This window comes from Petaurus breviceps, unplaced genomic scaffold (assembly GCF_028583685.1).
Source record: "Petaurus breviceps papuanus isolate PSGF00001 unplaced genomic scaffold, PetGlider_PUasm1.0 90849, whole genome shotgun sequence".
Taxonomy (NCBI): domain Eukaryota; kingdom Metazoa; phylum Chordata; class Mammalia; order Diprotodontia; family Petauridae; genus Petaurus; species Petaurus breviceps.
The window spans coordinates 13,689,807-13,761,895 of record NW_027187361.1 but is presented as its reverse complement, the minus strand read 5'-3'; the positions used below and the strand labels follow the sequence as shown (position 1 = coordinate 13,761,895).

The following is a 72,089-nucleotide window of genomic DNA, read 5'->3' as shown; positions in this document are numbered from 1 at the left end:
GTTCCTAAAGCATCTGAAATTCAAGATATCCAAAAAATAACTCACACCCCCCCAACCTACATCTATTCCGAACTTCTCTATTTCTATTGAGGACATCATCATCCCCATTACCACCGTTTCCTCTATCATTCAAATTAACAATAGACGTTTTCCCTGATTCTTCATTGTAACCTCACATGATCTAATTAATTGCCAAATCTAAATTTTTTGTATTGCCACAATCTCTCCCCGATGCCCCTTCTCTTTATTCACACATCAACCACACTAGTTTAAATACTTATCAGCACTAGTCAAAAGCATTACAACAGTCTCCTGGTTGGTCTCCCTACCTTAAACCTCTTTCCACTCTAATTTATCCTTTACAAAGCCACAAAAGAAATTTTCTTGAAGTGTAGGTCTTATCATATCACACACACACACACACACACACACCTTGCCCTATTCAATAATCTCTAGGAATTCCATATTACTTCTAAGTTCAAACATGAACTCTTCTGTTGGGGTTGGAAAAACCTGTAATGAGCCTGGATGCATCCTATCGTCCCAGCCTCATTTCACATTTCTCCCTTCCCGTATACTATACAGTCAAGTCAAACTGACCTTCTTTCCATGACACACTATTTCCTATGTCTAAGCTTCTGCCGTTGTCTTTTCCCCACTCATAGAATGTTTCCCTTTCTCTTTAGTTTTACCTTTTGAAACTCCCTATTTCTTTCAAGATTTTGCTTTCTACTTTTCTTGGACCTTCCATATGCTAGTGCATTCCTTGCTAAAATTATCTTTTATCTGTTTTGTATTTATCTTTGTACATATAAGTTGTCTCCAGGAGTGTGCTGGAAATTGTTTAACAACAGAGTCTTGATAAGAAAAAAATGTATGCACAACACACTTTTAGGTTAATCAGAATTGCTAACATTTTCCTCATCACTTTCCATAGTCTAGACAATCAACCAAGACTTGATTTATGGCATTTTTTCCAAGGTACAAAGGCTGACTTTGAAAATTTAGTAATTGATTCTCATGGTCTGGTTTAAGCTGGCTCCAACATGCCCCTAAATCTAGGGTCCTTTCTATTATACTTTATTCTCTTCTTTCTCATTCCCCTTTTCTGTCTAGTAATACTAAAAGAGTTTACAATCAATAAGGAAGCACCTACTATGTTCCAGGCTTTGCACCAGGGATGTAAGGACCAAAACACATCCCTACCCCCCAACACACACACACACACACACTTCCTAAACATCTTCTGCTCTCAAGGAGCTTATATCCCAGCTAAGGAGAAATTGGGTACACACATAAAGATATACAAAATAAATACAAGATAATTGCATACAAGCTATTTAGTGAGAGAGGGTAATACCAAAGGAAGACTTTTGCCGAAGATGATACTTGAGCTAAATCTTGAAGGGAGTGAGGAATTCTATGAGACAGAGAATGCATTCCTGGAATAGAGGAGAACCATAGATAGAGTATCCTTTATATATTGTTGTCTCCAGAAGAATCACAAGTCTCCTAGCACGTGAATCCCCAGAACCAGCTTGTATCAGTCAAGTCATTATTCCTTTAATAGAGGCCAAGCATTAAGTGGTCTGGAGACAGAAAGCATCAGTAACATAATGAAGGGAGACAGAATAGAGGAAATCATGCCTCATTCCCCATCTTGAGGGTCTAGTTAACTTTTGTTATTGGTGGTGTTCAGTTGTTTTTCAGTCATGTCTGACTTCATGGCCCCATTTAAGATTTTCTTGGCAAGGATACTGGAGTGATTTGCCATTTCCTTCTCCAGCTCATTTTACAGATGAGGAAATTTAGGCAAATAGGATTAAGTGACTTGCCCAGGGTCACATAGCTAGTAAATGTTTGAGACCAGATTTGAACTCAGGAAGATGAGTCTTTCTGATCCTAGTCCTGGTACTCTTATCTACTGTGCCATCTAGCTGGCCCTCTGTAACAGTAGTGGGAATTTGAAGATCTTCCCTGCCCCCAACAGGCAGAATGTAATCACATAGAGCCTGTGGTGGGAGGAGCTTGCTGAAGGGTGGAGCAGAGCCCACCAGAAGCTGGGAGTCAGAGCAGTTAGAGCTGGAGGGAGGAGAGGACACAGCAAAGGAAACAGCTAGGCTTGTGAGTGTTTATTTGTGGGAAGGCTAAAGGATGGTGTAGCTCCCTGCTATGTTGTGATTTATTAACTTCTTTTTTTCTATGATGGACTTAACTTTCTGGTGTGGGGATTTGGCTTTCTAGTGTCTGAATAAATGTTTTGCTTCTGTCTTCTATATGGAGCATCTAATATTTTGTGATTCAGAATTGTGCTGGCATATTCATAGTCACTATCAGTGCTGTGAATATTGCATTATTGCTGTACCCTCCTAGTTAACTTTAGATATTGTAATATAATGCCCAAGGAAAGGCAACTTCCCAAGGTTCAGAATACCAGCATAGCTGCTCTCCATTTTATTCAGTGACAAACCAAGAACAGAGAAGATCAAAACATGACATCATTCCAAATACAGCATTTACTAAGCATGATTAAATAATCTCCAAGGACTACCCCACCCCAGGACCTTCCAATCATTCAATCAATTACAAAGTCTCAGTTCTAAATACTTCTCCACCCCTAGGCTATACCTTAATTAAGTCCACCACAAAGCCCCTCTTCTCAAATGGAGATTAGTTTCCAAACATAAGGTCAAAAGTTCCCCACCCCTGGATCACAATTGAATCTACCCCAGAGTTACATCAAGTTTAAACACAGCACTTAATACCCAAATGGAGGTCTTTTCTTCATCTTGACACAAGGCAAGTTCTCAGCAATCTTAGTTCCTGGGGAGACAAGGCTTAGCAAGGCCATAAGATACATTGCCAGTCCCTTCATGAATTCATCCTCTGTCTGTAGAACAGTCCTAGAACCCCTGAACACATTAGCAAAACCCTCTCCCAGGATTTCTGTAAATATACAACCAGAAAATCCTTCTTCAAGGCTTCTGAACCAACAGAAAGGTTCCCAGACCCCTGCAACAACAGCACTGTCCTTCACCAGTGGACAGTATTCATTCTGTCTGCAGGACAGTCTCCAGACCCCTGCAACAACAGCACTGTCCTTCACCAGTGGACAGTATTCACTCTCTGTCTGCAGGACAGTCTCAGGGCTTCTTAGCGAACAGCCAGGTTCCAGGACTTCTTCAACAAAAGGACTGTCTTTCACCAGTGGACAAATCTGGCAAAACAACATCAAAACAGACAGACAAAGTACCAGCAAAACAGCCATGTCTCCTCAGTCCTTGGCAGCTCAGGGGGCAGGTCTCAAAAGTCCAGGGCAATTCAAAGCGGCCACCAGCAATTCTCTTAGTCTCTCTCTCTCCACGAGGTGCTGCTTCCAAAAAGACCTTCCGCCTCTCACTTGTCTCTCCAAATCTACATCACCAGCTCCTCCCAGTTCAGGACTTTCTTTTCACATCAACAAGCCCATCCCACAGGTGGGATTAACAAGCTCTGGGTTTTAACACAATCAATTTGAAAACCAAGCCAATACAGGGGAATCTTTAATTGCCATTACTATCACAGATATACAATTAATGGAAAGGCTGCAAGGGATACAGATATCAAGATGGACTGCATTTCTTGAAATATTGGCAGTGAAGTGACACGAGTAGTGGATTTGGACTCAGATTCAAATATTATTTCTGCTAGTTGCTACCAGTGTGACCTTGGACACATGATTTAACTCCTTTAGGCTTCATTTTACTGTCCTTGAAAATGAGAGCTTTGGAAGAGATAACCTTAAAGATTCATTCTAACCCTAAATTGGGGCAGCACAGTGGATAGAGCACTGGACTTGGCATCAGGAAGACTTCTCTTCGTGAGTTCAAATCTGGCCTTAGACACTTAGCTGTGTGACCCTGAGCAAATCATTAACCTTGTTCCCCTCAGTTTTCTTATCTGTAAAATGAGTTGGAGACAGCAATGGCAAACCACTTCAGCATCTTTGCCAAGAAGCAAATGGGGTCATGAAGAACTGAAGTGGCCCTTCTTGGGTCATATGCAGAATCTACAAGCCACAACACAAAACTAACAAAATTTTAATGCTTATGCAGCAAATGCTCCTCTATCTAAAAGACTTCGACCTCTTGAAATGAAATAAACTAATGAATGAAAAAGTATCTCCATGTAAAGAGCTAAGCTAAACACTGGCGATACAAACATAAAAAGCTATACAGTTCCTGCTTTCAAGGCACTCACTCTAATGAATGAGGCAGCTCGGTATGGCAGTGTATAAAGTTCTGGACCAGGAGTCAAGGAGAGCTAAGCTCAAATTCAGTCTCAGACACTTGCTAGTTATGTGACCTTGGGCAAGTAACTTAACCTCTGCCACAATTTCCTCAACTGTAAAATGGAAATAATAATAGCACCTATCCCTCAGGGTGGTTGTGAGTATAAAATGAGATAATATTTGTAAAGCATTTAGCATAGTGCCTGGCATATAGTAGGGGTTATTTAAATGCTAGTTATAATGATTGCTGTAGAGACAATGGATAAAGAAGGTATAGCTACAGGAGAAAGGGAAAAGCCCAAAAGTCATAAGGGTGCAATGGTTGGACATGTGGCAAAGCCCAGAAGTTTTTAGGTTATTTAAGTAACGTAAGACAGTGGTAAGGAATTGTAGGTCATAGAGACAAAGCACATTATAAGGTTAAGAATCCTTTAGCCAGTGTTAGGGCAGTTGATAAGGCATAGTAGTCCTCCATATCAATGAATGACATTGTTTACTTTCATCTTATTCAGACACTGTAAATAGTCAAGCAGTCCAGTGAAAGAGAAAACCAAGGGTTAAGATACCCCAAGTAATGGCTTTTCCCATCATCTAACTGTCCCAGAAACCCTAGATTCACTTGAAGACTCAGCTCAAGTGACATTTTCTGATTTCCCTAGGTGTTAGTGCCCCATTCATAATGACTGTATATCTAACCATATCTTCCTATTTCTGTCATCTCTATCTTCTATCCATCCATCTATCTATCTATCTATCTATCTATCTATCTATCTATCTATCTATCTATCTATCTATCTATCTATCTATCTATCTATCCATCTATCCATCCATCCATCCATCCATCCATCCATCCATCCATCCATCCATCCATCCATCCATCCATCCATCTATCTATCTATCTATCTATCTATCTATCTATCTATCTATCTATCTATCTATCTATCTATCATCTATCTGTCTGTCTATCTATATCTATCATCTATCATCTATCGATCTATCTCTATCATGTATCTACCTTTCTCTGCAATCTATCAGTCTATCATCTCCCTCTGTCTCTTATTTGTCTCTTCAATCTCTCTCTCTCTCTTTGTCTCTCTCTCTCTCTCTCTCCTCCTCCTTCTCCTCCCTCCCTATCCCCTCTCTATCTTTCTATCTGTCTGTCTAACTCTCTATCTGTACTTCTGGGCATAGAGGACCAGATTTAGAGTCAGAAAATTTGAAATTTAATTCTGGCTCTAAAGTCAGAGTATCTGGGTTTCAACCTGAGCGTTATTATTTGATATCTGCACGACCATCGGATATGTCCTTTAACACAGATACACTGGAAAGGGCACTGGATTTGGAGTCCCAGAACCCGTGAATCCCAGCACTCCTGATAGTGCAATTCTCAGCAGGCTCAATTTTCTCATTTTAAATAAGCAGATTGGACTGGATGACTTTTAAGGTCCCTTTGAAAATTAAATTATATGATCCTAGGATTCTTTAGCTTCACTGGCTCTCAGTTTAATCTCATATAAAATAAAGGAAGAGGGCTCTAAGGTTCTAGAGAGCTCTAAAGCCCGCCATCCTATGTTTGGTTTGGGCATCTTGCTAATTCATTCCAAGCATTTGAATTTTAAAAGGAATCTCTAAGCAAAAGGATACGTTTACCCCAAAGAAATGGGGTTTTGGAGACCACAGTGCCTGGCTGGAGAAATGCCCGGCTATTTTTGAGGTTGGGGGTGGAGCAGAGAGAGGCATTTCCAGAGGCTCTGCAAGTCACAGACATCCTACTTTGCATACACGATCTGCACAGAACTGTCTCCCCTTCCTTCTTCCTTTACCCACCCTTCTCTGGAATATGGTCTGAATGCTTGTTTGTTTGTTTTCCGGAGAAGGCTGTCTAAGTGAGACACAGTTTAAGGATCTCCTGATACTGCAGCTCACTTCTCACCTTTTCCTTTCTTAGCCAAATCTGCCTGATTTTTTTAAAGGATTTCATCACCTTTTGCATGCAGAAAACGACCCTTTCTAGCCAAATGTTTGCTGAAAAAGACACTTAGGCAATCTTAACAACCAGTAGTTCAGTTCCTGTTATTCTGTGTAGAGCCAAAAAATTAATGTAAATGATGACTTTTCATTGTATTAAAGTGAGAGGAAGGGAGAAGATCTCAGTCCCTTGGAGCCAGTGAACCAGTGTCGCTATACAAATATTGAGCCATTTTTTTTTTTTTACTTTCTCACCTGAGGATGAATAAGCATCATTGCAATACAGATAACACTCTGATACTATAAACTTATTTGGTTAATGTCATGCTTATGTGGAGAGGAGGATGATCATAAGCACTGCAAATTTTGGCGAAACATCATCTCCCCAGTTAAGGACACCTCATAGGCCCCCCCAAAATAGAGTTATGGGTTTGTTTCAGTAGAAACCCTTAGATTGTTCTTTATTCTCCACAACAGAATAAACAAGGGTGATTTTATTTTTAAAAGGAACTACATTGGGGTGGTTAGGTTGGTAGAGTGGACAGAGCCCTGGGCCTGGAGTCAGAAAGACCTGAGTTCAAATCTGACCTCAGACACTTAGTAGCTGTGTGACCCTGGGCAAGTCACTTGACCCTGTTTGCCTCAGTTTCCTCATCTATAAAATGAGAGTGAAATGGCAAACCACTCCAGTATTTTTGCAAAAAAAAAACCTCAAAAGTGGTCACAAAGAGTCAGACACAACTGAAAAACAGCTGAACAACAAAAACTCATCTACATGGAAGAATAAGAGGTGTTTAGGGTTTGAAAAGAGGAGCCCTGAATGTTTAGTAAGGAAATAAACATTAGTTCATTTATAACCCGACCTTTGGTCACTGCAAATTGCTAAGAATAAGCTAGAGAGCATCACTGACCATGAAACCCAAGCCCCAGACCAGGAAGAGGCTGCCAAAGAAATACTAGGTCTAAGGGAACTCCTTACTTAACCGAGAGCTTTCTGCTTAGCTCTTCTCTACTTAGCTGCTGAAAAGCTGAGCATCTGCAGCAGGGCTGACAACGCCTAAGACTCTGAGGCAACAGAAAAGGAAGGTACTCTTTGCTGATCCCAATACCAGGGTTGTTTTTCTCTATCTAAAAATGCTGCAGGAAAGCAGAGAAAGCATGGCATTATTCACTGAGAAAGAGCCAGTAAAGTGCTTCATCTGAGCCAGAAGCTGGAGGCAACGGGCAGGTCCTCTGAGTAAAGGAAAGCAGGACCTGGTGGCAGAGGAGATAAAATGCCTAACTGAGCAGCAGCCTATATGGAGACGATGCAAGCCCAGTGGTGAGCTGGCCTCACTAGCCCTGCAATGGCGGAGGAATTGTCAGTCTGTGCTTGTGACCAAGCCATATAAATTCCTTTCAATACCTGCTCCTTAATTGCCACCATTCTTCTCTCTGATGCTTTATCTACATACATGAGGGTGCACTTCAGGTCTGAAATTGCTTTGTCTCCAAGAGTCAGACCCAACTGAAAAACAACCGAATAATCAAAACTCATCGATGTGGAAGAACAGAAGGCATATAGAGTTTGAAAATAGGAGCCCTGAATCCTGGAGTTGTTTAGTAAGGAAATAGTTACAGCTTCATTTACAGTCTTGCCTTTGGTGACTGAAAATTGGGAAGAAAGCTAGAGTGCATCATTGACTGTGGAACCCAAGCCCTGGAACAGGAAAAGGATTCTAAAGAAAAGACTAGGCTTAAGGGCATTCATTATTTAACTATTCTTTTTTTTTTTTTTAAAGCAATCGCGGTTAAGTAACTTGCTCAAGGTTACACGGCCAGGTGTTTCTGGGTGGGTGCTAAGTGTCTGAGACCGGGATTTGATCTCCAAGTCATCCCAACACTGGAGCCGGTGCTCTTACTTGCTGTGCCACCTGGCCGCCCCAATTTAACTTTTTATGATGTCATTTCATCAAATGGCCACGAGGTGGTGTAGTAAACAAATCAGTGGCCAGAGTCAGGAGAACCAAATTCAAATAAAGAGCCTAGATTTTTCCCTTGTTATGTGACCCTGGGCAAGTCACTATAACTCCATCTCAGCCTCATCTATAAAAGGGGCGTAATGATAGCATCGGTGTCCCAGAGTTCTTGTGAGGATAAAATCAGATACATTTGTAAAGTGCTTTATATGATGACGATGCTTTTGCTTTCAACAGTTATCTTCTGACTGATTATGAAAGGTAAACATGTTACAGTGTACTCTGACCTGGGGTAGCCATCCGCTTAGGGACTCGTCTTGTGATGGGGAGTTGAGGGTGCCCCAAGGCACTACATGGGATTTCATTGGTTGTTACGTTTGACGATTCCCTTCTGTTTTTAGTCTAAGTTTAAATATAGGCAGTATGCATTTCTGAACAGCCCTTGCTGAAGAACCAATTCTGCAGTCACACTATCCCCAGGCAGATGTTCTAAATTAAACTACTTACACCTCCTTCCGACTAAACAGCAACCAATGAGAAGAGCAGCCTCTCTTCCCAAGCCTGACTCCAGCCCAGTGCTTACCCTGTCCCCTAGGACAGCTGCACAAACAAAATTAGCCAGCTTGAGTCGCAGGGACAATTATAAAAGATGCTGTACATTAGATTACAGAGTTATTTTTATATTCATTCAATAGGTGGTGCTATTTCCCACAGAATCACACGATCTCAGCGTTTTAAGAGAGTGCAGAGATCTTTTTACCCAATCCCTATTGGATCGAAATTCTCCTCTACAATGTATATGAAAAAAAAATTGTCATCTAGCCTTTGCTTAAAGGCTTCAAATGAGGGAACCTAGAACACTTCTGGACAATTATAATCTAATTAGTGAGGTTCCTCCCCGCCCCCTTTATCAAGTGTATGTTTTTTTTTTTTCAAAATGCCACTCATTTCTTCTAGCTGTACCCTCTGGTTTCAATAAAATTGTCTAATCTCTCTTGCACATGACAGCCTTCTAAAAATTGAGGGTTTTCCTAGTTATAACACCTCCAGTTCCTTCAACCACTTCTCATATGGCATGAACTAGGCACCCTTCAATATCCTGGCTGTTCTGCTATGAACATTCTCTGGCTTATGAATTTCTTTCCTAAAATGTGGTACCCAAAGATAAAGATAGGACTGTAATTCAAGCAGTGTGGCATAGTAAAAAAAAAAAATACATAGCAGGTGCTTAATAAATGCTTCTTTCGGGGCAGCCAGGTAGCATAGCGAGTAAGAGCACCGGCTCCAGTGTTGAGAAGACCTGGAGATCGAATCCCGGGCTCAGACACTTAGCACCCACCCAGAAACACCTGGCCGTGTAACCTTGAGCAAGTTACTTAACCCCGATTGCTTAAAAAAATAAAAATAAATGCTTCTTTCTAGATGACCTTCAAGATCTCTTCTATTTCTAAAACAATAATGCTATGATCCTGTTGGTTCTGATCAAAGCAGACCTCCCTAGGGGAGCTGCCCCTGAAACTCAGACCTCCTTAATTTTAGATGTTATGCTTCTCTCATTGCAGGTCAATGTCACACTGTTGACTTGTAGAGAGCTAGCCTGCAGTTCACTTAAACACTAAGATTTTGTCAGATGAGTTGCTATTTAACTATGGTCATGCCATCCAATACTAAATGAGGTAAATTTGTTCATACTATATTTTCTAGCAGATGAAGAATAGTTTTGAATTATTTTAATTTTCTTTCATTTGCATATGAAGGTTTTTCACATAATCACTTGCAGAACTTGTTTTTAAATTGAAATGTTAAATTTAACCATTGTGCTTAATGGAGTTTTGAGCCATATATATTTTTTAGGCAACCTGTGATTTCTTTCAATTGGAATTTCATTTTCTGTGTTTAGAAGGTCTGGGCAGTTGTCTGCTATTATTTCCTGCACTATGGTGTTAAGGTTTACTGTCTTCTTGTGTTCGTCTGGAAGGCCTATAATCCTTAAGTTGTCTCTAAGCATCCTGTCTTTGACATCAGTATGTTTTGCTTGCATATAATCATATTTATTTTTGTGTTATTGTTTGTTTTTGCTTCTCTTCTTCTAGACTACCCTTCACTTCTTCAGTCTATTGTTCTCTCTTTCTTTATTTGGTGAGATTTGATATTGCAGATTCCAATTCTTTTCTGTCAATTTATTTTTGCTCTGTAGGCCATAAATTCTATTCTCATAATTCTCATTTCTCTTTGGAAATGAACCACTCAGAAACAGTGTGTTATGGTTCTATGTTCTCCTCACATTCCTCAGTGTACTCTGTCTCATCAAGTGTTAGATCTTTTTCCTTTGTTTTGCTGTATTGATTCATAGATGCCTTAACTCATTTACTTGATCCGGAAGTCATACTTTCTTCTGTCATTAATGTTTTCCCTCTTGAATTATCTGCTTATGTTCAATGTCTCTGAGTTTTCTTTTTCCCGAAATCCTTGATAATTTCAACCTTTATTTTTCCTTCCAATTTTTCCCTATTCACTTTCTGACTGTCCCCTCTGATGGGGAGTGGGGGGGCGGGAGGGAGAGACTGGATCTCAAAGAGTTTCAGCCTCCTCCCCTATTGGACAACATGGCTCACCAGACTAGGTTTCTGCCCCAAGTGACTTCTGGAGGAACTTTTACTCCAAGTGACTTTTGGCCCCAGCTGGATATGGGCTCTTTCCCTCAGGCTTAGTAGAATGCTGCCTAATTTCCCCTCCTCCCACCCTACACATATGGTGTTCTGTCCCAGTGTTCTGTCCGAGTTCCCTCTGTTCCTGAATTCTTTAATTTAGTACCAATACCTCTGTACTGGGGCGATGGAGCTGTCCATTTTGGCACTATCATCTCAAAGATTGTCCTGCACTGGTGCTACAGGGTCGTGACACCCCCCCCATAGGCTTTTTCTCTTGGAGAGCTATTGCCTGCTACTCCAGCTGTCTGTGGTTACTTAAGCAAAGTTCTACAGCCTGTAGTTGGGCTGTCCGTGACCCTGGAAAGAGTGAGGGACTGTGGGGGTGGGGAGTTGGGTTTTGTTGCAAGCCCTCTGCCGTGTGTTGGGTCCTTGAGTCTCCTATTTCAGTCTTGCTGCCAGCAGTGTGGGAAGTTGGGGTACAGTGCAGTATCAGTTCATGATTTTTTTAATCTTCCTTTGAATTCTGGATGTCCTTGTACCATTGAACAGATGAAGTTGTTTTATCTTTGGTTCATAATTTATATTTTAGTAAGGTTTGAGGGGTTCTGGGGATCAGAAAAATGATCATCTTATTATTCACATCACTAACTTTTTTAAATGAGGGGGCCAATGCCTTCACATACCAGGTTCTCAGGCTACAGGAAAAAAAAAAAACACCCCACAACAAACAAACAAACACAAAACCTCAGCTGTGTTCTTCTGCATGAGAATATGGAACCGTGAAATCCCAAAGTCATAGATAGATGTAATTTTTATTTCCAGAAGGACAGATTTCCTTCTAGGAGCCAGACGCTCTTGGGACACAGAACAGCCAGGTAGCTAAGCAAGAACTGCAGGTGTCATCTTTCTTTGTGTTCGTTTCTTCCTGTTTGCCACAATCCACACTTCTGTCTATAGATCTTAAGCTAATAAAGTTCCCATAATTCCTCTTCAGTTCCCTTCTGGGGACCTGTACTCCTAAACTCCTTCTAGGGGTCTCTGCTAAAGAAACTCAATAGAATGGAGTGAGTCTGAGGCACTGTGTGTGTGTGTGTGTGTGTGTGTGTGTGTGTGTATGTTTCCTTAGCTCATCCAACCCCACTCCAAGATGCTTTGGTTTCTCACTGGAATGAAAGGGAAGGGAGAAAGCAGCAATCCACTGCCACCATGAAACCAGGCTGAAGCATCACCATCTATCTCAACCTTCTGTCTTCCATTCCTACCTTTCTTATGAGCATGTGCCTGGCAACAAGCCTTCCAGCCTTTCACCCATGCTTCCTCTCTCTTTCTCCCCACAGGAATTTGTAGTCATAAAGATTATGTAGACTATACCAAGATATCTGTGAACAGTGTACAGAAATTAGCACGTGCTATCGCGACTGCTAACCAGAGTAAAATGCATTTGCAGGAAGTCAATATATGACATTCACAATAGAATCACATATAGATGGTCATAATAATGGAACAAACCAAAAACATGGCACATGATCAGATCACTGCATTTATGACAAAGTTGCATAACACAGGACACAGAGACATTGTAATACTGCATATGAAATGTGTGTATCAAATAAGCACATAGGATATGTATAGCAATGTACTAGATTAAATATCAACTATATATTAATGAAGTGAAAACATACTGGCAATAACACACTTCAAAGAAAACATGAATACTATACAAGAAATGATAACATCATATGAAACACTGTGAAACGCACACCGCGCTCCGAGCTGCAGCAGTGAACACATCATCCTGTTCTTCCCCAGTGATTTGCTTATTGAATAAAGGTACATTTTTTTGTTCACATTTACCTGTTTATTAAAATTGCTGTCAATGTTCATTAAAATAAGCCCTCCCTGAAAATAAGCCCTCTGGTGTTTTTCTGTCCAAAAAAATTAATAAGACAGTGTCTTATTATCGGGGAAACACGGTAAATATGAAAACTTACTCCCCCAACACTCGGAAAGTCACTTACACCTGGAAGGGGGATTAGGTTCAGAGCTATAGAGCACAGTCCCAGTTTCAAGTCCCAAACCCCCTTGGGCTCCAGTTCCAGGCTTCTTCACTTCTCTTGGTTTCCTTGCTGGTCTGGTTGGCTGCACTATCCCTCTTAGAATCCTGGTTCCAGGGTCACCATGGCTCAAACTCCAGAGAAAGGGTTAAAAGTCCAGGGTCTGGTGGAGATCACTGCTGGCATCTAAAATTTAGGATGACAAACAACACAGAACAGATACAATCACCTAAGACTCATTTCTTGGAGCCAGGGTAAGAAAGCATGAAGTAAGGAAATTCATCCCTTCTTACTGGTTCAATTTAGGGACCCCACCCCAACTGTGGATGCATGTAAAGAATGTGCCAGAAAGAGAGATTCCTAATCCCACCAGTTTTAAAGTCAGTTACAAAGTCAGTCTAATGAGGCTATACTCATCTATAAGGTAAGGGATGAACAGTGCCTCCATTTTAGGAGATGTGAGCATCCACAGACAATCATCGTTGGATATTCCATGTTAGGCAAACTGGACATGCTCCAAAAATCTCCTAACATATCTCTCCTGACCCCTTAGGATCCTGTTTAGGAAACTTCCATGTACCGGGAGGGCTTGATTTCAATATGCCTCCGTTGTGTTTGAGATTCTGTTTGCTTGTCCTCCTGTCATTCTCAACTTTATTACAGAGAACCAAATTTCTACTCACTGCCATCATTAATCACACCAGAAAAGGATTTCGTGGCAGATGAATTTCTTTTCTATCAAAGAGGAAATAGTTTCACAAATAAAAAATGATAAACAATTGAATACTAAATCCTAACAAACTCCATGCCTTACCCATCTGCCTTGTATCTATACCAGGGGTGGGGAGCCTGTGGCCTTGAGGTCACATGTGGCCCTCTTGGTCCTCGAGTGCAGCCAGTTTGTTCTGTGAAGTTTGGTTTCAGTCAAAGGGCCACACTTGAGGACCTAGAAGGTCCATGTGGTCTCAAAGCCACAGGTTTCCCACCCCTGATCTACACTGTGCAGACACCTAGACACTGTCTTCTAGCTTCCTAAAGCACCTTAAAGACTACTGGGTCTTGCCATTTGCCCTGTTGTTTCACTTTATGACTTCTGGAATTTTCCATCTGTCTTGCAGCTAGACTCTTGTATATGCTGTCTCCTCCAATTAGAGTATAAACTTCTCGAGAGCAGGAATTATCTTGCTTTTTCTATTTCTATTCTCAGGACTTAGGATAGTGATTAGCACTAGGTAAGCACTTAATAAATATTTTTTAGTTGTTTAGAGCACCAGAGGTTAAATAACTTTTTCAGGGGCACAGGGCCTGGAATGTGTCTGAGCTAGGATTTTGAACCGAGGTCTGCCTGTCTTGAAGAACATCTCTTTCTCCACAAAGGAATAGGATTTACTTCTTTTGAGCTCAACTTTCTCCTAAGGGAAAAGAAATCTTCCACCAGTTTGACAGAGATCTAAACTTTGAGTTAATCCCTTTGTAACAAATAAGTGAGTCTCAAAAAGGTAGCTTCCAATTTTCTTTATAAGTGATTAAAGTTTTGGGGACTTTCCCAAAGGTCAGAGGAACAAGCATACAGAGACTGGAGATGCTGCCTGACCCTGCATGGGCTTCCTCTGCTCTCGTGGGAATTAGAATAGCTACTCATCCTCATCCATTCTTTCTTCCAGAAGCCTCCAAGAACAGAGTTCCAGAAATCCAAGTTGCAAAGATATCATCAACTGGTTATTTCTGGGATATCATCTGCATGAATGTCTCCCCTCCATCACAGGCCTATGCTAGCAGGGAGCCTTGAGACCAGGGCTATGTTCCTCAACAGTCTCCTTGGACTCAGGACATTCAGTAGTTACCGTCAAATCCTTCATGTCTCTCCATTCTTCTCAGATCTTTGCAGAGGACTTCAGTCCTCTTCTGCGGTTTTGCAAGATGTTGTTATCTTTTTATTCCTCTGTGTGGGATTCCCCATTACCCCTTTCTGTAGCACAAAGTGGTCAGTTAGTCAGCTGGAGATAACCCAATCAGGTAACTCCTGGGGGAAGCTCTCTCATTGAGATCATTGGGTAATGATCCCAGAGCTCTTTTAGCTGGAGATATAGGGATCCCCTGCTTTGAGCTCAGGATCTTTCAAAGGAAACATCTACTAAGTCACACTACAAGGTTGCATCTTGGACTGCTTACCCTGTGCATGTACATGTGTCTGAGACTATACTGGTCTCTAGGGAAGAGTTCTTCTCTTATAGTTATGTTTCTATGGTCTCTAATATAAATTCTATTTGTTTTCGTTGGTCTGTAAATAAATCTTTTTCTTTAGCTTTGGAAACTAAACTTGCAAGTGCAATTGTTGATGACACCCCAGGAGTATGGTACCAATCATTTAGTTCTCAGGGGATTTGAATGGGGATGAGCCAGAGAAACATGGAAATTCCCATAAAGTACTGCCAAGTTTTTCATGTACCCTAAGAGCTGCTGACCAAAAGCTTATTACATAAAGTTATAAAAAATACTACCACATGTAAAATACATGCATTCTCAGAATTTTGTTTTCCCTCTCATTAAGCTGAGGAAGGAAAATTCCTTTCTCTTTTAGAAATAAATGAAAAAGAACTTTTGATTTTTAAATCTTGGGACTACTTTCATAGGAAAATACCCCCATCTTGTGGACTTTAAGGGCATTGCTGGAAAGAATCACTTCCCCCATTTTATGGTTATGTTCTCTCCTGAGTCTTCATGGACCTATCTTGGTTTTGAGATTAGAGTAGGTACTTTAAGAGTATACTAAAGGATTTTCAAATGTGGGTTCCTTGATAGACTATGTGTCACACAAAGACCAATCTACCCAAGTTCAGTAAAATTAATTACCAGTAGGTTGCCCAGCAGATGCCCAGATCTATCTGTCTGTCTATTCATCCATCTATTTTTTCATTCATTCATTTGTCTATTGATCCATCCATCCAATCATCTCTCTATGCACTCATTTTCTTATTTTATATGATTGCAGTGACCTAAAAATTGATATACTAAGGCAACAGGATTATAATTCATAATGGGGGAGAGAGCACACATGAAAAAGAAACTAGACAGTCCTCAAGTTAAAGAAACTGGGACATTGGATAGAATTCTACCTTTGAAGTTTACTACCAGAGTAATCTTTGTTAAGTCACTTGCCCTCCATTTGGTCTCCTCATCTTTAAAATGAGAGTATTAGACCAGATAGATTCTTAGGTACCTTCTAGCTCCAGCTTATATTTTGAAGCATTGAAGCATGGTTAAATAATTTATAGGCATAAATTAACAGGGTGTCTGTAGCAGCAAGCACCCCAAGCGTCCTCAGGGTGGCTGCCCATACAGGTTCTTGGATCTGCTTTGTTAAAGGAAAGCAACTCAAAATGGGTTAACAAGTTTACCTTAATCAGTCAAAAATATATCATTTACCTCGTTCAGGGGAAAAAGGTCAGCACCCCGAACTTCAAAGTATACAGGCAAAATTATCAAGACAGAAACAGATCAAGTAGGCAGCTTTCCAAACTGTCCAACCATTACATCCATACCAAATCAACATCTGGGTTTCAACATCTGGGTTTTTCAAAGCCGGGGGGCTCTGGACAATGGCTTCCTAGAATCCATATCAAATCACAGAACACTTCTCAAAGTGAGCCCCAAAACAAAGCTACACATCAGGGCTTATATAAGCCTTCTCCTGGCTCAGAGAATGTAACAACCTTATTGACTCACTGGCCAATCAAGAAGTATCTACGGAAAAACAAGCCTCCCACCCCAGGCTCCAGGTGCACTTTAGCCTAGGGGCAGGGAAGATCTTTAAATTTACATTCCCATTACAGTGTCTCAGTTGGTAGATTACAGGACATCAATAAATTTATTGTTTTCTTTAGGAATGTTTTATGTATTTGTTTTTTCTTTTAAAATGTTTTAATGAAATTAAAAAAATTTTCATCTGTTGCTCCCTAATCTCATTTCCTTAATATTAGCTATCTCTTCTAAATTAGAAGTTCTTAACTTGGGATCTACAAACATTTAAAAATTTTGATAACTATTTCAACATGTTGGTTTTCTCTATAATCCTATAAAAATACTATTCTGAGACAAGGTCCATAGGATTCATCTGACTGCCAAAGGGTCCTTTCATAAAAAAGGTTGAGAACCCCTGTTTCAAATGGTTATATGAAAATTGAATTATTCACCTGTTTAATATTCCTTAAGATTAGGTTATTAATGTAAATGTTTGACATCTTTTAAAGGGTAAAATAAAGTTTATTTTGCCAAATAAATACATAAACTAGTTTGCCCGAGTCTGTGATTTCACCAATATATAGGGAACATCTAAGTAAGTAAACTCCCTCTACCAAAGCAATTCACACCAGATCTGCAACTACTAGTTTTAATTTAGAGAGTTTCCTAGTGTGGGGTCAATTCAATCAATTATTACTGTAATTTCCAGACACAGTGTTGAGTCTTGGGGGCACAAAGAAAGGCAAAAGACAGATAGAAAGACATTATGGTACTTAGAGTACAGCTGCAAATCAGATAGCAATGCTTTTTCTTTAGTGTCATTCACACTGATAAAATCATATTCATTTCTGATATTGAACCATTTGAAAGTGACAAGGATTTGGGAAGTGAGAACTTTCTTTTCTTTTCAATATCAGGATGTAGCATTTTCAGAATCAGTTTCCTGGCTACATCTTCCCCAAATGAGGTCTGCAGAGACTGGGCTGAAAATAATGTAAAATTCTACATGTTGAATCTGAAAAAATCACGTTCATAAATAACAGCTCATTGAGGAAGTGGCCAGGTAGAAGTTGCTGTGAAAAAGATATGAGAATTTTAATGAACTCAAGTTCAAATGTAAATCAACAACCTGACATGCCAGCCTAAACAGCTAATACTGGGGCAGGCTTCATTAAACCTAGGCATAAGATCTAGGGGGAATTCTTTTTTTTTTTTAATTTTTTTAATGCTTTATTAACTTCTGATTTACATCATTCGTTTCCTCCAGATTTTGAGTTACAAATTTTCTCCCCGTTTTTCCCCCACCTGTCCCCCCAAAACAGCAATCCCACAGGATATCCCCACCTCCAATCTGCTCTCTCCCATATTTTCTCCCATACCCGTTTGAACTTTTCCAGTGGATATCTATACAGGCACTGAGGCATAGAGATCTAGGGGGAATTCTTAATCATTTCTGTGTCTTGGGCCATTCTGTCAGTTTGGTGACGTCTGTGGACCTCTTCTCAAAATAATGTTTTTAAATAATTGGAAGGAAAAGCTAAATTTCAGTGAGAGGTTAGTGAAAATAAAGATGCATTTTTTTCCCCTGACATCTACCCACAGACATTTTGGGAGTTCATGGACCCTGGGTTAAGAGCTCCTGGTTTAGAATAAGAGTTAATACTTTTTCTATATACTCTGCCCTGGTCAAATCAGATTTGGGTCTTTCATTCAGTTGTGTGGACGATTTTTTAGATAAGATATAGATGATTTGGAAGATATAGAGAAGGAGGGTGACCATGATATTAAGAAGACTATAGAATATGACCATAGGAATATGATATTCTGTAGGTGGGTCAGAGTTGAAAATTCATGGGGCAGGTGTACTCAGAGAATCTTGGGAGATGCCTATCTTCCCCTTCATAGCTTGGGAGGAGATGGAGAACATGCCTAACAGTTTGGGGATTGGAGTGAGATTTAAAAAGCAACACAGAAGTTTGGACCTGGGGAGAGGGGTGGGGGCAGGATGGAGAGCAGGACCATCCTTCTCTTTCCCAGTGGATGCAGCTAGGAGGAGAACAGCAATCTTTGGCAGTGGAGGTAGCAGTGGCAAAAATTCGTTTTTTCCTCCAGGTCCAAAAGGAAAAAGATAAGAAAATGGGGATTTTTAGGGAGGCATAGAGATCATGTTCCATTGTGAGCGCTCCAGTCAGTTTGTAGGCCTTGTGGCAGGTGTGGAGGGATTTCCTGTCTATATTCAACTCCTACTCCCCTCAATTTACTTGTTGTTGATGTCGATTCCTGAAGAGGGTCAATGACATCATGAGGGTGATGAACTCAACTTGCTGGTTTAGCAATAGTTGCATTGCTCTAAGCATTTTAATTTGTAACACAGGAGCTTTTACAAAGGAGTATTTACTTCAAAAAGTATAATAACAAACATACAAACTCCCCTCAACAGGTGGGAAGCATGATTCCCCATCCCCCCACCCAGCTCTGTGTCTGGGAGGAAAGGAGAATTAATAATCTAGTTCAGTTCCTATAGAGCACAATCCCAGATCCTCCCCCTGCCCCGAGCTCAGGTTCCAGGCATTCTAACTTCTCAGAGTTTCCATGTTCCTATAACTGGCTATACAACCCCACCTGAAACCCTGGCTCCCATGGGGATCACTGCCAGCCCCTGAAATTGAAGACAAACACCACAGAATAAAAACAAACACCAAGAGATCCATTTTTTGGAACTGGGGTAAGGAAGGCAAGTCCATGAACCTCTCTGGGGTTCATGCTGGACACTGAAGATAGGAGTTACTGAAAAGAGAGCGGAAAGATGGCAGAAAAGGGGTATGGATGGAAAGCACAAAGAGCTCAGTCTTGGCGGTTTTGAAGACTTAAAGACGCAGACAGCCAATCAAAGGAGGTTTATCTCCACCCATGTGTTCGGGGAGTCAGCTGCGTTCCATGTTAAGCACACTGGACATGCTCTCTAGACCTCTCCGAGGCCTTTCTCTGGGCATGCCCAGAGAATCTGGATTATATATCTATACTGATATTTTTGTTCTCTGACCTTGTGATAGGGTCAATATCTACCAGAGTCCCTACTTTCCCCCATAACAAGGTTGGGAAAAGTTTACGATGTCAGGATTTGCTTGCCCTGGGTTGGTTCAAGGTCCAAATTGTGCTCCCTGGACAGCTTCTTGATAGTTTTTGGCTCTGCTAATGCCACCTATTGCATTAAAAGTTCCCACCCTTGGAACCCTTTGGAAACCCTCTGACCTGGTGGATATCTGAAGACCATAAGAGTTAGCGCACCCTGCCTTGCTGACTAGAAACATTTCCATATGGAGATAAGGGGTAACACGTCTATAGAAACTAAGAACCGCAGTATCCTTGTTACACATTGTCGTTATGTTGGACGGGACCATCTCCGGTCATCTTGACCTGTGTCTCGCCACTGGACTCTAATGACTCTGGAGGAGAAAGTGAGGCTGATGACGTTGCACAGTCCTGCCTGACAAATCCAATTCACTTGCAAGTCAGGACATCACCATCCTGATGTCATTGGTCCTCCTGGAGAATGAAGGATGAATAACCACATCGTTAGAGTGAAAACCTTTTACTAACCTTTCAATGACCTATGAGTGCCTGGCTTTGCCTCAGCAGTGAGCCTGAACGGGCAGGGTGCTGACCCTGTGCAAGCCTACTCCTAATCCATCTACTATAAAAGCCATTCAGTCAAGATCTTTATTTGCATACATGCCTCTAACTTGGGTCAAGGCAGGGGAAGGGCATGTTAGTATGTTTTCGATTGGGAAACTCAAAACGAGAAGTAAATGAAAATTCCCACTTCTGGCCTGAAAAACTCTATGACCTCCTGGGCTTATTGAGCTATAGTTTGGTTTTAGAAATGATTCTATAACTCTCCCAGCAAACAGAACCTTAAACCTAAATGCAGGCATTCATTTTGATTACCCCTAAAAGAATGAGATGCTTGGATCCAAGAGTATATTAGAGCTAGAACACATCTCTGAAGCCACAGTTAAGCCTTTCCTCCATCCCAGACCAAATAGATGATAGGGGACGAGGGAAGAATGAAGGAAGGGGTAAGATTAGAGAAGAGATTCCTGTGGCTACTTATTGACTTGGAAAACTGCAAATTAACATTATGTGTTATATTTTATTTGCATTTATTTTGTTAAGCATTTCCCATTTATGTTTTAATCTAATTTCAACCCCACTAGGGAGTTTTGTAGGCCAGTGGGACCAGAGTTTGGCATCTCTGTTCCAGGATACAGGTCCCCAGGAAGAAGTAAACAAACTTGCATACACTTGACAGAAGCCAAGTTCACTGTGCCATTCCAGATAGCAAAGCAAATTCTCTCTGAGAAGAAACCAAGGATTAGTGAGGGGTAGGTAGAGTGAGAGTACCATGCCAGCAGTGCTGCTAAAACCAGGATTTTATCTGCCATCTTCCCAGTGAAGACAATTAGCCTGGACTAAGGGTGGGGAACCAGCAGCCTCAAGGCCTCATGTGACCCTCTAGGTCCTCAAGTGTGGCCCTCTGACCAAATCCAAACTTCATAGAACAAATCACTTAATAAAAGGATTTGTTCTGTAAAACTTGAACTCAAAGGGCCACGCTTGAGGACCTAGAGGGCTACATGTGACCTCAAGGTCACAAGTTCCCCATCCCTGGTCCCAGCACCAATGTATATCAAAGTCTGGGATTCTACTTTATATAATAGGCCTCTTTTTCTTAGCCTTATTGTAGAGCAAAAATTCTGTGTGATACCACAGTTGGAACACTTGTATAGGACCTTGTGAACTTGAGTATTTCTCTCCTACAATGCCTGGTATCTCTCGTGAAACTAGTAAGTTACAGGACTTTGTGTGTCTTCCTCAGGGTCAGCTCATTTGGGATTGAAACAGGGGAGATATGACAAATCCTTGTGTTTCTGATAAACTAATGATCTTTGAATGGGACCCCAGTGGTATGATCTGCCTTGGAGTATAGGACAGAATAGAGGAACTGGCCTGAGCTGATCATAGAAACATGAGGTTACAGATTTTGAGACTTGAAAGGGACCCTAGAGATAATTTAGCCTAACATCTTAATTGTTAGATGTGAAAAATGAGGGCCAAAAGGCCAGAGTGGGGAAGTGGCTTGCCCACAGTCATACAGCTAGTCAATGTGATTTGAAAAACAGTTATCAGAGCTTTTATAGAAATAGCTCTAGACTAAGGTATTGAAGCTCTATCCTTGGCTCTCTGTTAGATTCTCACCATCTTCCCTCAGTGACCTCCTCAGCTACCATCAGTTCAAGTGTCTCTACACAGATGACTCCCAGACCCATATTTCCAGTGGAAATAAGGAAATACTTAATAAATACTTGAATTATTATTATTATTATTATTAGGAAAGAAAATTCAGGAATTTTAAGGAAATTTAGGAAAATTAAACTCTTAGGAAAATTAACGGATCTAATATGGTTGTCTTTTCTCAAAATAATATACAAACGTAGAAAAGCCACTTTAAATGTATTGTCTCTGTGCTAGCTGGACCCTGGGTGGGGAAGGGGATGGAAATTTCAGTATCTTTTTAGAGAAAGGACCAAGTAATAGTACCAGACAAGTGGGAAATTTTGACTTTTTCACATTTCTGAGTAAAGAGTTAAACATACAGTTAAAAACAAAATAAAGCAAGAACCCAAACTTCACTAAATTGTAGATCCAGCTAGCTGATATGTGTTTACAGATCAAACGGGTCATAGAGTCATGGATTTAAAGCCAGAAGGGGTCTCAGAAACCATCAAACCCACCTCTCCCCCTGCATTTGACAAATAAGGAAACTGAGGCCCAGAAAATTTAAGAGGCTTGTCTTGGGTTACACAACTAGTAAGTGTTTGTGGCTGGATCTGAATTCAGGTCCAGGTCCTCTGGCTCAAATTCAGTGCATTTTTCTACTGTACCATAAGATCAGAAAGAAATGCATCAGATATCTCCTCCTATATAGTTGCACCTCTTTGGCTGAAGGAGGGCTATGGCAAATATCCCATGATCCAAAAAATGCAATCTCCTAGAATGCTAAATATTTAACAAAGTATGACATACTGTGACAAGTCCACTCTCGAACCCAGTTACCTCTGTTTCCTGATTCTGTTCTGTTTTTACAAGCATTCTTCAAAAAAGAAGTTTTATTTTTATTTTGCTTTTTGAAGTTAGCCTCTGACCTCTAACACTGTTTTTCTGCTAAATTCATGGATGTTTTTCCTTTTTTATTTTTAAATTTTATTTATTTATTTGCTAAGCCCATTTTTGGATGTACTGACTTTGACCTTTTACTGTGCTTGCTGTTTGAATGGGCTCATCTCTTGTCTCCCTCATCTCTGGTCTGTTTCTGCATTTGAACTAATTCCCTATATATCACTGTGGCCTTATTTACTTGCTACTTGCTAACACCCCTGCTAATCTTTAATTTATACCCAGCTTCCTAGCTTGCCACACAGGCCAGGTGACACAAATACTTAGCCCCTTCAAAAGCCAGAGTCAACAGGGATTTCTAAGAACAGGAGGAGGAAGTACTTGCCAGGTCATGGAAGGAGGGCCTACAACACAAAGGAATCTTGGGTGCTGATGGGTCAGGAAAATGCTTCATTCAATCTCAGGACTTGTAAGGGCCAGCATGGCCATGGAGGAAAAGTGCAATAGAGCCAGAATGAAAGGAAGAGCTCTAGAAAAAGACCAAAATCAGTGATGGTTTGATGGGGTTTCTTTCTTATGTATATTGAAAAATCATCATAATGATAATTGCAGCTTATGTTCCAGCTTCTGTTGAAGAGCTTAAGGGGAGTTAAGAGATGCTGTGACAAATGTGATAACTCTCCAGGTAACTCAACATGTATTTCATGCTTGATGACTTCAAGACAAAGGTAGGCATGGAGGCTGAAACTTTAAAAAAACAACAATTGTATAAGAAAAACTGGCTCATGACCGAGAAAATAGAAGTGAAAGACTTGAGCACAATACAGAAGCCTCACTCCCATGTATCATGAATGCTTTCTTGAGAAAAGAGTTAGCAGGTTTGGTGAGGACTACTTAATCTTCCCCATATTGAAACCATTTCTATATTACTGGAAAGGAAGCAATATGGGTTTCATTTTCAAATTAGTTGTATCCCTCTATAGTCAGATCATCAACTTGCTAGCAAAGATCAGAATCAGCACCAAATTAGAAGACAAAATTAAAATGCTAAGACATGTTATGCAATGAAAACAGCTCCTGGAAACATGTTTTAGGAAGATAATTTGGAGAGCCATGTGGAGAATGGATTGGAAAGGAAAGAGACTGGAAGCCGGGAATCTAATTAGAAGGTTGTTGTGATATTTCAGGTGAGAGATGATGAGGGCCTGAGCTAGGTTGGTGACTCTACAATATTAGAATTGACATCTTAAAGCACTGGGAACATTTCTGTTTTTCAGCTGCAGGGGATGAATTTATGGACAACTCTGTCTGAGAGCTAAAGCTTATGTCAGAGCTAGTGTCTTCAACAGATCTGATTATAGCTTTGCCAGTTGCAGCAGATGCCTGGGAGGAGTCTAAAATGTTTTTTTTTTTCCAACAGTTGTCATTTAGAGTAAATCAAGGGAGAATCTACCAACTCAAGATATCCTAAAGCTATGTAATTTTTATTTATAACATGATATGCACCTAGTCTAGAAAAGTTAAGGTCATAAAATACTTGGGTAATGAAGAAAAAACTGCACAATCAAATGAATTTCTGAATGGGTTCTTAAAAGCGATATTCATGATCATCTGGTAGAGTTTAGTTGAAATTTCAGTTGAATCAAAGGAAAAGGATGGCAGATTCAATAGCCTGCAAGGTCCCTTTACATTTTGTGATCTTTTAAATCATAAGACCCTATCTTTTTGATCCTCAGTTTCTCTTTCTGCAAAATAACAAATTTAGACTAAATAATCTATATGATTCCTGCTGATGAGGGATGGAATCCCAATAGGTTCAGCAGGAACCCTGATCTTATCCAAGACCAGGAAACGTCTGGAAAGAATTCAGCTCAGCCTTGCTTGGAGTTAAGAAAGTTTATTTTTACGCCTTTACAGCGGTCCTTAGGGGACCTGCGAGTGAGAGGGGTACATGCTTTTACCTTTAGAGGGTAGGGCTGCCATTGTCTGGGTTGACCAGATGGAAGGGACCTCAGTGCATAGATAGTTTAGATAAGATTTGGGCCAGGCCAGAGGAGACATGAGAGATTAAGTAAGAACAAAGGAGTCACAAGGTGTTGCCTAGGCCTAGTGCAGATGGGGGAAGGGGCAGAGCCCAAGGTTGTGAAAGGAATTTTACAGGTAACAATTTTACAATACAAATTGCAGTTACAACTACACAGACCGGTTTTACAAGTTGGTTTCACAAATTGACCTAGACCCCAGGTACCCCATCACTACAAGACCTGATTAAGAGAGCTATATAGGAGCATTTTAGACTTTCATAAAACTAGTGTGACCTCCACCTTGTGGGAAGTGGAGGATTAAAGAATCCTAATTTCATAACTGAAACAGAATTTCCCTGAGTTGTTTCTTCACCTCCCTTTCCAGGCATTTTAAAAATAAGCCTTCCCCCATGATCTCGTCTTTCAAAAGCTTGTTTTTTTTTATTTTTCAATTTAAAAAACCTTTTTCTAAATTAATCTGTTCTTTCTACTATTTCCATAGAGCAAATTAAAAACAAACAAACAAAAACCTTGAAATAAAGTCCTCAGTGCCATAGAAGCACGGTTAGCAAAAGAAAGTTCCATATTTTCCACATCTGAAAATAATATTCTTTTCTATATTTTTTCCATCACTTCTCTGTCAGGAGGTGTTATTATATATATGTGTATATATATATATATATATATATATATATATATATATATATATATATAATTTTTTTGGGAGGGGCATTGTGGCTAACCATTGCACTGATCAGAGTTCTAAAGCCTTTCAAAATTGTTTTTCTTGGGGACAGCTAGGTGGGGCAGTGAGTAGAGACTTCAGTACAGGCAAGAAACTTGCATTCAAATCCTTTCTCTGACCTTTACTATCTGGGTGACCTTCATCTCTTTTATGCGCCAGTTTCCTGATCTGTAAAATGTGAATACTAGGTTTTTAGCATTCCCTTCCTTATTAGGTTGTTATAAGGGATTCCAATTGGATACAATGTGTAAAGTGCTAAAAAAATTTTAGTCATTATTATTTTTGTTTTCTCTTCCAAGGAGACTGTTCTTTGGAGAGCATCAGATAAACATAATAATGATAATTAGCATTTATATAGCTCCTTAAGGTTTATAAAGTGCTTTAAACTATTATTTCATTTTTATCCTCAAGATAACCCTGGGAGGTAGGTGCTATTATTGTCACCCCCATTTTACAGATGGAGACACTGAGATTAAGTGACTTAAGTGTCTCTGGTCAAATTCAAATTCAGGACTTTCCAACTTCAGGTGTAGTGCTCTATTTGCTAGAGTTGCCTATGTACATAGGAGAAAACCCATTTGCATGGAGTCAGAAGACCTGAGTATAGAGCTTGACTCTTAGTACTGTTTCAATGTGTTTCCAAAAAATAACTAGCTCTCCAGGGGGGAAAAATATGTATTCACAACACATTTTTAAGTTTAATTTGCATTGTTACCATTTTCTCAGGTCTAGATAAGTAACAAAACTATAAATCAAGCTCTAATTTATAGTATTTCATGACTTCCAGAGTGTAAATGCTCATATGGAAAATTTAACAATTGGTCCTTGGGAAGTGGTTTGAACCGGCTCTGGCACACACTTTTCATACTGCCCATGTGTGTGTGAGAACTTGCCACGCTAGTCACAGTTTGGGCCAATCCCTGATTCACCTCATTAATCAAAGGTACATAAGATCACAGTATCATAGATTTAGATCTAGAAGGTATTTGAAGCACATCAAGTCTAACGTCCGTCCTTGTTACCATATAAGGAAACTAAGGCAAAAAGTCATGAAGTGACTTAGAAAGGTCTCATCCAGCTAGTAAATATTTAAGGTAGAATTTGAACTCAGGTCTTCCTGACTCCAAGTTCAGCACCTTATCTATTGTTCCACCTTGGAAGTCAGACATCTTCCTTTCTTGTTCCAACAAAGAATTCTAATCCCCCAAAGACTGGTTTAAGAAATCTATTTAGAAGCAGAGGCAAGAGATAACACTGTCTCCTAACCCATTAAAATGCCTAAAAGACCAAATCAAAGACTGAAAGTGTTTTCTTATATCCCTCAGTTCTCAAAGTGGGGTCTCCCAAAGTTAAAACGTACAAAAGTTGGGCTATTAGCGTGTCTTGGGAAAATAGAGATTAAACCATATTGGGGTAAGGAGACAAGAACAGCAGATGTGAGTGTGTAGCTCTCCTGAATCCCTAAGTAAAAGCAGAACTAAGGACACACAGTGTGTGTGTGTGTGTGTGTGTGTGTGTGTGTGTGTGTGTGTGTGTGTGTGTATTGCTTTATTTCCATGCTGAAGGGATCAAAGCATTTTCCACTGAGGTACAGACTTCAGAGGTGGAAGCAAACAACCAATTATCTCATTCACTTTGCCAAACACAAAGCATTCTGCCTGTTTACTACAGTGCTATAATCGCTGGCCAATCCAGCACAGGAGTTGAGACTATTTTTTCTTTCTCCTTGTTATGGAGATCTAGAAGCAAGTACCATTTTGATATTCTCATGGGATTCCTTGTGTTGCTGCCAAACAAACCAAATTCTGATGTTCCCAGAGGAAATCCCAGGTGCAGGCACCGACCACAGAGATTAATTTAGTGAGAATCATCCAAAATTAAACCTGTTCCACGTTATTCTACACCTGTGGTTCTGGGTCACAGGTTCAATAAAAGTCAGAATACAGTACATTTATAAAATAAACCCAAGTTTCTTGATTCCCCCCTCTTGCCGGGCTGAGAGTGTGCTGATCTAATTAGGTATGGCAAAAGTCAGGGCACCTTGATATGAGGACCCTGTGCGTGGTTGCTCTTCTCGCAACAGGAGCATTAGCTCTGTAGTCCTAAAATAAACATGATGACCCTTATGATCCCAAAGACACCTGGCCAAAAAGATAGAGAAGAAAACTGAGGAGTTTCTCAGATCTTCAGTCCATCTGATGCATATTTTACTTACATAACATAGAACGGGACTACCTACCTCTAACAAATACATAAGAAGATTTCCCTGGGTGTAGCATTTTCATAGAGGATGAGGCTCCCAAGTGTGAGGTTTAATAGGGTCCCCACATATAGTACAGAACAGGTAGACAGGTGCCCCTCATGTAGCATCAGTAGTATAGAAATCCCCTTTCTCAAGCTTGTCTGAACGCATATTATTAGTGCCTTGCCACTAATAAAACACTATTTCTGGGCACTTGTGCTTTCTCAGGAGCATTATCTCTATGTGTTTTCACTGTGTCTGCAACTTCCAAACGGAGTCACCGTCTGCTCATCCTCCCCTCTGCCGCCATTCAGCTGAGCTGAAGTGGGGACGTTTCTTCCTCTGCAGAGATCAAAACCTTCTCCAGAATCTCTGCATTCACCAAATTTCCCATTAATCACACAAGCTCGGATTAGCGAACCACCAGATTTTCTTTTATGTAAGGGGGGGAGGGGGAGGAGAGAAAAACAAGGAGACCAGGAGGGAGAAGAGTTTTTGAATAAGGAACAGCTGGCAACTTGTGCTACTTATTGACTTCTTTTAATTTTTTTCTTCTGGAAGGAAGAAAGGAGGACCTTGGAGGAGTTGGAGAGTTAAGGGAGCTGTTCCATTCCCCTGAATAGAGACTGGGGGAAGGGAGATGTTGCAGAGAGGTGCTTTCCTGATCTCCCCAACTCTCGTCCTATGTTCTCAGCGGTCTCTTCGGCACTTCATCAGTCCAATCCCTCTAGAGACCCAGCAATACTAGCAGCAGCAACAGCCTATCAAAGTTCTGGAAGGAAAGAGTAGCGGAGCAGGCACCCAGAGACCAGGAGCATGTTCAGCCTTGACCACCTGCATGATTACAGGAAATGATCTATCTTATTTTGGTTCCATATCATTCTCTTATATTCTCCAAAAGTACAATTATAGAAATTCAAGTTCAAAACATGTCAGCAACTGGTAGTATCTGAGACAGCATTAAACCTCATATCTATAACAATACTTCCTACACATTCCTCCTTGGGGCCAGAAATTTCGCATTCCCTCACAAAAAAAAAAAGCCAGTATACATTTGAATTCTGCAATTACTTAGCACAAGCATCAAAATGAACATTAGATTACCTCTCAGATAATCATCCTATGATACTGATGAAAACAAATGCACATTAACAATACATTCAATAGCTGTAACACTATAAAAAAATCAGTTGACAGGGAACTTTAGGGATTAAATTTCATATAGGACATAGCACATACTTGTCCTAAAAGTACAATAGTATATAAGCAAATTGTCATAAACAGCAAAAAAAACCCAAAACCAAAAACACCACAAAAAGCCCAAAGCTAGCTAGCAAGTTATTACACTATCAGCTGGCCTACGGAGAACAACTTTGGGTATAGTCAATATAGAAATAAAGAAATTAAGAAGTGAGCAAAATGGTGTGCAACTAAGAGACAGATGTTTCCACAGCGCCGGCATACCAAAAGTATATATGTAAATAAACATAAAATATTTATTGTAACTCATCATAATGTATAATTCAAACATGTAGTAACATGTACATCAATCATCATATGCAATTATGTGTAATGAACACTTTCCATTGGGTGAAATCTAGTATTGTCACCTAGCTATATGTACAATTACTTCTTCCAGCTCATCTATAACATCATAAAACCAGACATCACAACTTGGAAATGTCTGGCTCTTTTGTAATCTGCTGACTTCTTTGCCCCTATACATATATCTGTATGTACACATGCATGTATATGTACCTATGGATATATATGTATATACACACGTACACACATATAAATATATGGGTTGATCATTATCTTCACCATAGCTATAGGTCTATTTGCCTAAATCTGAATTTGTAGAAAGGCCATGCTGGCCATCTGTGCTTTCAGGCTCTGTAGGTGGTCTCTATACTCCAGGAATTTTTATTGCTAAAGTTCTAAGCAAGAAAGGAGTTGACTTGGGCTTCAGTCCTCTTGCCCTGTCTGACCTTGGTTCACCCCTTGTTTGAAGCAAGGTTGTCAGGTAAAAATTAATATGCCACATCTCAATTGGAAATCTCACTTTCTGAGTCAACATCGGCTTCAGTCTTTGTAAATGGTGGGAGGTTTGTTTTACACAGAGTTCACTGAGGTAAGTGGGTATCACTTGTCTCTCCCTATTCATTAGAATCCAACTAACTCTCTTTTGTAGTTGTAGACATATCCTGATAGTCATCTTACAGACAAGTTGCCCAGTCTCCCAACAACTTTGTATGGGCTAACTTTCCATCAGGTGGCTAACTTGTGTTAACAGCAACATACTTTGCCAAATTGCAGTATTTTTGTTGAATAGTTTCACAATGCACTTGGGCATCTTCCCAACATTTGCTTCTGTGGAAGCTATCTGAGCCAGTCATGACTAATTTATAGGCTTATTTTAGCTTTTCTTTTTCAGTTAAGAGATGTGCCTGTTAGAAGTATCAGCATTATTTCCATCCTCTGAAATTTTGAAGCACATGTCAATAGGTGGGCATTACTCTCACCCAAACACAAGCAAGAATGTTATAAAATATGTAGCATCATTCCTGGTGTGGTTGTGCATTTGTATTTGAAAAGTGGCATGTTGACTCCAGAGACTTTTGTTTTAAGTTTCTAACATGTCCAGTGGGGTGCAGTTGAAATACTTAGGCTGTGGGTGCTCCTATGGATGGTAAAATGTACTTCTAGACTTCTTAAAAAAGATTTCCTTGAGCAACCTGTTCTTAAAGGCCCTGCCTTTAATGGATCCTGACAGAGAATTCATACACTGAGAAATACTTCTCAAACAATAATTCAGCAACCAGGGAGACTTTCCAGTTCCTGGTTGGATATGTTTATACATACTTGGTGAAATGATCAGTCACTACTAAGAGTGACATGTTTTTACTATCTCATTCCAGAGATAAAAAAGTCAATGTAGTCAAGTTCTAAAGATTTTCTGGCGCCTATATTTTCCAAATATGCAGCAAGAGTTGGCAGTGTTTTTCTTCGCATACATTGGTATGGTAGGAGGCTACAGTCATTTACAGCATCTCCATACCTGAAGTTAGGAGGGAATGGCTGTAGCCTCCTACCACCAGCTTTGGAGATGATATAAATGACAGACCCAACCCAGACAAGGAGGTTATAAAATAACTGGCTTACTTAGCTTATAAGGATACAGTTGGCAAACCCGGGGTAAGGCTACATGATGTAAATCAGACCCAATAAGTGCTCTCAACAGTTTGACTCTCTGTCAAACTCTTGTCCTAAGTCCTGATCACAGGGGATGGTGTGAAATGAGGGTCTTTCAGAAGTGCAACCAACCCCTTTTCCTATAATTGCTTCTATTCCCAAATGCTGGATGCTCTGTCATCCTGGGGTTGTTTGGGCAATTGTTCAAACAGGGTCTATTTTACAACCTTGTTTTTTTCCTGACTCTTTTCCCCTCCTCTATTTTACAGCCATGTTTACCTAGTTAAACTAGTTAAATTCTACTATACTCATTGACCTTAGGGTACTTACATATGTATAGAAATCACATCTTGGTGGAGGTTGCAGCAGGGCCCAACCAAAAACCTACTACAATATGACACAAGTTTCACACTTGTGCTAACACGCTTCTGTGACATCTGCTGCCATCTTGGGCCTGTTAGTTAGTTCTTGTTAGTGAAGCTAGTGCTTCTTGTTAGTTCCTAAGTCTTCTCCTGACCTATATAAACAAATCCATCCTACAGTGCTTTCATGGCCATAGGCATGCTCTAGGTAACTCCAACTGCTTCTTGGCACTACAAGCAACATCAGACTCAGTTCAGTCCAGCACAATATTGCACAACTGTGATTTCTGCCATTGTCTTGAGAACAAGACTCCTTTAAGTGACTGCAACTTGAGTCCTTTAGAATAACTTCCTTGCTTCTTGGCTTGTATTTCCCCCAGTCCTTCATCAACCATCTATTCTCACTGTCAGTCGCCTATAGACAACTGAGGCAAAGGAGGTTGGTTCAATGAAATGAAACTCACACAGTGCTGGCAAGCTCTTTGATGGAAGTATCCTTCTCCCAATAAATTCCTCTCTCACCTCTTAATTTTTTAGATATAATCCCTTCATATTCAACTCATCCTGTGCCCTCTGTCAGTGTATACATGAACATACATATGCCCACACTCACATGTATATCTATATACATATACACCCTCCTATACATACATATGTATGTATGTATACATACATATGTATATATTTCTTCAACTATCCTCATACTGAGAGAAGTCTTATGAGTTACAATTATAATTTTTCCATGTAGGAATGTAAATAGATCAACTTTAATAAATTCCTTATGATCTTTTTTTCCTGTTTACCTTTTCATGATTCTCTTGCTTCTTGTATTTGAAAGTCAAATTTTCTGTTCAGCTCTGGTTTTTTTCATCAAGAATGCTTGAAAATCCTCTGTTTCATTGAATGACCAAATTTTTCCCCGTAGCTTTATACTCAATTTTGCTGGGTAGATGATTCTTGGTTTTAGTCCTAGCTCCTTTGACCTCCAGAATATCATATTCTAAGCCCTTCCATCGCTTAATGTAGAAGCTGGTTTTGTGTTATCCTGACTGTTTCCACAATACTCAAATTATTTCTTCCTGACTGCTTGCAGCATTTTATCCTTGACCTGGGAACTATGAAATTTGGCTATAATATTCCTAGGAGTTTTCTTTTTGGAATCTTTTTCAAGAGGAGATTGGTGAATTCTTTCAATTACTGTTTTACCCTCTGGTTCTAAAATATCAGCGCAATTTTGATTGATAATTTCTGAAAGATGCTGTGTAGGCTCTTTTTTAGAGCATGGCTTTCAGGTAGTCCAATAATTTTAAAATGATCTCTCCTGGATCTATTTTCCAGGTCAGTGGTTTTTCCAATAAGATATTTCACACTGCTTTCTATTCTTTCATTTGTTTGGATCTGTTTTATACTATCTTGATTTCTCATAAAGTCATTAGCTTCCATTTGCTACAGTCTAATTTTGAAGGAATTATTCTCTTCAGTTTTTGAAATTTCTTTTCCAACTGGCAAATTTGGCTTTTTAAAGGCATTCTTCTCCCCATTGTTTTTTTGGGCCTCTTTTGCCATTTGAGTTAGTCTATTTTTTAAGGTGTTATTTTCTTCAGTCAGATTTTTCTTGATTTTCTTGCATCATTCTCATTTCTCTTCCCAGTTTTTCCTCCACTTCTCTTACTTGATTTTCAAAATTCTTCTTGAGCTCCTCCATGGCCTGTAAGCAGTTCATATTCTTCTGGGGAGCTTTTGATGCAGGAGTTCTGACTTCATTGTCTTCCTCGCATTCCATGCTTTTATCCTTTTTGTCCCCCCAAAAGGATTCTATGGTCTGTTTGTGCTTCCATTGCTTGCTCATATTGCCAGACAATTACTTGACTTTTGAGCTCTTTGCCACAGTAGAACTCTGCTTCCTGGAGAGAGCTGTCCCAAATCGCTGGGGTTTTCACAGCTGCCGGAGCAATTAGGGGGGCGCTGTCTCTGCAGCCCCCACAGGCTCTGGCACCTGGCCACACACCCCAGGACCACCACCCAAGACCATGATCCAGATCCAAGCAGGTCAAAGTAAGAGCGATTACTCTCTGAATGTTTGCTTGGTCCCCCTATAACCTGCAGGCCAGGAGCTCCTGAGGCAGCCACACAGGGGTGCCTGCACAGCCACTGCACCTCTGCCACTTCCCTCTGGGGGTAGGGGCCAGACCATGCTCTTCTATCTCCCCCCCCCCCATTCCAACAGAGTTCCACACTGACCTTTTACTTTATCTTTGGCATTTATGGGTTGAGAAGTCTAGAAACTGCCATAGCTGCTGGTGCTTCACTCTCCTGAAGTCTGCTTGGGCTGCTGCTGGTCGGGCCGCCCTGGGGCTGGAATCCCGGCTCAGGGGGTACTGTGCTCAGCTTCCAGCATGTTGCAATAGGCCCTTCCTGTCCGCCTGCTGGGCTGCCTTCAGTGGGAGATTTGTTTCTGTCACTTTGTGGGTTCTGTAGCTCTAAAATTTGCTTAGAGTCATTTTTTCATGTATTGGAAGTGACTGGAGCAGGAGCCCACACTAAGCTTGTGCTTCTACTCTGCCATCTTGGCTCTGCCCCCTCCTCTAATACTTTCACCAGTCTTTTCTGGTCTAGCTAACCTTTTCACCAGTTTCTAGTGTCTTTACAAAGGCAATGATTTCCTCTAGGTTCAGCAATACTTCCTGGTATTTCTTAATTCCAACCACATTATAAGTCATTTGAAATGCCCTGGAGCATATCCTTAAACTGGTACAACCCTACTGGATGCATGAAAACAGTCTTCTCTTTGTCTTCCTAAGAAACAGGTGTTTGATAGTATCTACGATGTAAATCTAAGACTGAGAACCAGGGGCTACCTAGCAGACAGTACAAGGGATCGTGAAACTTTGGCATAACGTGTGGGTTCACTTTAGCTCTATGGTAAAAGAAGATGGATCTGCTTTTCTGGCTATGTCTGGATGAAGGTGTTTTTGTATTTAGTTTTTGTGTCATCCATTGCCTTTTCATAGAGAATAGGTTTCTCCACTGCTTCAGCTCTCACTTAATTCTCTGCCGGCCTCTGCCTTTCAATTTGCATTTGTATTGTGACTTGTTTGTTTTCATGGCCCATATTTTATTAATATGGACCATGTTCCTGGTTAGTCAAAGTTGAATGATTCTTTGGAGAAGTGCTATGGTTCTCCATCTCTGTGAGTATTTGTCTCATCTTGGCTAAGGGTAGCAGCTATACCTGGGACTGTAGACGAGTGATGGGCAGATACAGTTCAGGGCTGTGTTCCAGAACACTCTGCACTTGCTGTAGTCCGATCTTTTCTACTTACTCAGGTACCGCTGCCTTTCTTTGAATTGGTCTGTGTAATTGAGTACTGTATCTGCTCTGGCTCCAAAGTCAGAAGTTTTTTCTCCTTTATGCTTAATAGAATTACCATTGCCATGTTGCAGGTCTAGATTTTGCATACTTATTTGTCATGTGATTCCTGGTTGTGTGGCCCCTAGGCTCTGTACTAAGTCAAAAGGCTATTCATTAAAGACTATCCTCTTTTTTGTTTAAGACTTTTTCTTACACTGGTGCTTGCTAATTACTGTAATCTGACCCCTGATGAAATCAAGACTCTCAGTGTTGCTCTCCAGGGGGTGGAGGACCCAGATGATTATTGTCTTGAGAAAACCCTTGACTTGGATCTATAGTATCTTTCTGTCATTAGAGGCCTGGTCTATGGGGAAAGTATTTACTCAAAGTTAAGCATGGCTCTCAATTTCTTTGTGAGCAAGCTTTTTTTTTTTCTCCTGAGAGCTTTTGCATTTTTAAGTGTCTCTGCTTCCTCTTTAGTGGGTGGCTTGTAATTTAATTTCCAGGTATTAGCTGTCAGTACATCAGGAATTTTTGAATGTTCAAATGGGTCTGGTAGATCATAGAGCACTACCTGAGTGATGTCTCCATGTCAGAATTCACTAAATATCTCTTGGAAATTTTCCTTTTCCTTTACACTTCTTTTCAATGTTTTTGTAATAGCATCAGACTTTTAATTGGCATCTGTTCCTAATGTCTGGTAATCTCCATGCATTTTGACATTAATAATACTCTGATACTTTTCAACTCATCTTTTTAAGAGATTAGTTCATGTTAAATAAGATATTCAACAAAACCAGTAATATTAACTTAAGCAGTAAACTCATGAGGTGGAACCATAATAAACAAAGCTATATGCTATGAATACTGGGTGAAAAAATAGTAAACAAATATGCAATTGATTCCAATGTGATAGAAATAAATTCAAGGTCATGAGGACCAGAATTAATATTGTTTTAGCAAAATATAACAAACAGCATGGAATGAGTCAACACACTTAGATGGTCATACCTGATGTCTCATCAATATTAATAAATAGATTTTAAAAAATACTTTTTGTAATAGTATGTTTATATTAGTGGCGGATAGATTATGTTACAAAGGCTTTTTGTATGAGGCTTGGGGGCAACATTCAACCAATGTGGAAAGTAAATTTGACTATAAAACAAGACATTCCTGGAATGAACAGCTATAAAAATTACAGTAGAAAGCTAAAAGTATAATGAAATCTGAGTATCCAGTAACTGAGAACAAAAGAAATTGGAAAATGCATTCAAATAGAACTACCTCATCATAGTTAGGAAAAGACAAAATAGAACAAAATTTCCAATGTGGTGAAGTTAGAAATCCAATTGGAGGCAAAACAAACCAAAACAAAAAATAAAACCAGCATTTAAAAGTCACATTGAAAAAAATCAATAAATAGATACACAATTGTTTAACATTAATTGACCAAGACATAAAAGCACAAGAAAAAGTGAATGAGACAGATTTTCTTTCAGTCAGTACCCACAAGATATGAGTTGGAGACTAACTCAAACTCAAAACTGTCACAAGCAAAATCAGCTACAAGAAGATTAAAATTATCTTTCTTGGGGTAATAAAAACAAAAGAATAAGTTTCAGTAACAGGAAAAAAACAGATAAAATTTCATGATGTAAAGAATTTACAAGAAACAAAGAAATCCAACAAATACAGGGTTTTCTAAGAGAAGAGGCTCCCATGTGTAAAGTTTAATTGGGTTATCATATGTAGCATTAGATGGTTGAAAGGAGGTACTTCCGTGTGTGGGATTTAGTGGGTGACTCCCACAGCTACTGCAGATAACTTTCCTAGGTCAGGCTTCCTTTTGCCTCAAGGGTTTATCATTTTTAAACATACAGATCAATTCAAGTTCAAAATAATTCACCGACTGGTAAACTCTGGAATAGCATACTATACTTCAAATGTTTCTAGTGCTTCCTCCTCTCCTGGACCTTCAGAATTCACTAAAACTTCCTTCATTTCTCATTCATTGAATGTTTTCCAAGGAGATAATGGATTATACCTCACTGGAAAGCCTAGATGACCACTAGTCCCATACGCTGCACAGGGGATTTCTCTTTCAGGCAGGCTGTCGGACTAGACAGCTACCTGGGTGAGGTATATCCTAATGGATTCAATGAATCTGTTGCCCTCATTCATCAGTGGAGCTGGTTCCTGGCAAGACTGTGAAGCTGGCAAGTATCACCTTCTTTTCCCTTCTGTGTCTTGGCTCCTCAAACATTATTCTAGTCTCTTCCAATAATTGCCTCATGCTGTCATCAGCTGCTCAGGAGTGAAACAGTTTTTGATGTTCTGCATTTTTCTATACTTCCTCTCCTTATCAAGAGTTACTAGGCCTTAGTCCCAAGCCTTTGGTCCTTGCTTTCTAAATAGTAATTTTGATCAGGTAAACAAATCTGCATTCCTAGTTTCGTCAGCTAAAATGTTTATTTTTTTTTTTTTTGAGGGAGAAAGGCAAGACAATTGGGATTAACTGACCTGCCCAACATCACACAGATAGTAAATGTCAAGTGTCTGAGGCTGAATTTGAACTCAGGTTCTCCAGGCTCCAGGACCAGTGCTCTAATCACTGTACCACCTAGCTGCCCTCAAATATTTACTCTTCTGCACTGTATATTTTAACACAGTCAAAAATCTTCAGCAAGATCTTAATGAATTGGTGGGAATCTTCAAGAACCATGGCATGCCAACGAGAGGAGATAACAATGTGGGATTACCTTTTGGCACAGGCTTACTCTACCTATGTGGACCTCTTTCCCTACTATTTTATAGAATAACAGAATTTAGACTTGGAAGAGAACTTGGAAATTATTTAGTTTAAGCTGTGTCACACAACATAGAGAAGTTCGTTCTGAAGAATCCCTGATAGGGTTTATAGTCTCTGCTTTACCATGTCTAGTCATGGAGAGCTCATTACTTGCCAAAGGAATCTGTTCCACTCCTCAGAGAAAGCTTTACATTTTCTTCTTCTCTAATCCTTCTCTAATATGTAACCAATTGCTCTTCTGAAAGTAGACTCTTATCAGGAACATTAGTTTCATCCACTGAGTAGCAGGGGAAAGTTAAGGAATATGAACATAAGGCTCTGGAGTATTAATTGCTGCCTTAACACATTTTACGTAAAGGTTTCCAGAGCTGAGATTTTATATGCTGTAACTGGGACAGGCCTGAGGGAATGGGGTGAACTGATATTTAGAAACTGCCGTTGGTATTAGAACCTAGATCACTAGAGGGTTTAAATTTGTTGGAAATAAATTAATCCAGAACAATGAGCAACCACTTTGCATTTTCATGGATCAAGTGCAATATTTCAGTTATAATCTCACTTTTAAATTTTGATGCTCATTTTGGAATATCAAATTTGGCGAGTGTCTAGAAATCTACAAAAGAGAGAAAAGGGCCCTAACGTCCTAGGCAAGTATTCAGGCTGACAAAAACTTAAATATAGGAAAGACTTTATATTAACCAACCTGGAATCAATGTGGGATGAAGGTGGGTACAGTCTGTGAGGGAGGCCCACACTTTCTGCCAGGTCTTGGCATATGTCTCCAAGGTGAAGGAAGCTTCCAAGTTTCTGGACCAGACTGAGTCTGAGGCAATCTCCCTTCCCGTGTGATCCCTGTTCTAGAGGTACCATTTATCTACAATATTCCTCCCCCAACAAAAGGGAGGCTTTCTGATCTATCAGAAATCCAGATCAAATTCCAGGCATCAGCTGTTCCATTCCTGTGGTTTAGGATATTCTTGGGATCAGGAGGATTATGTGAAGATGTTGACACTACTTGAGGCCAATTAGAGATGACTAACTTCTATTTTCAACCATTCTTCAGTAAAACCTAGGAGAGCAAATTGGCTATGACTATGCTCCTGCTGCAGGCTGGGCCTGATCAGGGCAGTCTGGTACTTCAAGTTTGGAAAGGAATGAAATGAGGCACTTGGAGATTCAAATGATTATAACTTCCTAGTTTACCTGCTTCTCTGTTGGCTATGCTGGAATTCCCTAGACAAGCCTAAGGAAGATCACCCTCCTTGTATGCTGGCTTTTCTACTTTGACCATCAAAATGCTATGAGAAGTCCAATATCCAGAGCCAATTTTAATGCCTTTAAAGGAAAAACTAACCTATCTTACTGAAGAGGGTACCCACAAAGAGGGTTAGGGTTGCTCTGGAGACCCCAAAATACCAACACGCCAGGTCCTACCAAATGAATTTGACTCGAGTCTTCTCAGCCAAAGAAAAGTAAAATTTATTAAAAGTTCGCTTGCATTAGACACAGAGTAAGTCTGTGCTAGGTCATTCTGTGGTGCTCTCACAAACATGAAGACAGGATGGGATCTTATATACAGAAGGTTGTGGGATGAATCTAGGGGTGGTCTAGGGGAGAAGTTTGGGGAGGGTCTTCAAGAAGGAGTTAATGAGAACAATGAGTAACTAAGGGTGGGAGGTCTACAGACAATGGTGGACTAGGCCAGTTCAAGGGTGCATTGATATTTTGATAGGCTCAGGGGTGGGAAGTAGATGAATAATGGAGGGCTAGGCTAGTAACTAGGCTAGAGTTAGTACCGTGTTTCCCCAATAATAAGACACTGTCTTATTATTTTTTTTGGACAGAAAACACCAGAGGGCTTATTTTCAGGGGAGGGCTTATTTTAATGAACATTGACAGCAATTTTAATAAACAGGTAAATGTGAACAAAAAAATGTACCTTTATTCAATAAGCAAATCATTGGGGAAGAACAGGATGACGCGCTCACTGCTGCAGCTCTGATTGGATGCAGCTCGGGAGCGAGGTGTGCGTTTGGGGGGGGGGGGCGGTGCATACAGAGGGTACCGTAATGTAGCGTGTAGCGCAGGGGAGTAGCAATCTCAATAGGGCTTATTTTCGGGGGAGGGCTTATTTTAGAGGAATCTTACACAGTAAGGGGAGGGCTTATTTTCGGGATAGGTCTTATTATCGGGGAAACACGGTAGTTAGTTGTTAGTAACTAGGCTAGAGGTCTGGGCCCAGCCACCACTTAAGGCTTATTGCCTCATGCAAATGAGACAATTTAATCAGAGTCCTAGGGAGGTTCTAAGCCTGTATCTCAAGGACTCAAGGAGAGCTCGAAAGGGCTCCCAGAACCCATACCTCATCACTACAAGGTTACACATCACTACAATATCTCCATTTGTCAGTCCACAGTAACCTTTTGAATTTATCAGCTGGGGCCAAGATTTACAAAAAAGTGATCTATTTCTGTCTCTCTGTACTTCTTTAGGCTTGCATTACTAACACAAGGGAAAAGCTTTCCGGGTCACTTTTCTTTCCAGACCTCCATGCAACTGCTGGTGCCTTCCACACAGCATACACATGCTGCTGCAGGAATCCCCAGGTTCTCCAGAACTGTTATGTGTCTCCCAGTTGTGTTCCCATATTCCTGACTGGGCCTCGAAGCTTCTCACTGCTGCCTCTGATGCCACATAATTCCTTGGACAGGCCTCTAGTCGGATCTCCAGGTTTGCTCTCTAGATAACAAGTATATTCAGTGTGTTCAGGAACTCTCCTCCCCACTTTCTCAATCTCTTTATCTCTCTGTACTTTCCATTTTAATGGGCAAATCAAGGAGTCTAACACCTGGTTGTGAAGTAATCAATTATCCTCAATGGCTTAAGGAAGCAGGGGAAGTACCTAGGACCTAGGAATTTACACCTTATCTTATGAACCTTTTTAAAGAAGAAATTAATCTTGTCAAACTAATCTTGGGTCACAAAGTCTTACCAGGCTGCAGGAAGGCACATTTTACAAACACACACTGGGGATGGGGTGGGAGTTCGGGGTTATTGTTTGTCCTTCATTCTCTAAGAAGACCATGACATCAGGAAGGTGATGCCATGAGGGAGGGCTGTGCAAAGTCACCAGTCTTACTTTCTCCTCTGGAGCCATCTGGGTCCAATGGCCAGATACAGATCTGTATGATTGGAGATCGCCCTGGACGCAGTGGGAGACCTTGGCCTTTTTTAAGTGAAGGTCTCTAACAGGGCAATGCCCATTCAGTGAGTAATGCTAGATAAGAAAAGAGGTAGAGAATGGCTTTTTTTAACTAGTCAAAAAAAGAAAAAAAATCATTCTGGGAGGTGAAGACTCAGGGTTTCTTGGGGTGAAGCACTCATTTATCTTTCAATAGAGAATAAGCAAATATGTGCACATAATTGTTTAACCTTTTTGGGGGATGGAACAGTTAGTATAATTATTTTTGTATTATTCCTTGCATAGCCACACACAACTGAATGCCTAATGATTACTTTTTAATGATGATAAAGTCTCTATATTGTAGAGGGTACTATCGATAAAATTGTTGTTTTCTGTGTGTAATACTAAAGTTACTAAGGGGGTCTTTCAGGTCTAAAGTGAACTGAGGACAAGAGAGTAGAGATAAATAGGAAATAGAGGGTTTCTGCTTTTTTTCCTATTGTCAAGGGAAAGGGCATTTTGGTCAAAAGGTTTAAAACAGAATTCAAACGTTTTCTTAATCATAATAATTACTTGGACTGTTTTCTCGACTAACTTTTGCCAGTATCAAATGAGTAATTTTTTTCCCCTTCTTTATCTTGTCTAGAGGGAAAGGTGGCAAAACATCATGCCCAAATCTTCAATCTCCCAAAGGAAAAAAGAGTGTCAACGTGCAGAGCGAACCCCTAATAATACTTTTGAGAATACACCCCTTTCTGGATCAGGAAAGAAAACCCAGGTTTCTGGGACCAAGGTTTTCACACCTCCACAGCTTTGAGCTTTGTTCTGCTGCTTTTGCTGCAGTGCCTGCACTTGGGCAACATGCAGCGTCATGGAGAGCGGCACTTTTTGTACCCTGGCCGTCTGACTTCATCTAGGCAGGGGCTGGGAGAAGCAATAATTGCACCAGAGAATGTGGAGCTGGAAAAGGCTTTAAGGGACCCTTTTCTCTTACAGGGGCCTGGAGGGAGGTGAGTGACTTGTCCAAGGTCACAGGGCCATAAACAGCAGAGCCCCGACTCCAATCCAGATTCTAACGTCCACATTCAGAGCTGTTTCTCTATTTCTCATGAACTTCCCCAGGCTGGGCGTGGGGGAAGGGAAGTGCGGACAAGTTTTACGTGACACTGCACTGCAGAGTGTGCACAATGCAAATCCGCACCTACTGTGTGCCAGGCTCTACGGAAGGATGGGAAGAAGGAAAGAAAAAGAAAAGGAAGGAAGGAAGAAAAGAAAAAGGGAGGAGAGAAAGGAACGTAGGGGTGGAGGAAGGGGAGAAAAAACAGTCCAGTGCTTGGCCTCAGACACCAGCCAGCCGCCGCCCAGGGAGATTCAGAGACTTGCCTGGAGTCACACAGCCCCAGGGCTCGGGGCGCAGCGGGGAGCCCGGGTCGGGGCGCAGCAGGGAGCCCGGCGGGGAGCCCGGGTCGGGGCCCAGGGCGCAGCGGCAGGCCGCCACTGAGCCTCCTCCGAGGCTCCCCTCGCACCTCGCTGGATCGCCATTGTGGCCGGGGCGGGGAAGGGGGCGGGTCCTCACCGACCCGGCCTCGCTTATGGAGCAGGGGCCAATCAGAGCGAAGGCTTCCGGCTTCCTCGTACTCTCCGACCTGGGCCCCCACGGGGTTTTTTTTTTTTCCCTAGGGACGGGCTATTGGCGCGCACGGCCCCTTTAAAGGCAAGGACTGAACCCAGGGGCCGGGGGGAGCTGGGGGAGGGGCAAGGAGAGAGCTCGGGACCGTAGCGGGGGCGGGGAGCAGGGATCGGAGGCGCGCGAGGCCCGGAGCCAGACGGAGCGACGGATTCTAAGGAAGCGGAAATGCGTCACAGGGGGAGGCGCTGGTTGTGTTGAAAGGGTCATGTGACCAGGGAGCCACCAAAGAACTGTGGCTAAAGGAAAGGGAAAGGGAAGTGTTGTTGGGGGGCGGGGGGTGGGGCCGCTCCCGGTTTCTGGGGGAGGGTTGGGGGGGGCAGGGGGAGGGTTGGATGCAGGGGAGCAAGCCTCCTGCTGCTGAAGAGCTAGAGCCGTAGACTCCGAGAGCAGGTGAATATTTGCTTCCCTCCCACTCCTCCCCATCCCACCCCCCCCTCCAGTCTGTTCGTTCTCTCCTCCCCCTCCCCCCCTCGCTCCTGGCAACTGCCTCCCGCCCCCGCCCCGAGCGCGCGGCCCCGCGGGAGCCCGGGATCGCCCGAAGCTCGCGCCCCCTCCCCAGCCCGCGGGAGCGCGCGGGGAGGCTCCGGGAGGAGCGGCCGGCCGTGCGAGTGGGTGGGGTTGTGGGGGGGGCGGGGTGGGTGGAAGCGCGCGGCCTCCGTCTGGCGGCTCCTCCTGGGAGTCGGTCCCTCGGTTCGCTTCGGGACGCGCCGGGGCTTCACCCCACTTCCTCAAAGCCAAAGGCGGGGGGGGGGGGGGCCTGTTTGTCCCTCCGCCCTCCCCAGGCAGATCCGCCTCCTCGCCTTCTCGTGCTTCTGTGCACCGAGTCCGGGCCCTGGGTCCGAGCCCAGCTGCCGGTGACCTTGAGCAGTGGGGATGGGCCCGCGGCCTCCGTGGCCCCCTGCCGCGGGCCCCTGCCCCTCCCGGCGTGCCCCCTGCATCCCCGCTGCGGAGGCACAGTGTGCAAACTCGGGCGGCTGCGTTCTCTTCCCGCGAAACTTGGGGGAGAAGTTCGGGCTTGATTGATGTAGGATGCGGCTTGGAAGGAGTTTAGTGAGCTCCCCCTGGTACGGGAATCTTCTGAACAGAGGGTGGAATAGGCGGCAAGTGTAAGGAAGACGCTCCGGTGCCTTGTCCGACCACCTGATGCGCCCTAAATCAGTCCCCCCCCCCCCCCCCCGGCTCTATTCTTAATTCAGGTGGGGGGGCTTTCTCAAAAAGGAAGGCGGCTTCCAGGCGTAGTGGGGAAACCCCTCTATGGGCTGTCCATCGGGCACTCCCTTTGTGAACTGAAGGCACATGGAAAACCAAGCCTCAGTTACCTCTGGATTGCTTCATTTGGAAGTCTCTTCCTACTCTAAATCCTATGATTCCTAAAATTGTTGGCTGTCTGCTTAGTATCTTGCAGATGATGTTAATTTTGAGATGTGTCATAACGCATTATGTCATTATAATTAATTGTTGGTTTTTAATACGGCTAATTTCTGATTCTATTTATGGATTAATTGTAAAATTTGGTGTTTAGTCATTCTCTGTTGATCGGAATTAAGACAAAACAAACCACCCTAATGTTTATTCTGTTGCTGAAGTTCGCGATGCTGTCTGTGCTGTAACTTTTTTTTTCAGTATGCTATCTTGGCGATTTTTTTTTTTTTTAGGTCTAGCTTTTGGCTATGGCGGCTGCTACGATAGTTCATGATACATCTGAAGCAGTTGAACTTTGTAGTTTATATGGATTATACCTCAAGCCAATTACAAAAATGACAATTAGTGTGGCACTTCCACAATTGAAGCAACCTGGAAAATCCATTTCTAATTGGGAAGTGATGGAAAGATTGAAAGGAATGGTCCAGAGTCATCAATTTTCCACTCTTCGAATTTCTAAAAGCACTATGGATTTCATCCGATTTGAAGGAGAAGTTGAAAATAAAAGTTTGGTTAAATCTTTTCTTGCATGTCTCGATGGCAAAACAATAAAGCTTAGTGGTTTCTCAGATATTTTAAAAGTTCGGGCTGCCGAGTTTAAAATAGATTTCCCAACTCGGCATGACTGGGACTCCTTTTTCCGTGATGCAAAAGATATGAATGAGACTCTGCCAGGAGAGAGACCAGACACAATTCATTTGGAAGGACTACCTTGTAAATGGTTTGCATTGAAAGAATCTGGTTCAGAAAAGCCAAATGAAGAAGTTCTTATTAAGGTATTTGAGACATTTGGAGAAATACGGAATGTAGACATCCCGATGTTGGACCCTTATAGAGAAGAAATGACTGGCAGAAACTTTCATACTTTTAGTTTTGGTGGACATTTGAATTTTGAAGCTTATGTTCAATATAAAGAGTACGTTGGCTTTATCAAAGCTATGAATGCCTTGCGTGGTATGAAACTAATGTATAAAGGCGAAGATGGCAAAGCAGTAGCTTGCAATATAAAGGTGAGAAACAGCAATATTTTTACTCATAGTTTTCCATAATTTTTACTACTTAGAAAATATTCAAATACAAGATGGCCAGTCTATAGCCTTGATTTCAGACTTACAAAAAGATATTTGTAGAGAAATTATGGAATTGGTATGTATCACCTAAAATTTGGAATGTTCCTATAATAGTATTTCCTTATCCTTCAAATAGTTATGGAAATTATATTTATTGGAGTGGATGAATAATGGCATCAGGCCATATTTATTTTCACAACCCGTAGCAGTTTCTTCTCAAGTAGGCTATCTAAACTAATAAAACAAAGTTTTAAAATAGTTCATATTTTGACTACCACTGAATGTTTCATGGTATTGCCCAGTGATCAGTGAAATCAAGATTTGAACCCAGATCCTGACTCCAAAACGAGCACAGTTTTTATTGCACCATGGCAGAAAAAAAGATTTTTAAAAAATATTTTATTGGAAACTGGGAAAACTAACTTGGTTGTTGATGGTGTTCTTCAGTGGTGTGTGACACTTCTTGACCCCATCTTGGGGTTTCCTTGGAAAAGATACTGGAGGGGTTTGCTATTTCCTTCTCTAGCTCATTTTACAGATGATGAAACTGAGGCAAACAGGGTTGAATGACTTGTCCAGTAAGTCTATGAGACCACTCCTGATTGGAGGCCTGGTGCTCTGTCCATTGTGTCACCTAGCTGTTTTAGTAAAATCCTAAATAAATCCACATTCTTTGTTAGATTTTCAGTTCATTGAATTGACTGTTTGAAATAAATGGGCCTTCAGTCATTGTAGTTCTTTTATTTCATGCTGTACATGAATTATATAGAGGTACAGTTATGTTTTAAAGAATGGATTTCCATAATTAAAAATTAGGCACTTTGCTACTTTTATTTTTTCTGATTTTTTGGAAAGGTTTCTTTTGACTCAACTAAACATCTTAGTGATGCCTCAATTAAAAAAAGGCAACTTGAAAGGCAGAAGCTTCAGGAACTTGAACAGCAAAGGGAAGAACAGAAACGTAAAGAAAAAGAAGCTGAAGAAAGGCAAAAAGAAGAGGAAAGGTAAGTGTGCATTTCCATCATATTTCCTCCTTGTACTTTGAATTTGCCATTAACTAGAACCTCACCTTGATTTCTGTGAGTGGCCACAGGAATGCTTTTTTTCACTCTTTGAACTCACCATATTCTTTTCCCTTGTACTGCACAGAACTGACACCCAATCCTGGCCCCACTGCCATTCCAACTTGCAAGCCTGGATCCCTGGTGATTTATACCAGAAGGAGACTTAGTGGCCATGTTGTTTCTGCAGTGCTTACAAAGTGATTTGCTTAAAAAAACAAACAAACCCCAAATCCCTTGTTAAATAGGGTGAGCGGAAGATAATTTCTTCAAGTGTACCTAGTTGGAGCTAGGAATGCCTTTCTCCCATAATAAAACAGTTAAGTTCGATTAGGTTATGAGTTAATTAGGCTTTTATGGGCTGGCTTGGGAACTTATCTGCCTATTTAGAACATTGTGTCTATGGGAAAATATTTTTTGAGATCCAAACATAATATCTGGTTTATAAGCCCACCAACCCATGTGACTCCCACTTGAAATTACTTTGTATATATTTGTGTACTTGTGTCCTTCCCAGTAGAATATAATCTCCTTAATTGCAGGGATTGTAAGTTTTCGTTGTATCCCTATTGTTTCATATAAAGGAGACATTGTTCATAATATTTGTTGAAGTGAATTGAATCAAACCTGTTTGCGAGTTAGAAATTGACTGCCTATACCCCTTTAATACTTGTTCCCCCTAGCGATTTGAAACAGGTCAGAACATCGATGTAAATGTGATCTTTTCCCACTGGATTCAGATTAGATAGCTAATACTAAATTTTGGCCCTGTAAAAATTTTGAATTGTTATATTTTTATCATTTATTTGTACAATGGAAAAAATATAATAATCTGGCAATTTTATACTTTACTTTTAGGTTGACTCTTTATCCACAGATTGTAATAGAGAATTGAAACAATTGTGGAAATGACACAAAATTGAAGATTGACAAAAACAAAACACTTCAATCTTTTAAAGTCACATTTTATTTTATTTTTTCATTTAACAAATATTTTCTTTCTCCTGCTTCCTTTTGATGGAGGAGAATTAACTTGTCACAGTTATGCATAGTGAAACAAAGCAAATTCCAACATTGACCACCTCCAAAAAAAATGTCTCAATAAGCACTCTGAGGCCATCACCTCTTTGTCAAGAAGTGAATTTTATTTGCTTCTTTTTTTGGCATTGATTGGAAAGTCTTTCAGATTTGTCTTTACAGTGATGATGATGTGTAAACTGTTTTCCTGTTCTGCTGCACACTTCTTTCTGTATCGGTTCCTACATGGTTTCCCAGGTTTCTCTGAAACTTCCCTTCGTCATTTCTTATGTAGCACACTATTCCATTATGTTCATATTCCATCATTTGTTTAACGGGATGGGCAGCACATTAGTTGCTAGTTCTTTGTCACCACAACAAGAGTTGTTATCAACGCTTTTGGACACACGGATCTTTTTTCTCTTTCTTTAATTTCTTTGGAGTATAGGCCTAGTACTGGTTTGCTCGATCAGAGTAACTGTGGATAGTTTAGTTACTTCTGGTTATAGTTCCAGATTGTTTTTGCAGAATGCCTGGATCAATTCCTATTTCGTCAAACAGTTCATTAATTTGCCTGTTTTCCTGCTCTCCCTCCAACATTTTTCATTTTCATGTTTTGTCAACTTTCCCAGTCTGATAGGTGTGTGAGGTAGAACCTCAGAGTTACTTTAATTTTCATTTTTCTAATTATTAGTGATTTGGAGCGTTTTTTTATATAGATGTTGATAGCTTTTATTTCATTTTCTGAAAACTGATTTTTATAATCCAATGAGGTCAGGGGAAAATACAGACCGTGTTATTACAAAAAACAAGGAAGAAAAACATCAATAACTACCTACCTACCTGTATGCTTACTTATCCTGTCTCTACAAAAGTTTTATGAAAATAATCTCCACATATATCAAAGGGTATTTTTGATGAAGTTATGGTAAGGAAATAGGGCAATTTTCACAAACATTCTGTAGCAGACAATATCTTTGATAGTTACACAAGACTGAAAAGAACAGAGGATACAAGATCCCCTGACCTCCATAAGAGTTTATTGTCTTTCTCTTTTTCAGATGTTGTGAGAATTGATTCCTTACTGCCACCAAAATTAATTTGGTTTCAGCATGAATCTCCTCTGTAGATGATTGTGTCTAGTTTAGTGTCTCTTTTCTTCTTTATTTTATTTAGTATAGTTTCTATTTCCTTGTACAGCATATTGAGGATTGTTATATTAGAGTCCAGCAATGCTGCCTATCTGAACATGACAGTAAAGCAAACTTGTAAAGAAAAATTAAACTTAATTAACCAGTGTCATACATATGTAGGCACTTTCAAGGGCTTTAGAATTTCTACAAGTTTCCACCTGCCATCTCATCTTCCTATAACTTAGTCTTTTTTGTCCAAAGTAATAACATTTATGATAAATAATAATCTTTTCAATTTTATTGTTTAATGTGGCTTGGTGGTTATTGATATTCTTTTTTTACAATAATATTAGAGATTTTCTTCCATACCCTTTATTATTTTCAGATACCTTGAAGATTTCTTAGTGTCCTGACATATTTTGTGTGTGTGTGTGTGTGTGTACACATACATACTTGACCTAGTCTAACTACTTTTCTCACCTTTTTTTTCTTCAGTTCCATTTCTGCTTCCTCTATAAGCATATCTGGGACTCTGTTGTTAAAAGCAATGGTGATACCATTCTTCATAGTGAAAAGTTTGCTACAAATATTTTTCAGCTTTCATCATTAAATACTCTTAGGTGATATTGCTTAGTTGTGTCTTTTGCCAAGCTTACTTTCTCTCTCTGGTTTTTACTTCCACTGATTCTTCCAGCTTTATTCAGAGATTATTTTCATAAAGTTACACCATCTTTTTCTATAAGATTTTACAAATGAGTTTATATTCTAAACTTGTATTGCCTGTACCTTCCACTTGTCCCTTCTTGGACAGTAGGCTAGTATTTACCCAGTAAGATGATTTTTAGTCTTCTCACTGTTGATCATAGATTTAGAGTTCAGGATTTTAGGGGTCATCTAGTCCTACTCTTTCATTTTGCAAATGAGGAAAGAGAACCAGAGAGGTTAAGTGATTAGCTTGACATGAAACAGCTAATAAATGGTAGATCCACATTTGGAACCATTGTCCTCTTCCCCCTCCATTGTGCCATATTTGATTTCAAGTCATTTGAACTTCTGTATGAGAATATTGTAACTGGCATCTATGCCAAATCAATTGATTTCCCATTTTTGAATTTTATTAAGGCTTTAAATAGGTTACTGGTTGGAGTTTTTAAATTTTAGTCTATATCTTTTTCTCATTTTAATTTTTCTAGTTTTGATCTTTGTTTAAAAAAGTCTGACTTGTTCGTTCACAAGTTAGTTCTTTAAAATGTAATGTTTCATTTTCTTGTTATGTTATTCTTTGCCAGTTACTTCTGATTCTTTTCTTGAAGATAACATTTATGGTATGTAGTATGACAAAGAGGTATGAGACCCATTTATAATCTACAGATCTTTCTGAGTATAATCTCCTGAGCCTTAAAACTTTTTTCCTATCTTGTTGACTGCTCTGACCTTTGCTTATTTTGAAGTAACCATATATCAAAGTATATATTGATTTGATTTGGAATGTCCGAGATTTTCTTTACTTTTTGTATACTTTATGCACATATGTTGATTCATGAGTTGTGGTTTTTTCTTAGTTGTCTTTTTGCAAATACTTATCATGAATATGACAACGTGAGATAACTAAGTAGCCCATAAAATGATGCATCATGTTGCCTTTAGACATACAATAATACCAACCATGCCAAATATTTCATTGATTTTTCAAGGAGATTCTGTGAGTCATCCTTCCATTTACCTGACTTTTTCCCCTTAGGTTTTATTTATACTAATAATATCAAAATTAATATAATTCAATTCCTCCAGTTGAATGTCTACTCCTTGGTCATTTCACAAGGCTTACACATTTATAACACCAACAATATAGTTAATGGTTTAAAAACTGTGTAATTTTTTTTACCATTCTTGTCCCTTTTTCCCACCTTTATGCTACCATCATTGCAGAGGAGGAAGGGAACCTCACAGAGCAGAAGGTCATTTTCTATTTTCTTTTGTTTATTTGCTGCTGTCACCAAAGTGTTGTCATCATTAAGGAACCAGTTTGCTGGTGATAAAGCTCTCTGTGCTCAGGCTGGTTCTTAGGAGACATAATCCACTGTTGGGAACATACAACTTTCCCACCTGTGCACAGTTCTTATGAGAATAATTTGCACATGCATCAAGGGTATTCTTTTTTTAGAAAGAAATAGGTTGATAGGCAAAACATAAAGAATATAAATACTTGTTGTAAGTTATGTTTTGGTGAATGTGTGTATAAAAATTTAATAGAGAAAAAAGAAAAACCAAAAAGGTTTTTCCTAAATGTGCCCAAACTATAGGAGACTCTGTGAAAGGTAGGATAGCAATAACCTTATTGATAACCAATAACCTTTAACAAATAAAATCTCCCTGTTTTATTCTTTGCTTGATATGAACAATTTAAAGATTATTAAAGGTTTTAGCCACTCTCATGGAGGTGATGCAGTGAACAGTCCAAGTGGAGGAGGGATTTCTTATGGATGGTGCTCTTCCAGTGTTCTTGTTTGTATATAACAGTTGTGCTAACTGTATCAATCAAACCCCTTAAATGAGAGCCATGATCATTCAAAAGTTTGCCCATCTGCATAGGAAAATCTAGATGAATGAAGAGTCTGCTGTTCAGGAGATAAGGTATGTAGTTGAATGGACAGCATATACAATTTGCTCGTTGGTATATGTATCTTTTCCCCTGAAGTATTATACTCAGTTTTGCTGGGTAGGTGATTCTTGGTTTTAATCCTAGATTTTTAATCGTTTCACCTCTGGAATATCATATTCCAAGCCCTTCAGTCCCTTAGTGTAGAATTTGCTAGATCTTGTGTTAACCTGATTGTGTTTCCACAATACTCAGATTGTTTCTTTCTGACAGCTTGTAATATTTTCTCCTTGACCTGGGACACTAGAATTTGACTATGATATTCCTAGGAGTTTTCTTTTGAGGATCTTTTTCAAGAGGTGATCAGTGAATTCTTTCAATTTCTATTTTGTCCTCTCTTTCTAGAATATCAGGGCAGTTTTCCTTGAGAATTTCTTGAAGGATGATTTCTAGGCTCTTTTTTTGATTGTGGCTTTTAGGTAATCCAGTAATCTTTAAATTATCTCTCCTGGATCTATTTTCTAGGTCAGTGGTTTTTCCAGTGAGATGTTTCTCATTACCTTCTATTTTTTTCATTTGTTTGGATCTGTCTTATAGTATCTTGATTTCTCATAAAGTTATTAGCTTCCATTTGCTCCAGTCTAATTTGGAAGGAGTTATTCTCTTCAGTGAATTTTTGAAATTCCTTTCTCATCTGGCAGATGTGGCTTTTTAAGGCCTTCTTCTCCTCGTTGGCTTTTTGGGCCTCTTTTGCCATTTGAGTTCATCTATTTTCTTCACTGGTTTTTGGGATCTCCTTTAGCAGGCTGTTGACTTGCTTTTCATGATTTTCTTGCATTATTCTCATTTCTCTTCCCAGTTGTTCCTCCACTTCTACTTGATTTTCAAAATCCTTCTCAGGCTCTTCTATGGCCTGTAGCCAGTTCATATTTTTCTTGGAAGCTTTTGATGTAGGAGTTTTGCCTTTGTTGACTTTTTCTGGTTCCATGTTTTATCTTTTTTGTCCCCCAAAAAGGATTCTATGGTCTGTTTGCACTTCCTCTGCTTGCTCATCCTGCCAGCCAATTACTTTTGAGCTCTTTGCCACGGTAGAACTCTGCTTTCAGAGTGGAGAGAATTATGTCCCAGATTGTTGGGGTTTTCAGAAATGTTGTCAGAGGTCTGAGGAGGGGGCCCTCTCTGCATCCACCACAAGCTCTGGCACACTGGCCACATACCTCAGGACCACCACCCAAGACAGAGACCCAGACTCAAGCAGGTCAAAGTAAGAGCTATTACCTTCTGAATGGTTGCTTCATCCCCCTATGATCTGCAGTCCAGGAGCTCTGGAGGCAGCCATGTGGCAGCAGCTGCAGCTGCCACGCCTCCGTCACTTCTCACCCCTGGGGCAGGGGCCTGACTGGGTTCTTCCATCACCTAGTTCTAACAGAGTTCCCCACTGACCTTTTACTTTCTCTTTGTTGTTTATGGGTTGAGAAATCTGGAAACTACCACAGCTGCTGGTGATTCACTCTCCTGAAGTAGGCTCTGGCTGGTCAGGGCTGCCCCTGGGGGTACACATCTCACACAGGACTGCACCTGACTCCCAGCTCAGCGAGATAGACCCTTCCTGCCGGGCTGCCTTGAGCGGGACATTTGTTTCTCTTTGTCACTTTGTGGGTTCTGTAGCTCTAAAATTTGTTTAGAGTCATGTTTTATGGTATTGGAGGTGATTGGAGGGGGAACTCACACCAAGTTCCTGCCTCTACTCCACCATCTTGGCTCTGCCCCCTAAGAGAAAGATTTTAGAAGTTACAAGTACCATTTTCTTCACATGTAGCAATGTGAACAGTTTAACCTTATTGAGGCCCTTATGATTTCTCTCTACTCTTTAACATTTTTTTTTGCTTCTCTTGAGTCTTATATTTCAAAGTCAGATACTCTATTCAGCTCCGAATCTTTTTTTTTTTCCCAATCTGCAGTACTTGAAAGTTTTCTTGGGTAGGTGATTCTTGATTATAATCCTAGCTCTTTTGCAGTCCCGAATATGATATTCCAAGTTCTTTGATTCTTTAATGTAGAAGCTGCTAAGTCTTGTGTTAGTCTGGCTCCACAATATTTTAATTGTTTCTTTTTGACTGCTTGCATTATTTTCTCCTTGAGCTTGTAGTTCTAGAATTTATCTGTAATATTCCTGGGAGTTTTCATTTTGGGATCTCTTTCAGGAGGTCATTGTGGATTCTTTCAATTTCTATTTAACCCTCTGGTTCTAGAATATCAGAGTAGTTTTCCTTGATAATTTTTTTTTCCCCAAATGCTTTATTAACTTTTGGTTTACATCATTCATTTGTGCCAGATTTTGAATTACAAATTTCCTTCCCGTTTTTCCCTTACCCACCACCCCAAAATAGTGGTCCCACAGGATATTCCCTCCTCCAATCTGCTCTCTCCCATATCTTCTCTCATACCCCTTTCAACTTTTCCAGTAGGGCACGGTGGATCTCTATGCTCCAGTACCTGTATATCTTATTTTCCAATTACATGTAAAGTAGTATTAATAATATATATTTTTAAACATTTGATTTTAAAACTTTGAATTCCAGATTCATTCCCTTCCTCCCTTGTCACCCACCTTTACTGGGAAGATAAGAAATTCAGTATAGGTTGAACATGTGTAGCTATGCAAAACATTACCATAGTAGATATATTGTAAAAGACTGACTATAATTCCCTCCCTCCTATCCCACCTCCCACTTGTTCCATTCTCTACTTTGATCCTGTCCCTTTTCAAAAGTAGGTGCTTCCAACTTCCCCCCCCCAGCCTACCCTCCCTTCCATCATCCCCCCTCTCATCCCCTTCCCCCCTACTCTCCTGTAGGGTGAGATACCGTATTTAGTGTGTGTGTCATTCCCTCCCTGAGCCAAATTCAATGAGAATAAGTTAAGGCCAATTCCCTTTTGCCTTCCTGTTCTTCCCCTCCATTGTAACCATTTTCCCATGCCTCTTCTGTATGAGATAGTTTACCCCATTCTGTGTCTCCCCATCTCCTCTCATTGTATTCTTCTCTCACCTCTTAATTTCACCTTTTAAGTATCATTCCTTCCTATTAAATTAGTCCTGTGCCCTCTATCTATGTATACCTGTAAACATATATACACACATTCACATATGTATTCATACGCCCATATACCCTTCTATATAGACATATATACAGATATATGTATATATATTTCTATTCCCTTCAACTATTTTCATACTGAGAAAAGCTTCATCAGTTACAATTATCATTTTTCCATGTAGGAATGTAAATAGTTCAGCTTTGATCAGTGGCTTATGATTTCTTTTCCCTGTTTACCTTCTCATGCTTCTCTTGCTTCTTGTATCTGAATGTCAAATTTTCTATTCAACTCAGGTTTTTTCATCAAGAATGCTTGAAAGTCCTCTATTCCACTGATTGACCATAGGTTCCCCTGAAACATGATACTCAGTTTTGCTGGGGTAGGTGATTCTTGGTTTTAATCCCAACCTCTTTGACCTCTGGAATATCATATTCTAGGCCCTTCAATCCCTTAGTGTAGAAGCTGCCAGATCCTGTGTTAATCCTGATTGTGTTTCCACAATATTCAAATTGTTTCTTCCTGGCTGCTTGTAATATTCTCTCCTTGATCTGGGAATTCCAGAACCTGGCTATAATATTCCTAGGAGTTTTCTTTTTGGGATCTTTTTCAGGAGGTGATGGGTGGATTCTTTCAACCTCTATTTTGCCCTCTGATGTTTTAGAATCAGGGCAGTTTTCCTTGAGAATTTCTCGGAGGATGATTTCTAGGTTCTTTCTTTGATCATGGCTTTCAGGTAGTCCATTAATTTTTAAATTAGCTCACCTGAATCTATTTTCCAGGTCAGTGGTTTTTCCCATGAGATATTTCACATTGCCTTCTATTCTTTCATTTGTTTGGATCTGTTTAACAGCATCTTGATTTCTCAAAAAGTCATTAGGTTCCATTTGCTCCAATCTAATTCTGAAGGAATAATTCTCCTCAGTGAGATTTTGAGATTCTTTTTCCATCTGGCAAATTCGGCTTTTTAAGGCATTCTTCTCCTCATTGCCTTTTTGAGCCTCTTTTGCCATTTGAGTCAGTCTGTTTTTTAAGGTGTTATTTTCCTCAGGCTGTTGACTCTCATTTCATAATTTTCTTGCATCGTTCTCATTTCTCTTCCCAATTTTTCCCCTACTTCTCTTATCTGCTTCTTAAGGTCCTCTATGGCTTGTAACCAGCTCCTGTTTTTCTTTGATGCTTTTGGTACAGGAGTTCTGATTTCACTGTCTTCCTCTTGTTCCATGCTTTGCTCCTTTTTGTCCCCAAAATAGGAGTCTAATGTTGGAATCTTCTGTCTGCTTTGTTTCCTTTGCCTGGTCATGTTGCCCCTCAGTCACTTGACCCTTGGGCTTTTTGCCACAGTAGGACTCAGCCACCAGACAGGGGAGCTTCATCCCAACTGCTGGGGTTTTCTCAGCTGCTGAGGGTATTAGTTGGGTGCCCTCTCTGAGGTCTCTACACACTCTGGCAAGCTGGTCGCACACCCCAGGACCTTCACCCTAGACCACAATCCAGATCCAAGCTGATTAAAGCGAGAGCGATTACCCGTCAGACTGGTCTCTTGGTCTCCCTGCACTCTGCAGGCCAGTAGCTGAAGCTGCCATGTGGTCTGCGGTGCCTTAGTGGATTCTCGCCCTGGGGGCAAAGGCCAACTACACTCCCAACCACTGGATCCCAAAGTCCACACTGCACTGACCTCTCACTTTGTTCTTCACATCTGTGTGTTGACAATTCTGGAAACCACCACCACATCTGCTGGTCAGGCTGCCCTGTGGCTAAGACCTCCAGCTTGCCTGGGGCTGGGCTCCGCTCCCAGATTCCTGTGCCGGTCCCCTGCTGGTGTGTCCTCAGCAGGAGGTTAGCTTCTCTGTGTCATTGTGTGGATTCTCTAGCTCCAAAGTTTGTTCAGAGTCCCCTTTTACATGAATTGGGGGAGGTGGAAGCCGGAGCCCTGAGGAAGTCCTGTTTCAACTCCACCCCTCTTGATAATTTCTTGATAGATGATGTCTAGGCGTTTTTTTTTTTTTTTTTTTTGTCATGGCTTTCAGGTGGTCGAATAATTCTTAAATTATCTCTCCTCAACCTATTTTCCAGCTCAGTTGTTTTTCCGGTGAGATGTTTCACATTTTCTTCAATTTTTTTTATTCTGTTGCTTTTGTTTTATTGTTTCTTAATATCTCATAGAGTCATTAACTTCCACTTGCCCGATTCTAATTTTTAACTTTTTTCTTCAGTGAGCTTTTTGTACCTCCTTTTTCATTTGGCCAATAAAGAGTTCTTTTCTTCATTGAATTTTTGTACCTCTTTTTCCATTTGGTCAGTTCAACTTTTTTTGGGAAGGAGCTTGCTGCTGTTGTTTTTGATTTTTTAAATACACACACACACACATATATAATATATATAAATAATTTCTTCAAATTACATGTTAAAATAATTTTTTAGCTTTTTTTTCCCAGTGTTTTGAGTTCCAAATTCTTCCCTTTCCTCTTTCTCCTCTCTCCAAGATGGAAAGAAATAAGGTATAGTTTATACATGTGCAATCATGTAAAACGTTTCCACTTTAGAAATTTTTTATAAGACTAAAATTTAAAAAAAATAAAAGAAAGAAAGTGAAAAATAGTATGCTTCAGTCTGTATTCCGACAACATCACTTCTTTATCTGAAGTCAGATAATATGCTTTATCTTGAGTCCTTTGGGATTGATTGTCTTGGATCATTGTATTGCTGAGAAGACCTAAGTTAGTCACAGTTCTTCATGGTGCAATATTGTTACTGTGTACAGTGTTCTCCTGCTTTGTCTCAGTTCACTTTGTATCAGGTCATGTAAGTCTTTACAGGTTTTTCTAAAATTATCCTATTTGTCATTTCTTGTTAGTACACTAATATTCCATCACAATCATAGACCACAGATTTTTTAGCCATTCCCCAATTTGGTGGGGCACCCCTTTGATTTCCAGTTTTTAGCCACCACAAAAAGAGCTGCTATCAATACTTTTTGTACAAATAGGTCTTTTTCCCTTTTTTTCTTTCTTGGATGTATTAACCCAGTGGTATTGCTGGATTAAACAGGATGCACAGTTTTATGGTCCTTTGGGCATAGTTCCAAATTGTTCTCCAGAATGGTTGGATCAGCTCACGGCTCCACCACTAGTGCATTAGTGCCCTAATTATCTCACATCCCCTCAAACATCCATCATTTTCCTTTTTTGTCCTTTTAGCCAGTCTGATGGGTGGTGGCTCAGTGCTGTTTTAATTTACATTTCTGTAATTAAAAAAAAAGGTTTTGCACTAACAAAAACATTGCAGTTCTGTTTTTTAAGGTACTTTTCTATTCGGTGAATTTTTGTATATATTTTTCCATTTGGCCAATTCTGCTTTCAAGGCATTCTTCTCTTCGTTGGATTTTTATGCCTCTTTACCACATTTGGCCTATTCTATTTTTTAAGGTATTGTTTTTTTCATTATTTTTTTTGCCTCCTTTACCAAGTTGTTGACTCTTTTTTCATGATTTTCTTGCATCACTCTCATTTCTCTTCCCTATTTTTTCCCTACCTGTTTAACTTGATTTTTAAAAACCTTTTTGAGCTCCTCCATGGCCTGAGCCCAATTCATATTTTTCTTTGAGGCTTTAGGTGTAGGAGTTTGGACTTTGTTGTCTTCTTCTGACTTTGTGTTTTGATCTTTCCTGTCACCATAGTAATTTTCTATAGTCAGGATCTTTTTTGCTGTTTGCTCATTTTCCCAGCCTATTTCTTGCCTTTTACCTCTATGCTAAGGATAGGGCTCTGCTTTCAGAGTGGAGAAGACAACTGTCACAAACTTCAGGGTTTTTGTGCAGCTGTTTTCAGGGGTAATTCTGGGAACTTGTACGTTTTTGGTGCTTCCAAAGTGGTATGATCTAGAGAGAGATGTATTTACTATTCTCCTGTACTGTGCACTGGTGATTGCTGAAGGTTGGGATAGCTGTGGTAATTTCTTAAAATGAGAAAGCCATGAAGTTTGCTGCATTGACTCTTCCTTTCATGAAAGATTTCACAGGTGCTCTTTTCAACCCCCAGAACTGTGACCAGGGTCCTTGCTCCCCTGAGGCTGCAAGCTCTGGTGTGCTAGTTAGTTCTCTTCCTTGCCCTGGAACTGACTCAGGACTGCAACCCAAGTTCAAATATGGGCAATGCAGCAGGATCTTGCCCCTTGTGCTAGCAGAGAGACCCCTGTAATCTCCTTATGACCAGTTGTTTGACCTCCTTACTCTTTGTGGGTTAGGAGGTCCACAAACTGCCACAGATGCCACTGATTCAGTCAACCCCAGGCCTTCAGCTGGTTTGCTGGGGCTTGGCCTGTACTGTACTGCATTCCATTCTCACCTTGGTGCAGTAGACCTTTCCTGTTGACCTAAGTTGTCTTCAGCTGGAACATTGTTTCACTTGCCCTTTTGTGGCTTCTGCTGATCTAGAATTTGTTTGGAAGGCTTTTGGGGAGAGCTTAGGTGAGTCCTTGCCTCCTCTCCGCTATCCTGGCTTTGCCTCTCCATAAGTATAGTTACAAGTAAATGTTTCATATTCCAAAATGAAGCCATCCTACGAAGGTTTGGTTATCCAGCTTCTTCAGTTCCACTGCTTAGCTCTTTCCTTGTTCCTCATTCAATGCTAGATATGAACCTCATGTCAGATAGAATCAGTATCAAGCAGAGTTTTTGAAAGGAGAGTTCTTGTAAGCCAAAACAAATTACTCAGTGATATTTCCCCTAGATATTTATCTCTATAGAGTCAGTTAACCAGAATTTTCAACTAGTCTGTGAACTAATTTAGTTCAGCTAATTTAGGCATCATAAACAGAACCTTGTGTTCAAGAAAGGATAAAAAATAAGGCACAATCCCACTCATGATATAAGATAGATCATGATAATTGCGTATAAGTACAGGCATACCTAGGAGATATTGTAGGTTCAGTTCCACACCACTATGATAAAATGACTGTCAATATGTATAAAAGTTAGGTTCATACAGTATACTGTAGTCTGTTTAACGTGTGAAATAGCATTATACCTAAAAAAAATGTATATACCTTAATTTAACATACTTTATTGCTAAAAAATGCTAACCATCATCTGAGCTTTGAGTGAGTTGAATCTTTTTGCTGGTGGAGGGTCTTGCCTTGATGTTAATGGCTGCTGACTGATCAGAGTGGTGGTTGCTGAAGGTTGCAGTGGCTGTGATATTTTCTTAAAATAAGACAGCAATGAAGTTTGCTGCATCAATTGACCCTTCCTTTCATGAAAGATTTCTCTGTAGCATGTGATGCTGTTTCAAAATTGGAGTCAATCCTCTCAAACCCGGCCACTTGCTTTATCAACTAAGTCAATGTAACATTCAGTATATTTCAGTATTCAGCATTGTTATGTCTTAGAGAGGCCGAAGGAGAGGCACAAAGATGGGGGAACAGTTGGTCAGTGAAGCAGTTAAAACACATACAACATTTATTGATGCCTGTCTTTTACGTGTGCGATTCATGGAGCCCCCAAAACATTTACATTAGTAACATTAAAGATCCCTGATCACAGATCACCACGAGACATTAAATAATAACGCAAAGGTTTGAAATGTAAGAATTGCCAAAATATGACACAGAGACATGATGTGAACACATAATGTTGGGAAAATCCACAAACCTTCAGTTTGTTTAAAAAAAAAAGTATTATCTGTAAAGCATAGTAAAGTGTGATAAGATGAGGTATTCCTGTGTAAAGTGCTCTTCAGGGTCTGAGAATATATATTTGTGTATGTCTGATTTCTCTAGTTCCACAAGATAAGGACATTTGAGAACGAAACTGATATCTTAATAGATAATAAAAACAACAGGTTTTCTAAAAAGGGGAAGGAAATAAGCAATTTATATAGCTCCAAATATGTGCCAGAGACTGTGCTGATATTTTACAAATATCTCATTTGATTCTCACAGCCTTGCAAAGTAGGTGCTTATCATCCCCATTTTACAGTTGAGAAGACTGAGGCAAGCTGAAGTTTAAGTGACTTGTTCAGGGTCACATATCTAATAAAGGTCTGGGGTCAGATTTGAACTCAGGACTTATGGCTCCCTGCATAGTGCTCTGTCCACTATACCACCAGATGCCTCATTATTCTAGTATATTACTTTTGGCTATAATATCTACAGTATGTAGTTTAAAATTTTAGTTATTCCCAGGATAAGAATTTATACTCTGTTGGGACCAGGAATCTCTGTAAACCAGTACTGAAAGCATGTCCTTGAATTGTAGGGAAAATCTGTATCACTAGTTCAAAGCATGTATTTTCATTTTCATTTTTAAAAAGTGTATTGATCTGAAAACTATCATCATACATAAACATCATAGTAAAAAGAGAATCTTAAATAGTCTAATTAAACATAAAACATCCTAACAGTTTAGTGTGATAGTATGACTAAGGAAACAGCAACCCAGAGGTTAGTTATTTTATGTTGCACTTCTTTCTTCTGCCTTTTTTCTCATAAGAAGCTGACAGTGGTGACATGATCAGAAGAAAGAGTATTTGGAGGAAAGAAGAAGAAAATTACCTAGATAAATATACACATGAATAATGAAAATTGTTAGTTTTATGATTGGATTGTATTCAAAGTTTTTTTTCCCCATATGAAGGAATTCACTGTAATCTCACCATTTGTTGTTGCTTAGTTGTTTTTCAGTCATATCTAACTGTTTGTGACCCCATTTGGGATTTTCTTGACAATTGGTTTGCCGCTAATCTTACAGATGAAGACACAGAAGCAACAGGGTAAAGTGCCTTGATCAAGGTCACTTAGCTAGTAAGTGACTGAGGCCTGGTTTGAACTCAGAAGGATAAAGCTTTTTGACTCTAGACCTGGCACTTTATTTACTGTGCCACCTACCTGCCCACTTTTTTTTTTAATATAAAGGCTTTATACTCTGTTGATATGGGTCTTCAACACGATTTGTTTTATTTGTTTTTCCTTCCAAAATACAGTGTAAATCTCTTGTAAGTTTTACTTTATGGTAAATCCTATCTTCATCAGCTCTTACTCTGTTGCGGTCAGCTTTGTTGATTCTAGACTAGAGTTTTGGAAATGCTGTCAATGAACGGATGTGTTAGGTAGTTAATGCTTAATAAGAATATGGAGGAGGGAGAATGGTGGATGATATCAGGCTGTTTTTTCTGAGATCTCACTTATAAAATGCTTAGGCTTCAGAGTGGTATTTTGTATTTGCTTTCATCTACATAGCTAAGTTTTCCTTATTCTTAGCCCTAATTTTCCTAGGCTGTTGGCCAAACTGGATGTGCTTGCTTCCTTGGAACCCTCTTATGACATTTATCATATTTTGCATTATGGATAGTTATTTGCATACTTGTTATTCAGTATCCTGTAATGGAAAATAGCATCAGACTTTTGTGGTCAGAAGACCTAGATTTGAATCCTTTCTTTCCCATTTATCTATGTGCACTTGAATGAGGATTTCATCTCATTTTGTTACTTCATTTGTCAAATGGAGATAATTTATGCTTTACCTAGCTCATAGGGGTATGAAGAATAAAATGAGATAGTGCTTAGGAAAGTATTTTGTAAGTTTTATGTTATAAAAAGTACTATTGAAAGGTACTTGAGATCATGTATGTCTTACTCATCTCATCAAGTGTCTAGCATTGTGCTTTAAGTCATTGCAGGTACTTGATAAGTATTTGTTGAATGTGATTAGGGTTACCAAGTAACATTTAAGTGTTTTAGGAGACTTTGAGTAAGCAAATAATCTCTATAATGAAACCTCAGAATTTTAAAAATGTCATTTTATGGAAATATTTCAAGTAATTCTCCTTAATACCAAAGTTATTGTTATTTTTATATACTCATACCTCAGAATTACTCCTTTTTAGTGATTTAATGGAATAATTCATATAGTCATTATTCTTTAATATTTATTCAGAGAGACTTTTTTTTGGAGAGGGGAAGGTAGGGCAGTTGTGGTTAAGTGACTTGCCCAAGGTCACACAGCAAGTTTTGTGTTAGGTGTCTGAGGCCGGATTTGAACTCGGGTCCTCCTGACTCCAGGACTCTATTCACTTTACCATCTAGCTGCTCCTAATTTTTTTTTTGGGGGGGGGGGCAGACTATCAGTAGCTCCAGTCAAAAGTCTTTCATGTTTATCTCCTTATCGACAAATTGTATGAGTAAGCACATTTGTGAACACTTTAGTAATCACACTTAATTTAAGCTCATTGGTTGGAATTCAGTAGAAGAAAGAATAGTCTTAATCAGTTGTAGCAAACTCAGATAGTAAAGAATCCTTGTGTGCCCTGTATTGACTTAGAAAAACAAATTATCTACCATTTATTGTTTTTAAAATTTATTTTGTTAAATTTTCCTAATTATATTTTAATCTAGTTTGAGCCATTTAAGAGTTGCATTTGACACTTCTGATCTTAATTGCTACACTGAAAAGCTCATACCATTGTTCTTGTCATTGTTGGTTGTTTTGTTTTTTTTTTTCGGGGGCAGGGGGCATGGATTACTTTAGTGCCATTCACTGAGTCAGGAACCAAACACCACCAGTTGACACAGAAACTCAGTTGTCATTTTGCCTTTGGAGAAGGGTAGGTAATGGAGTTTGGATTCATGCATATTATTATTTTATTTATATTATTTTAACTTTATTATTTTATTTTAACTGCCATATTTCACCACAGGCTCAGACTAAGGCCTGGTGTGTAATGGCAAAGGATTTAAGACATCAGATGATAAAGATAAAAGTGCCATGGCTGGAATGGATGATGGCAATTAAGACAATGTGCTGCACTTTGTCACACTTGTCAACATTCTCAATTTTTGAATAAGAGGGTATATAATAGAGCAGTTTTGTCCTTGAAAAGGAATAATAAGAGTTTCTGCCTTGATGCTGCAAATGTACCTTATCTCTGGGTAATATTATTGTTGCAGGGTACATTTTGTAAACATATGGACAGTTTTCAGATTCTGAAATTTCATGATTACTATATTGTATACTATATAATACTATGTTATATTATACTGTTATGTACTATATATGCTATATTATGTACTATATAATAGATTATATTATATACTATGGTATATAATATACTAAAGGAAAATAGATTTGACAGAAGTATCAGTCTGGCACTGTAGGATACTTTTGATATTTTTTTAACAGAACATTTGATTTATTTTACTTAGAAAACAGAAAGAATTAGAGGAGTTGGAAAGAGAAAGAAAACGAGAAGAGAAGCTACGTAAGAGAGAACAAAAACAAAAAGACCGTGAAGTCCGTCGAAATCAGAAAAAACTAGAGAAGATACAAGCAGAAGAGCAGAAAAAATTACAAGAGAAGATAAAATTAGAGGAGAGAAAATTACTGTTGGCCCAAAGAAATCTTCAGTCAATAAGATTAATTGCAGAACTGCTAAGTAGAGCAAAGGTAATATTATGTTGAACTTTCTGTGACCCCATTAAGTGCTCCTCTCACCAACTGCCCTTTTGGTTTTCAATACTTTTTTTCAGTTTGTCTGTAATGCAGCGATAATGCAGCTGGACTGCAGCATTTGCTTTTCTGTTTTGTTTCCTGCTACTTCAGCCATGGTTTTAAGGAAATTAACAAATGTAATCAGCTGTGGATAAGAAGCCATTGGAATAGATTCATTCTCACTAGTAAAGAGGAAATGACCAAAAAAAATGAGCAGATCTATTTCTGTGGATCTTAACACTTAGTATTCATCTGATTGATAGTGTATTTTGGTTGATAAAGTTTGCATTTTTTTTTTATCACAATAATTCTCAGTAGCACTGAGAGTAGTTTTTAAGATAAGGAATCCAAAGTCATGTACCCAAAGATACATAGCACAGGCAGAAGACCTGGGTAATAGAATTTAGTTCTCATTGCCAGATAGGTTTGGAAATGAGATGTGGTACTGACAATAGTTAGTGATTTTTCAATATTAGAAACTTAGAATCTTATAGTTGAAAGCAGCCTAAGAGAGTAATTACAGTGTATCCTTGATAGCACGAAACTCTAGGCTGAGTAAATTATAGAATCTTCTTAAATATTTTTGTACATGAAGATAATTTACATTCCTTCCCCTCCATTTCAACCTTTTCTAACATTTAGGAAATTTTCACTTCCTTTGTTTCAGTCTGTTGCACATTTTGTTAATGATTTAAAAAATGTCTTTCAGGAAAAGATTTCTTTTTTTTTTTTTTTTTAAAGCAGTCGGGGTTAAGTAACTTGCTCAAGGTTTCACAGCCAGTTATTTCTGGGTGTGGTGCTGAGCATCTGAGCCCGGATTTGATCCAGGTCATCCCGACACTGGAGCCAGTGCTCTTACTCGCTGTGCTTGGGCCGCCCCCAAGAAGATTTCTTTAAATTCAGGAAGTTGAGATAGTGAAGAAAGCTTTGTATTCCAATGCCTTTATAATATTAGCTTCCCATTTTTATAAACTTTTTTACCCTGGTGAATGTTTATTACATTACAAGCTTAATCTCTTGTGGTGGTACATAGTTTGGGAAGATTTAGATACAGAAGTAATTACTTTTGTAAGCTACTAAAAGTAATTATTAAGTAATATTCTCGTAGTTTGAAAACACTGACACTTCAGGAGGGACAGAAGGAATCTTTTAGGTGTTAGTGTAGTGCTAATATTAACTCAGGAGAATCCATAACCATTTCTGTTTATGACATTGTGCGCTGGGCCAACATTTGTTAAAAATCAGTTACAGGCCATTGAATAAATTTTGTTCTTCAAAATACATCTCTACAAATATCATCTGAACACTAGGTTCTAAAATAATTTTTGTCTTCTAATTTAGTTTCTTCTTCCCTTTATTATGTTCAGGCAGTAAAATTACTAGAGCATGAACAGAAGGAAGAAAAAATCCGCCTTCAACAACTTGAGGAGAGAAGACGACTTCAGGAGGCTGAACTCAGACGGGTGGAGGAGGAAAAAGAGCGAGCTCTGGGACTCCAGAGGAAAGAGAAAGAACTGAGGGAGAGGCTATTAAATATTTTATTGAGCAAGAAAATAGATGAGACCCAGCAGAACAAGGAAGAAGCAGCGGCTTCTCATTCTGCCCTGTTACAGCCTGTTATAGATATTATACAGTCGGTGTCTTCAAGCTGTGTCACTTCTACCTCCTTGCATTCCCTCGTGGGTCAGCCAGCTCAGATCTGTCAAAGAGAAATGCTATCAAATCAGGAGATTAATTTTAATTCCAAAAATGTGAATGGAAACTTAAGTGAAGAAGCTCAGTGCAAAGAAAGTAAGAAACTTAACTGTGTTACAAGTGAAAGCTGTACAGAAAAAAACTGTTCGGGTGTGCTCTCTTGTATTCCTCCCAATAATCAACAACAAAAGGGCACATCTAATTGTGACCAGAACATATCCAAAAAAGATTCATCTTCTGAACAAGACAAATGTAATAGAGAACCAAGTAAGGGAAAAAGTCGGTCCAGCAGAGACAGAAGTCCTGAGGAGAGACATAAAAGGGAGAGGAGCAAGCACAGAAGGGACACAAGTAAAGAGGATGAAAGACAAAGAAAAGAAAGGCGACTTCATAGAAGACACTCTTACAAAGATTACAGCCCTCACCGCAGAAGTGTGAGCCCAGATAGATCTCGGTACCGGAGGTCCTACAGCAGAGACAGATACAGTAGAAGGGAGAGAAGCCGGGATAGAAGAAGCGTGGGCAGGAAGCGCAGCCGACGAGGGAGGTCCCGGTCCCTGAGCAAGCACAGGAGTACGTGGAGCAGGTAGTGAAGGACTCTGCCTTTTTAAGGCCCACCCAGAAGATAGACTGGGACCAGCAAGAGGTCCTGGAGTTCATGGCTTCTTGACCACCTTAAGAAAACTGAGTCTCTGCTTAGTGAATGTAAAGTGAACTCCTTTGTGAAAGGAAACGCAATTACATTGGACATTTATTTTCTTTTTTTAAGATTGCATAATTATTTGTGCTTCAGTTTCAACTGTGTTGGTAATTTGTTTTTCATTAGCTCTCCTTTTTCCTTTGAAATATTTTGATCTAATAGCTTTAATGTCACCAATCTTCTTTTAATTAGGAGAAATGTATAGACTGACAGTTTAAGAATTCCAGGCCTACTACATAAATGTATGCAAAATTCTTGACTAAAAATCCTTTATGTGCTCAATGAAGTCAACATGTACTGCAGAAAAAGGGCAAATTTAATTGAACTTGAGATGAGCTGCCAAATGTTAAGTGTTACAAACAACCACAAAAACTTATAGGACATTTAAAAGAAAAAAAGAACTTGCTAGTTTGATATTATTTTATATTTAACTGATTCAGAAACATGGAGGTAGTGGTGGAAAGATGTGGGAACAAAATGATCATGGCACAGTGAGCCATATATGAAATATAGGTAGAATTCCTTTAAAATTGAAAATGCAAATGCACTATACTTTTTAAAGATTCCGGTAAGGGGGAGTGTGAGACAAAGTGGGACATGCTCCGTTACTTCTGAAACATTGACTTTTTACAAATTAAATAATTGAGAGTAAAAAGTTGGTTAAAAGCTTTTGTTTCTAGTACAAATTAGTGTGTGCGTGGTTTTTTTAAGAAGCTGTTTTGCTAAATTATTTTTACTTGCAATGTTTCAAACAGATTCAAGGCTGCAAATTTGTTAAATTTTATAATCTTTTGCTTCTCAAGATGAAGCTCAGGAATACTTTAAAGTAGTTGTAACCTTTGGGTTATAAAAGGTTGTGTTTATTCCAGTTTGCATTTTTATGGTGAAATAAAAGCCTTTTCCAGTGATCTGAAATTCCTGTGTTTATATTTTAAAAGATGATGAAGCTGCATTTCTGTTTATTCTTTGAGCAGTCAAGTACATTTTTAAAAAATCTCATTTTCATATTAATTGGAGTTTGTAGATTGTATTGAAAGTATTTCAAATTATGAGTATTAATATTCACTGATGCATCTGATGACATTACAGTGCATCATACTCAGTATTGTAAAATAAATTTATGGATCCTCTTAGAATAATAGCACTTATAATAAGATATGTGACACTACACTTTACAGAGTACTTTCTTCACAGTAATCCTATGATATTCAATTAATGGAATGTCAGTATAAAGCATTTATTAAACTTATTATCAGTTCTTACTACCTTAAAATGTGTTGTAGAGTAATACAGGTTCCTTTATCAATTCTTAAAAACTAGAAGTAGGAATTGTTTCATTTGTCTGTATTTAATCAAATCATTCTATCCTTTCCATTGTGGGGCTTGCATGTTCCTTTATAACCCAGACTTAGGCTTTTGAAAATCAGCCAGATAAGAAGGTTAGAAGCAACCTTCTATGTCATAATACAGATGCAGTACAACATTTTACCTTTGCTTTATAATCTGTACTATTTGTTTGCAAGTGTAATTCTGGGTAAGATTTGGATATGTAACATTGCTGTGTCAATGGGGATCTATCTGACTACTTTAGAGATTATAATTCTAAGGACTCCAGTGATGAAGGCCCTCAGTATATCTCAGCTGGTTAGTAGTTTTAAATAAGTTTCAACATACTGTACCAAATATAGACTCTTTCTGGTAATATAAAAAACAAATTAGAGACACTTGTAAGTTACTGTAGTAATAAATAACATTAAGAAACCCAAGGTGAGGACATTGAAACTATAATCTGTATCCTAGGTCATTCTTACTTTTCCAGGCCTGAGATAACCTGTCACTTTGATTATGCAGAGGAGGATTATCTAGTTCCCTTAGGATTTTTAGTTCTTTTCTTTGATACTTCATTATTGGTCATTCCATAATCATTAGCAATAAACATTATAAAAAGGGAGAAAGAAATCTTAGTTAACTTTGCTACTGTTTAATAGATAGTTGGTATAGTGGAAAGAATAGATAATTGGAAGTTGGGACATTTGATTTTTACTCCCATCTCTGCCACTAATCAACTGTGTGATCTTGGTCAGGTCATTCCCTCTTTCTTGGCTTTCTTTTTGAATAAAGTTTAGTTGAATTATTTTTGAGGTAGATGATTTTTAATGTCCTCTTCAACTCTCAGGTTATGTGTTATGATTGTTTAATAGAATAAGCCCCTCAATTCAGTTTCTTACCCCCCTTCTGCATCTACCGTTCTGTCACTTCATTATTAAGGTGTTGCTACTTTTCAAATAAATTGGGATCTAAGTTAGTTTTGAGGTGATTTTTAATTCTGTTCGGGAAAAACTGGAGAGTGAAGGAAGCAGTTGACAATCTCCTGTCCAGGGTGGGGAACCTGCAGCTGCGAGGCCACACTTGGCCCTCTAGGTCTTCGAGTGTGGCCCTTTGACTGAATCCAAACTTCACAGAACATTGTTGCTCGCCCCTGGGAGATACTGAATTTTTACCCTGAATCCTAGGAACCAACGTTGCCTTCAGTAGTTTTCCTCCTATACCTGAAGAATGGTGAGCTTAACGTAATCTATCCTTCTTTTCTCCAGCTCCTTATAATTTTGTCCTGTTAAAAAGAATCATTTCCAAGATGATTGATAACATGTTTAGGGTACATCAGACCTACTCCATTCTGTTTTAATTTCTGGCTGAACAGGAGACTGAATTACCTGCTTTTAGCTAAGAATGTGAAAGAGGATCATTGGTATCGGAAGCCAGTGCGCCTCCTTTAGTAAAGGTTCTGAACTTGGGTAAGGGCTAAAGTGATAAAACACTTTTCTGGTGTCTGGGCTGGTCATCGTGTAATCACCTCATCTGCCTATTCGGTTAGTATCCAAAGTCCCTATATACTGATGTGACTGGAGGAGCTGTTAATTTCATGACTATGACTGTCCTGTTGGAGAAGTTTGGAACTGAGTAGTATAACCCAAGTGTTTCTGGTACCTAAGCTCTGGATTTTTATTAGCACTGTTACTCAGTCACCATGACTCTAACATACTTACCTTCAAGAAGGATCTGCTGACCATGGTGAGTTAGGAGTTGATTAATGAAAACATGTAAAATATATTTGGAGAAACAAAACCCTGGAGGAAAAATATTGTGGAAATGCCCTTATGCTACTAGTCCATTCCATTTGTATCTTTGGGCCAGGTATGACAAAATTCACATGTCCTTAAGCTGCTGTTCCATCCCCTATGTATCTTGGACCCTGGTATGCTAAAATACATAGCAAGTCATGGAGAAGAGAGAGAGAGGAGGTAAGAGTGCCAGAAGGAGAGGGCCTTGAACTTGGTTGGTTTAGTTGTGTGTGTGTTTTCATTTTTAATCTATAAAGTTTCAGACCAGTCTCGCTGAACTGTCCTCTTCAACTGAAACCAAGATGGGGATTTAAAAAAGTTTGTTAGGTAATTAATGAGGGGAAAATGTTACAGAACCATAAAGCCTTATTTTATAAAGGCAAATACAAACCGCAAGGTTATTGTCCAAGAAATTCCATTCTGTTCCATTTTTATGTCTAATTTAACAATATTAAGTACCTACTATGTGTAGGGCCCAATGTAATGCTTAGAGAGCTGGCCTTGGCATCAGGAGGACCTGGAATCGGGTCCTTCCTCTGTTCCTCTGACATTTTAGCTGCAGTCTTGGGCAAGTCAACACAGCCTCTCGGTACAGCTCTTAAAAGTTTCTTGTGGTAAAGTGGGTGCTGAACTGTATTGGTAGAGGATGTTCCCCCACTGAAAATTCTCTGAAACAATGATACCTCAGATGGAGGTTGGGGGGAGGCATTATACTAATTGTTGACAGTGCCCCCGTCCAAAGAATTTCTATTCTGAATGTTGGGAGTGTATAAACAAACATAGTGTTAGAAGTGGAGGTGAGAAGGAAATGCATTCCAGGCTTGGGGGAGCAGGTGGATGTGGTAGGTAGACTGCTGAGTGGGGACTTGCTAGCAGGGCATGCCATTTGGTGGGAATGTAGAGTGTATCCACCAACAAGCATTAAATGGCCATGTCTGAAGCAATGTCAACACTAGGGATACAAGTCCAAAAAAAGGGAATAATAATATTCAAGGGAGACATATGTGTGGGGGTGTGTGCTTACATTCAGAATAAGAGTATATATAACAGAATACAAGGTAGGGAGGGGAAGAGATAGCAGTAGGTGGAATTAGGAAAGGCTTCATGGAGAAGGTGGTGGTTGAGTTATATCTTAATGAAAGGGATTCTTTGAGGCTAAGGTAAGGAAGGAGTGTATTTAGGTATGAAAATGATGGCCAGTGTAAAGCCCGGGAGATGGAGATGAATTGTCATGTGAGGGACAGAGGCAGCCAGTTTGGCTGGGTTACAGAATGAGGAAGGGGGAGTAACATAAAAAGACTGGAAAGATAGTTTGGGGCAAGTTGGGAAGGGCTTCAAAACTGAAGGAGATGGGGTTTACATTTTGTCCCACAGATAACGGGATAGTAGGAGTTTATTGAATAGGAAAATGTCATATACATAAGAAAAATTACCTTGGCAGCTCTGTGAGAGATAGAGGATAGATTGGAGTGGGTAAGATTGAGGCAGGGAGACAATTGAGAGGCAATTACAATAATGTATTTGAGAACTGTTGAAGGCCTGAAGTAAAGTGATGGCTGTATAAGTATAGAGAAGAGGTTAGATGTGCGATGCTGTGGAATCGGCAGGATTTGGCAACACTGGATATGTGGGGTAAAGGGGAGTAAAGATAATGCTAAAGTTGAAAACCTGGGATACAAGAAGAATGATGGTAACTTCAACAGAAGTAGAGACATTTGGAAGGGAGTCGGTTTTGGGAGAGAGAGGAGGAACTCTTTATTCTGGACATGCCTAATTTGAAATGTCTTTGGGATATCCAGTTAGAAACATGCAGTACACAATTGGTGGTGCAGGACTGAGGCACAGAGGAGAGAGTGTGGTTAGATACACAGGGGCTGGGAGTCATCTGCTTAGAGGTAATAGTTAAAACCTGTGGGGACTGATGAGGTTACCAAGAGGGGTGTGTAGAAAGAAGAGGGTCTAGGACAGAACTTTGGGAAGCACTTAACAGGGAATGTAATATGGATGATGTGCCTGCAAAGGAGGCTGACAAGGAATGCTTAGAGGTAGAAACAGAACAAGGGAGGAGTTTCAAGGAGGTGAGGCTGCCACCCAAATGTGGCAGATTGGTTGAGAAGTATGACAAGTAAAAAATTGCCATACGATTTGGCAATTAAGAGATCACTGGTGACTTCGGAGAGAGCAATTTCAGTCGAGTGTTGAGGGGGGAACCCAGATTGCAAAGCCTTGAGAAGCAAATGAGAAAAAAGAAGTAGAGGCAGCAAGTGTGCATACCTTTTTGTAGGCATGTAATTGAGAAAGGGAGAAATCTAAGATAATTTATGTTAGGAGTGGGGAGCCTGCACCCTTAAGGCCACATGGGGCCTTCTAAGTCCTCAGGTGTACCCCTTAGAATCCAAACTTCACAGAACAAATGCCTTTAGAAAAAGGCTTTGTTCTGTAAAACTTGAATCAAAAGGGTGCACCTGAGGACCTAGAAGGCCACGGGTTCCTCACCCCATGGTTTAAGGCGATGCTAAAGTCTAATGAAGGTTTGGGAGAGCCTAGTCAGTGCTAGACAAGATGACCAGAGATATAGTGTCATTTGCAGGAAGCCAGGTCTCAGGGAAGGGAAATAGATGGAGTATGAGAGAAAAAGGTCCAGGATGAAGGGAAATTTGTCCACCATAGAATGGGAATGCTAAAAGGGTCAGGGAAAGATTTTGGGACATGGGTGAGCTAATCAACTAGATGATGATTGAATAATTAAGGAACTGGGAGAGAATCCAATAGAGAAAGTTTGTTAGCCATGATGACAAATGGATAATAATGTCTCCAGTCTTAAAGGGGACTAATATATATTAATTGTTGACTTTCGACAATTAGATTTTTAGACAAAGCAGTTTGTGTTGGATTTTAAGTGCTAATAATTTAATTATAATTTAATATAAATATAAAATAAAATAAAAATAGAAAACAATTTAAATAATACATAGAGAGCCAATGATGTTTCTTGGGCAGGTGAGTGATATAGTCAGACTGGGGTTTTAGGGAAATTTACGGTTTTGGCAGATACGTGAAAGGGGTGAAGCTGCCACTCTTCCTTTCCATCTTTGTTTTATGCTCTTCCCTTTCTCATACTCTACATTTCAGCCTAACTTGGATTACTTGCTACTCTTTGTACCCATTCCTGCTTGGCACATAGTAGTCATTTAATAAATGTTTGTTGACTGACTCTGTGCGTCAGGCATGGAATGCATCCCCATGCTTTCCTCACAGCTACCTT

The 72,089-nt window shown here is 39.7% G+C and overlaps 1 protein-coding gene and 1 long non-coding RNA gene across 4 annotated transcripts; one reads left to right on the top strand and one right to left on the bottom strand.

Moving 5' to 3' along the window:
* Positions 1-12,374: 12,374 nt before the first annotated feature.
* On the bottom strand, positions 12,375-38,861 carry LOC138149847 (uncharacterized). The gene is made up of 2 exons (XR_011165436.1): positions 38,255-38,861; positions 12,375-13,087 (listed from the first exon to the last, which is right to left on the bottom strand). It is a non-coding gene; the product is annotated as an uncharacterized lncRNA (long non-coding RNA).
* Positions 38,862-42,325: 3,464 nt separating this feature from the next.
* AKAP17A (A-kinase anchoring protein 17A) lies at positions 42,326-66,610 on the top strand. 3 transcript variants are annotated; one of them, XM_069072884.1, is made up of 5 exons: positions 42,326-42,449; positions 44,081-44,857; positions 45,773-45,921; positions 63,022-63,262; positions 64,675-66,610. In XM_069072884.1, exons 2-5 carry the CDS (start codon positions 44,096-44,098, stop codon positions 65,590-65,592), a joined length of 2,070 nt encoding a protein of 689 aa, XP_068928985.1. In that variant the 5' UTR covers positions 42,326-42,449; positions 44,081-44,095; the 3' UTR covers positions 65,593-66,610. The 3 variants fall into 3 exon arrangements, with proteins under 3 accessions (XP_068928985.1, XP_068928983.1, XP_068928984.1); XM_069072882.1 differs by lacking the exon at positions 42,326-42,449 and adding an exon at positions 42,682-42,815; XM_069072883.1 differs by lacking the exon at positions 42,326-42,449 and adding an exon at positions 43,200-43,489.
* Positions 66,611-72,089: the final 5,479 nt, after the last annotated feature.

Bases quoted from the DNA above. Each gene is read 5' to 3' on its own strand.
- AKAP17A (XM_069072884.1), top strand. From the start codon at position 44,096: ATGGCGGCTGCTACGATAGTTCATGATACATCTGAAGCAGTTGAACTT. The intron at 44,858-45,772 runs GTGAGAAACAGC...TTTTTTGGAAAG, and splicing joins CAGTAGCTTGCAATATAAAG to GTTTCTTTTGACTCAACTAA. The intron at 63,263-64,674 runs GTAATATTATGT...TATTATGTTCAG, and splicing joins AACTGCTAAGTAGAGCAAAG to GCAGTAAAATTACTAGAGCA.